At 37.7% G+C, this 72089-nt stretch overlaps 1 non-coding gene and 1 pseudogene across 1 annotated transcript; both read left to right on the top strand.

Annotated features, from left to right (window-relative positions):
- Nucleotides 1–46813: 46813 nt before the first annotated feature.
- Nucleotides 46814–46920, top strand: LOC141658236 (small nucleolar RNA R71). The gene has a single exon (XR_012549133.1). It is a non-coding gene; the product is annotated as a small nucleolar RNA R71 (small nucleolar RNA).
- A 24135-nt stretch (nt 46921–71055) lies between these two features.
- The window catches only part of LOC141655020 (GTP-binding nuclear protein Ran1A-like), a 2523-nt pseudogene continuing 1489 nt past the window's right edge, over nt 71056–72089 (top strand).

The following is a 72089-nucleotide window of genomic DNA, read 5'->3' as shown; positions in this document are numbered from 1 at the left end:
GCGCATGGTAACAGGCGTCGCTTCCATAACGGGCTCTTCAGATTCAGTTACGCGAGCACGTTTTGTGGACTCCGGCCCTATGTCACCCTCTGTTTTCCTCTTAACAGCATTCAACTTTCTTGTCAACGGATGTCCAGCAACCGCTTTGAAATAACCAACCCGCATCAAGATGTCTTCTCTGATACTGTTAATGTCACAGAGGACGAGTGTTTCAGGAATCTCAGCACGGTACAAACTCATAGCATCCTCTTTCCCGAGGTCACATTGAAAAGGGCTTCCTCGGTAGAACATCATATGTAACATCATAAAAACACCACAGTCGTTTCTTGAATACCCTTGACCTTGCCAGCTGAACTCAATGTTGACGATCTTAAACTCGTGACCTTTGCCCCTTAGATGCCCTTTAGACACCAAATACTTCCCCATCATATTTGCTCGAACATGGAAAAAACGCGGTGTGTTAACGTAGTACGACCTATATAAATTGGTTGACTTTTGGATATCGGACACTTACCGAAATACGCGCTATCCCTCCGTAAGGGAGCATTTCTAATGGGTCATCGTATTTGCGGTTGTCGAGGTAGTCAATCTGCTCGGTGAGAAAGTTGATGCACACGCAGCTGTAGTGATCACCGTCGCCGGATAAGACGGGTAGAAAGAACTGCAACGTGTGTCGCTAAGATCAGAAAAAGGAAAACTTAAAAACCATGAGCCAAGATTACATGTTTTGTTACCTACCATGTCCGTATCGAGCTGGAATGGTGCACGACAGGTTTCAGCCCAGGCATCCCAGCCACCATAAATGTCTTCGTCTTTGTTCAACACTTTCCCAAGCTTTTGAGCGTTCCAAATAGACCTTGCGGGGTCTTGTAATTTGATAAGTGTTAAATGCGTGAACAGATAATTAAAAGAGCTATTTTAATCAAAAAAAGTGAAACTTTAACCAAGAAAAAGTGTACTGTTAACTCAGAAGGGAAATGTTAAAAGTATAATTTAAACAATAAAAAGTGTAATTCTAACGGCAAAAAGTATCATTTTAACGGACAAATGTGCAGTTTTAACATACAAAAGCAACATTTTAACTTAAAAAAGAATAATTCTAAAGGACAAATGTGTAATTTTAACACACAAAGGTAACATTTTAACTTACAGTGTGACTTAGTCCAAAGAAAGAACGGGATATGTCCGAAGGTTTCATGATGTGGTTGAGTAGCAAGCACCAACCATCAATAACACTTGTCATGATTTGCTCCTGAGGGTTCAAAGTTGCAATATCTTCCCGGGTAATGAAATAAAACTCACTGAATTGGACCAATCGTTCCCTACAACCAAAAAATTTACTTAGCCAACAAATATATATATACTTAGGAATGTTAAGGGCCTCTTGTAAAAAATAATACACTTACAACTCGGAAAACGCGTCTGACTGATTGAACGCATAGTCAATCAAGTATTTCCTGTCACTGAACATTGGCACTAGGAGCTCATGACTGAATGCTAGGTTTCTCGTCGCAAAGCACAATTCAGGATTAGGTGCCCCACAATCAATAGAACACCCAAGGTTCTCCATGACGTGATCCATGCACGGTAAGGGCTCACTCGAGTGAAGTAAAAAAGGATGGTAGCTCAGATCACTGTGAGGGACGTACGGGGCCGGGATAGGAATGACGATGTTCTCTGCCTCTGGTACTTTGTCAGCTGTTACCTCTCTGTGCTCGATAGTCCCTTCGGAAGACTTCACGGCAACATCCTCCACTGCCGCATCTGTAATAAAAATAGTGTAATTTCATCATCAAAAAGTAAGTGTAACTGTGGCAGAGAATAAAATAAAATTTAGTAGACAAAATTATAATTCAAACAAAATAAAGTGTTATTTTAAGCTAAATAAGTGTAATTTTAACTAAAAATAGTGTAATTCTGGAAGACAAAAGTGTAATTGTAAGCTACAAAAGTATAATTACAACTTATGAAAGTGTAATTTTAGCCGAGAAAAATGTAATTCTAACTAAATAAAGTGTTATTTTAACTAAAAATTGTCTAATTGCAGCAGAGAAAAGTGTAATTCTAAGAAAAAAAAAGTGTTATTGTAACTTAAAAAAGTGTAACTTTAAAAGAGAAAAATGTAATTCTAACAAATTAACTTCATCCACGGCACTTCTAAACTCTGAATGTCAATGCATTACCTCCGTGATCCTTCAGTGCAGCCCCATCCACCACCTTCACTACCACTGTCTGAGGACTTGTTTCCAAATTTGGCTCATCATTATTCCACCCCTCCTGATTTTCAGCATGCACAGATATTGGGTGCTCCTGGAACAAGTAGCGTTTACGTCCGGGCAGAGAATATACGATGTGACTTGTCCATTCTACGTCCATAAATTCCTTTGCCTGCAACGCATATACATGTTCCGGCTGCTCGTTACCCTTTAACAACCGCTCATCAGTCGTTGCGCATCCGCCGTTTCCTGCACCCTCCTCATAATGTTGTTCGGCGGCGCGCTCTGCATCACATATCTCAGCAGTCGAGAATAGGAACTGAGTGGCAGGGGGGTCAACTTCTATGTTCTGAACTTCCACCAAAGCAGTATCCACCTTCTCAGACTCCCCAGCATCAGGCCCACAAAATTCCAAAGATTTAGAATCCACTTGTACAGCATCGTCTAGTGGCGCAGTAACGACTGTTGTACTTGAACATTGGAGACCAGGCTCAGCATTACCCTTCCCAATCTTGTCATCATCCTTGTCCGTCTCGGCATTCAGAACTTCACTCACATGCACAACCGCTCCCGTAACGTCGGAGGCCACTTTCACCAATTCTCTTACCTCTCCAATTTCATGGTCTTCTCTGGCCGGCATTTCTGCTCGGCGCTCTGCTTCAAAAATCTCCGCAGACGAAATCAGCAATTGAGTGAGGGTGGATCGGCGTCGTGGGCCCATCCTCCTCATTTTTATTGTCACTATCCGAGGTTCCCGCCACGAGTGCACGCCCATATCCATCGTCGCTTCTTCTTCCTTCACTGCATTGCAAAGATTCGCATAGAACTTCTTCTCGGCCTCATCAAGATCTTCTTTTGAATAAATGTCTTCAAGAATTTCCCGGTCAAATTTTGGTGGTTCATTAACAGCCACCTGCTTTCCATCTACCTTCCTCCTTCTGTAAATAACGGAAATCTCACGAGTACTACCAACATCCACGTTGGTGTCCTTACTGTAATCATCTCTGTTAGCAGAGTCCTTAAATTCAGCCGAGTCGTAAAATTGCACGGCCTCCATTATCTGTTGTGTAGACACCTCCCGTGCTTTCTCACTGGCTGCTTCATCCGAAACAATTGAGGCGGCCACCGTGCCTTCGCGGTCTGTACCAACATCTACAGTCAACTCTTTCTCATTATCGTATCTATCATCCTCCATGTCATCACCATCCTCCTCATCCTCAACATTATCACCATCCTCGTCATCTCCCTCGTCCTCATCACCATTGTCCTCCTCTTCATCATCATCACCAACATGCTGCTCGTACCCCTCGTCATCTACCTCATCATTCTGATACTGATCACCTGGACTTTGTTGCAGCACAGGCGCTGATTTCACGGACTGATTTATTCGTTCACTATCTCTGCATTTCCACAAAGATAATCCTTCATCCTTTGGCTTTGAAAGAATGATTGTGTGCATTGTGTAGCGACAGGGTCACTAGAATAGTTCATCCCTCCTGTTAATCTTTTGAGCGTCATGGTCGCATCTCGCATACCATGAATAGAAGAAGAGTAGCATTCCTTTGCATCTTCAAGTAAAGCTCATGCACATCCTACATTAAAATACAGATAATTGACAATTGTTCAGTCAAAAGTGTTCATTCAAAAGTATTATTTTAGCTTTGATAAGTGTAATTCTAAGGGCAACAAGTATTATTCTAACGGACTAAAGTGTAATTGTAAGCTACAAAAGTACAATTTTAACTTTAAAAAGTATAATTTTAAAGGACAAAAGTGTAATTGTAACATACAAAAGTATAATTTTCATTTTAAAAAGTATAATTTTAACTGACAACCTTTTAATTTAAGCAATTACTGATTAATATCGCAATTACAATTGTAGTGTAATTGTAGTGAAAGAAAGAGTAACTTTAAATTCATTAAATTAGCCTTGCCAAATCAACAAATAACACTTACATCTACAGCCCGAGCTTTCAACTCCTCGTCATCATCAACACCAGATGGCAGTTCAATCTCGATGAACTTCTTCCTGTCGGAAGTTGAAGTCACTTGTAATGCCGAATCACTGACCACATTGCCAATGGCCAACACTTGGCTGTCATTAGGAACCCCGCCAATGCTTAACAGTTCCCTTTGAAGACACCGAGGATACTTAACCAAGGACCAAGTTTGCCGACCTAAACGGTTCTTGTCAAGCTCACCATGTAGTCTGTCCGAAAGCGTCTGCCGGTCCCAATGCTTAATGAGAGGCAGGCTGTGGCGACAACTCTTACCACGGAAATTGAATCGTTAAAAGTACGTAATCATTAAGAAGGGGATACACCCCAACAAGGTCTGTTTATTTTCACCAGTGGCTGCCGCAGCCTTCACCAAATGTTCCAGCACATAAGTACACCAATCGTACTGCGCAATCGACGCCACGTCTTCAAGAGCTCTCAAAAGCTTGAAGTCAACCCCGCTGTATGACGTTGGGGTTAGGAATGATGACATGGCGAGCAGAACAAATAGCCTGCAGAATTGAGGACCTCCTTTTTTGTATTTTTTTTAAAATATCTTGGAAGACAATTCCTAAATTAATGCCTTCGTTCACCCCTTTTATGTTGTACGCTTTTCGCCATTTATCTTTCAATTGCTTGTTCTACGGCGCTTGAGAATCCTTTTGGCGGCCCGTAGGTACTAGATCAACTGTTTTAGGACCAAGTGGTAACATAAAACAGTCATACACATCATGCTTGGTGACCATGAACTCCTTATCTTTAGTCTGCCGAAAAATATAGGATTCGTCGCTGAATGCTTTGAGAAAATCTTTAACATAACCCATTGGATATGTTTTGAGCTTAAGCTCCAAAATACCACCGAAACCGATCCTCCGTACTGCATCTCGCTGCGCATCATTAAGCTTTTCAATGAGCTCAACAAGCTGCTTCGGCCGACACTTGACAGCCACCTTTGCTATTTTGATCTTGGCTGGCTTGGCCTCAACGTGATCTGGGGTCTGCTGAAGAAAAAAGTAACAGTAGTTAAAAACGTGACATATAGACCTTACACCACACAAAATACAAATAACAGTAATTTTAAGTTTTTCAACCTGCTCAACAAGCTGCTTCTTCAACTTGACAGGCACCTTTGCTTTTTTGGACTTGCCTGATTTAACCTCATTTCCATCTGACATCTGTTAACATTAAAAAAAAAATTAATTCTAGCAGACAAAAGAAAAATTTTAACAAAAAAAAGTGTAATTGTAGCAGCATAAAGTGTAATTTTTAGCAGGCACAAGTGTAATTCTAACAATATGAAGTGTAATTTTAGCAGACAAAAGTATAATTCTAACAAAATAAAATGTTATTTTAACAGACAAAAGTGTAATTTTAACAAAAAAATGTAATTTTAGCAGACAAAAGTGTAATTCTAACAATATGAAGTGTAATTTTAACAGGCAACAGTGAAATTTTATAAAAAAAATATGTGTAATTGTAGCAGCATAAAGTGTTATTTTAGCAATAAAAGTGTAATTCTAACAAAATCAAATGTTATTTTAAAAGACAAAAGTGTAATTTCAACAAAAAAAAGTGTAATTGTAGCAGACAAAAGTGTAATTCTAACAAAATAAAGTGTTATTTTAACAGGCAACAGTGTAATTTTAGCAAAAGAGGGTGTAATTGTAACAGCATAAAGTGTTATTTTAGCAACAAAAGTGTAATTCTAACAAAATCAAATGTTATTTTAAAAGACAAAAGTGTAATTTCAACAAAAAAAAGTGTAATTCTAGCAGACAAAAGTGTAATTCTAACAAAATAAAGTGTTATTTTAACAGGCAACAGTGTAATTTTAGCAAAAGAAGGTGAAATTGTAACAGCATAAAGTGTTATTTTAGCAACAAAACGTGTAATTCTAACAAAATCAAATGTTATTTTAAAAGACAAAAGTGTAATTTCAACAAACAAAAGTGTAATTCTATCGGACAAAAGTGTAATTCTAACAAAAAAATAGTGTAATTTTAACAGGCAACAGTGTAATTTTAGCAAAAGAAGGTGAAATTGGCAGCATAAAGTGTTATTTTAGCAACAAAAGTGTAATCTGAATGAAAATGGATTTTAACAGAGAATGAGTAATTGTAATCAACAAAAGTGGGATTTTTCAAAAAAAACTCTGTGTAATCTTAATGAATATGAACATATGTGCTAAAAACGTTTGTTGACAATATACAGTGATGAAAAATAAATGTCCTAAATGTGCTATAAATAACTGCGTAATCAAAATGAAGAAAGCAAAAACAGTGATCAAATAGAACAGTACAGCAACAATGGTGACAAAATACAGTGATTAAATACACTGCAATTACATAACAATGACCAATAAATTATAAAAAAACGTCTAAATAAAAGAAGAGAACAAATAATAAAACTCTACAAACCCAGAAAAAAATCATCTAACTCTAAAAACCCAGAAAAAATTACCGTCTGAAGTGATCTGAAAGGACGACAATGGCAGTTTGCAAGTGAGCAAAGAAAATGGAGAAAAAAACGATAATAAGGTAACAAAAAAGCGATAAAATTGGGGGATTTTTAGAGCAGTTTCGTCTTAAGCAGTTGAAATGAATAGGGTTTAATTTGGGGGAAATGTTTTGTGGGAAAATTAATTTTGAATAATAGAGAGATGGTAAGTGGGGGGAAGTTAGTAGGACGTGTGTGAGTGATGTTTTGATTGACAAGCTGCATGCATGCTAATACCCTATGAGTGGTAGGAGGAGAGAGGTAATTATTTTAGCCATTAGAATAATATTATTAGTTGCCTTTTACTTTTAATCTAAGCCATTCAATAACAAGATCTAAGGGATGACAATAGAACTCATGGACTCAAATGTAAGACATGGTCCTTAATATCTTTTGAGTCCCTAAGTCTTTATTAAGGCCCTTGGATTAGGAGAATGGAGAGTGGAGATTTGCATACTTAATACCCACTATAGGCGTGAAAAAAAAAGGAAATAGGTTGAGGAGGAGAGAGGACATCTCTATCAGTACTAATGTACTAGTATTGCCTATTACCCACTGTGCACACACAAACACATGCATAAGCACTCAACAACCTTCCTCAACACATTTCGAAACAAACTCCACCAAAACACAATTTTGAAAAAAAAATCTCATCTTCCTGGGGATAATTTACAGCAAACCCTACTTTCTTCAATTATCATCTACCTTTATCAGCTTCCTTTATTATCTTCCTTTATCATCTTCCATTATTATCCTCCAATCTCAGAAACAAACAACAAGAGGAACGCCCAACGTTAAAAATGACGGATATGCAAATGATTACATTTAGCCAAGGTAATTTTTGGATTATTTATTTATTTTCTTCATTCAAAGTTAGGTAATATATCATGTCTTTTATGAAAACATTAGGTTAAATATGAACAATTGTTTAAATTTGAGGAGGAGGTATATTTTAAGTTATTTTTGAAGCTTGTTTGTTATTATGTGAAAACTGCGAATCCACTCTTTTACATGAACTCCAACATTATAGAGTTCAACATCAAGTCTGTGAATATTAAGTTAAACTTCGAAAATGTTGGAGTTATTTATCTGGTAGAGTTAAACATCATATTTCAGGTTGTTGTTTGTAACAGTGAAACTGTAAGAAGACGAAGAAAGTGTAACTGTAACATTATAAAGTGTAATTACAATGGTTATAAATGTAATTTTAACTACAAATGGTGTGATTTTAAGCAACAAAAGTATTATTGTAATTATTATGGTAGAATTTTATTTCAAAAGTGTAATATTTGTACCTTTACTTGAAATTGTAAAAATTGTAATTATAACTCATAAAAGTGTAATTATAACAGATAAAAGTGATGACAATAGAACTCATGGACTCAAATGTAAGACATGGACTTAGATGATCTTATTACTATATATATATATATATATATATATATATATATATATATATATATATATATATATATATATATATATATATATATATATAGTGTAAAGATCAAGAGAGTCCACCTCTTACATTTGAGTCCATAAGTTCCCTTTAGAGCCATTGGATGAGGAAGATGGAGGGTTGAGATTGGAAGCAAAAAAAGGAGGATTAATGCCTAATAAAACACTCCCCCTCTCTACTTTACTAATCCACACTAATCAAATATTAATCCACTATATAACCTTTATTTTTCCACCAACTTCTCTCTCATTCACACAATTCACTTCTCTACTCCCTCTCTAAAACCCAAATTAATTCAAAACCCAAATAATACTCTCATCCTAACAAACCCAAATAATTCAAAATCTAAAAAATAAAAAAAATTCCCTCCATATTACTCTCCCACCCACCACCCACCACCCACCGCCACCCCCACCCACCGCGCCACCACTACCCTAACACACCCGACACCACACCACACGACCCCACAACGCCGCAGCGCGGCCTCCACCCATCCCGCATGACCACCACCACCGATCGCTCCTCCCTTGCCTAACCACCGTCCACCATGCGCCTCCTACCCCGAATGCCGCCTCCCTCCACTGTCGCCACCCTCACCGACACCAAGACTACCACACGCCCACCCACCACCACACCGAAACCACCCCAGATCTGCGGCTGCCGCCTGCTTCCTCCCTCCCTGAACCTCTCCTCTGACCGACACCTCCACTGACTGCTTCCACCCTCACCGACACCTCTTCTCTTTTTCTTTTCCGTCTTTCAATTCCAGATCTCTTTTTTATTTTTTATTTTTTTTTCTTCAATTTTGTTCGTTTGTGTGTGTTTTTGGTTTGTGTGTGTTTTTGGTTTGTCTGTCGTTTTTTTTTTGTTTTTTCTGATTTTTTTCTTTTGTTTTTACATGTTTTGTTTTTTTTTTTTTTATTATGAACTAGATATTTTAAATTTTTAGATCTCACATAATATCTAGTTTTAAAAATTTCAGATCTCAAAGTTTTGTTGTTGTTGTTGTTGTGAATTGTTATTATAAATTATATTTTGATTTTAATATTAAATCTACTAAATATGAAATATTTTCTTTATATTTTTTTTCTTAGTTCTTATTTTTATTTTGTGAGATATTTTTATTTTAGTTTTAGATGTACAAAATAGATCTAAGATTATTTGTTGATTTTAATCTTAGATATATTTAAAATATAGTCTTATTTTTAAGGTATTACACTTTTTCCATTAAAATTACACTTTTTTTTATTAAAATTACACTTTCTTTTGCTAGAATAACACTTTTTTCGGCTAGAATTACACTTTTTTCTGCTAGAATAACACTTTTTTCGACTAAAATTACACTTTTTCTGCTAAAATTACATTTTTTTTTGTTGTTAGAATTACACCTTTTTCTGTTAAAATCACACTTTTCTCCATTAAAATTACACTTTTTTCTGTTAAAATTATACATTTTTTTGCTAGAATAACACTTTTTTCGACTAAAATTACACTTTTTCTGCTAAAATTACATTTTTTTTTGTTGTTAGAATTACACCTTTTTCTGTTAAAATCACACTTTTCTCCATTAAAATTACACTTTTTTCTGTTAAAATTATACATTTTTTTGCTAGAATAACACTTTTTTCGGCTAAAATTACACTTTTTGTTGTTAGAATTACACTTTTTTCTGTTAAAATTATACTTTTTTTTTGCTAGAATAACACTTTGTTCGGCTAAAATTACACTTTTTTGTTGTTAGAATTACACTTTTTGTTGTTAGAATAACACTTTTTTCGGCTAAAATTACACTTTTTGTTGTTAGAATTACACTTTTTTCTGTTAAAATTATACTTTTTTTTGCTAGAATAACACTTTGTTCGGCTAAAATTACACTTTTTTGTTGTTAGAATTACACTTTTTTCTGTTAAAATTACACTTTTTTTTGCTAGAATAACACTTTTTTCAGCTAAAATTACACTTTTTGTTGTTAAAATTACACTTTTTGTTGTTAGAATTACACTTTTTTCGGTTAGAATTACACTTGCCTCTATTGGACTAAAGTTACACTCTCCATGGACTTGGTCATATTCTCATATTCTCATTGGATTAATGTTACACTCTCAATGGACTAAAATTATATTCTCGTTAATTTGAAATTATATTTTTCCGGACTAAAATTACACTTTTCTCGGACTAAAATTACATTCTCCTTGACTAAAAATAACAATCTCATTGGACTGAAATTACACTTACCTGGACTAATATAACACTTTTTGTCATTAAAATAACACTCGTAAAATGCTAAATTACAATAACTTGTGATAAAATGACAAAAATTCAAAATATTATTCGTTAAAATCACTCGGAAAAGATTGAAGTTAAACTTGTAAAACGCTAAATTCTCGAAAATATTCCTTAAAATTACACTTTTTGCTGTTAGAATTACACTCGTAAAATCCTAAAATGTCGAAAACTAGTCTCGAAAAAAAAAAAAAAAAAACGAAACAAATCGAAAACTTGTCTCGAAAAAAAACGAAAAAAAAACCGAAACAAAAAAATGTTAACAAAATTTTCATAAACTTTGAAGTATAAGACAAAATATGGTGTTAATTGTGTATGATAATGAATTAGTGAATGTATTATTAAAACTAGAGAGAGAAGTGAATTAATTAGTGTTAAGTGTGTTTTTTGCTTTCAATCTCAACCTTCCACCATGCATGATCCAAGGGTTGTGGGAGGGACTTATGGACTCAATATATATATATATATATATGTATATATATATATATATGTATATATATATATATATATATGTATATATATATACCCCTTATAATGGAATAAGAATACAGTTTGGTCTCCCTTACTTTCTCTCGACCTTTTCTCCATAATTCTCTCTACTCTATATTTCACAACACGTTATCATCACGAGTCTCTATACAACATCAACAATTGACTATAGGGAATATCATTCATCGTTTTGGATTAATAACGGTAATTATCTATTATTCAGATCTTATATTCTTTCAATCCGATAATTAAGGTACGTTCATTATTCCCTGATAATCACGAATTCTAACAAAAGCAAATAAATTCAATGAACATTATAAGGAACTTACGAGACTCTTATCTTATTTCAATCACAGCTATACGAACACATGATAGCAATTGTTTATTATAATATTACATGAAGTTTACTGATTTAATTTGTTGGTTACATGGTCATCGATTATTATTGTAACACCCCCTCATACCAAGGTACCTTACCAAGGACTACCCCAGCATGAAAGGCTGTTACCATCTCGGTTTCCCGAGGTTAGTATATCAAAGTTACCAATTCCAAACAATCTTTATTAAAGTATAAAGAGTTAGTGATTACATGTTTCCAACACCAAACCAAAGTATAACCGTGAAAGTTCTAACAACTACAAAGAAAGTAAGCTAAGTCTCTTGACGGCGGAAGCTAGACTCGAGTGATGACTCCCCATAACTGTCTCATAGCTAAACATTTGTATTACCTGTCACAATCTGCTCACCATCCCCGAATGGATCACCGCATGTTTTATAAAACAACAACGAAGTCAGTACCGTTCAATCAAGATAAGACAAACAAATAATGTAACCGGCTGATCATCCTCCATAGTAACTGACTACACACCGAAGTGCGTAGCCCTGCCGGATTACCCATCGCAACAGGTAATCCACTCCGCCGGTGGGGGACCGCAGCCCATCCTGTAACACCCCCATATTCAAAGGAGCCTTAACTAGGCCTTCCTTAGCATATAAGGGCGTTACCATCTCGGTTACCCGAGGGAAGTAATAATCAAACGTCAATAAAAGAACTATAATATTGTATTACAAGTGATTTAAACCAACAAGCTATATAAAAGATACAACTCTGAGACTACTTGCTACGACTATCGAATCTCGTGAAGACTCATCCCCGCCCGGACTTCAGCTATCACCAACATCAACACCTGCTAAAACCGACTGCTCACCATAAGGGATCACGGCAGACACATAACAAACAAACCAAACAAGGTCAGTACTGAGATATGACGCAACAAAGGCGACTACTACTATCAACACAATATGACGCTAGCAGCCTTATACACACAAACACAATAGTCCAGCCAATCTCTGTCACTGACTGTCCACCGGACCAGTCCTTCCAGTGGGGGACCGCAGCCGTAACCACCAAATCCCCGCTCATCAACTCGAGCGATAACCCTGTCCATTAATGTGCACATCCCCTTCCGTGGCGGGTTCCACGAAGGGCGAAACTAGGGCGTGAAGTCACTCCCGCAAGTGACCCCACTCAGCCGAGGTCACGCCTCGCGAACCATCAACAGCAATCACAACCACAAACACAGTACAATTATTATATCAAACAACCAAACACAACACAGCCACAACATCCGACACACTAGACCATCTACAGAAACTGAGTAGGCGAACCTACCTTTAAGCAACCGCAACCAATCCACGCCGACAGATAACATATCCAGCGACCAAGCAAAGCCTATAACCACCATACAAATATCTATTACTAACAAGCAAACCCTAACTATAGAGACAAAGGCACGGATGATGATTATGACATACCTATTAGGGAGAAACTCAGCCAGAGACCGCTACCCGACACAAGTGACGCCCTCCCAAGGTTCAAAGATCTTCAAAAAGGCTTCCATGGAGGTTTTGAGGTGAAGGGAAGGGAAAGAGGCGACTGAAGGATAGGAGGAAAGTGGCGGAAGTGATATGCGGATTTAACAAAACGCGATATAAAACCCTCAAAATCGGGTACTCGATCGAGTACCCAACATACTCGATCGAGAAGCCCCCTACTCGATCGAGTAACCTCGTTACTCGATCGAGTAGCCTCTACTCTATCGAGTACCACTCTTATCACGCAACCCACGATGACTTCAGCACTTACTTCTAAGACTATTCCCGCTCCCAAGGTCAGTCAACGCTGGTCAAAGGGTCCCTAAAAGGACGGGTATTACAGTCTTCCCCCCTTAAAAAGAACTTCGTCCTCGAAGTTCTACCCATCTCTCCCGCTCATGAAACGGAACCAACACCATCTCACCAACCTTCCCGGTCAAACCATTATCTCTTGGAAATACCATCCCCCACCCCCCATGTCATCATCATCACCGTCCACCATCTCGCAATGTGAGTCGCCACTCACGATCACCCAACACACAGTAACAACTATCAAACTATCAATCTGGAACATGTCTCGTATTAACTTTCATGTGGTATGACTAATGCCACCATGTTATTTGGCAACGTGATTCAAATACGATTCATCGCACTATAACTATTTTTTTTTTTTTTTGACCGTTTCTTGGAACATACAACCACATTCACTTTAAAGAACTGAAGTAATTCGTTATACTAAAGCAGAACATAATATCAACAACATTATAAACAACTACCAACAACGTTATAAACAAGCAAAACATTATTCAAAAGCAACCTTTTTATTTCGCGACATTACTCTTCCCCTCTAAAAAGGAACTTCGTCCCCGAAGTTCACCACCCAAATTACCAAGCATTTTACTTATTATTTGATTCATGACATGGGTTAACATGTTATCTATCGCGGACATTACTCGTTAAGCACGAACTCGTTAAATTATCAATTATACACTAACCACCGGACTAGTTAGCTGCCGTCTAGGAGGCACGATACTATGGTATGCACGAGTGTGTGAGAAGATATAATTCCGATAAATAAGTCGTAATAAGGCGTATGCAATATTAAAGTAACCAGAAATTATTACCGCTTCACTAATTGTGACAAATACGCTTATAACACTTCAATCACGACTTGTAACATATGAAATTAACGGTTCAAAGGTGTTACTACGCACTCACAACTACTTTAAACAATAAACTCGCAATTATAAAACAATTGAACATTTTTAATTTTCGAAAACCCCCTGTAACAGTGCTACTCGATCGAGTATGTAGCGGTACTCGATCGAGTGCCAAGCTACTCGATCGAGTGTCTTGGCTACTCGATCGAGTAGCCCGAGTTCAGAATGCTTCCTTTCTTCCTTTCCTGCAGCTACTCGATAGAGTGTGGGGTACTCTGTCGAGTACCTGCAGGCCAAGTACCTTACACAACCCGTTATAGACCAACATATATAAACATGACTGTCACATAAATTGAGTCGGGATGACGCCCCGACTCTCAATCATCTGCAAACGGTTAAAGTAGCTAATCCGGCCTTATGGCCTAACGATACAAGTTCATGAATAAAGTTTCAACTAAAACAACCGAAAATCTAACCACGCTACCAACAACAACTACTACTAACAATCATGAACGAAGATAGAAACAAGGAGTATCACTCTTGCTGCTGCTGCTGCTGCTCAAACATCACCTCATCATCACCACCACCCGAAGTACCGCTCCCGCCGACCCGATCCCCGCATCCACTCCCCGCTCCCGCTCCTGGGCCCACGTACCATGGGGTCAAGCCACCGTAAGGGAAGGACTGAGGTGCCCCCCACGCCGACTGATCCACCCCGTAGGAATGGAAAACCCCTGAGTAGTCCCCAACTCCACTCCACCAAACTGGATGCGGCCCCTCGGTCCCTATCCCCTGAGCGTACGCCATCTCGTGCATGTTCCGGAGTGTCAAGGTAGATGACACTCTCTCCGCTGTAATCGGATCGCGTCTCCGTGGTGTCGAGGTAAGGGTAGCATGGAAAGGATCTGCTGCATCTGCGGTGCTCGGGCCGTGGCCTAGTCTCCGAGGCCCTCTCCTCACTCGACGGGGTCCCCTCACCACTCTGGGTCTCTCTACCACCCGAACTCCCGCATTCTCGCCCTTCGTCGGCTCCGGCATCTCCTCGAGGATGGTGCCGTCGATGAGATAGGTCTGTGGCGGCGGGGTCTGTCATCATCCTCCTCCTCCTCGTCATCGGAGTCCACCGTCACCACGTCGGCTCCAAGGGCTCCGTGGGTGGGAGGTGCTCAGGAGCTGGAATCTTCATCCAACTCATCCCCCACACCCTCCACGCTAGGCTACCGTCAGCCAAGGTCCTCAACCATTTCAGGTCGAGATAGTATTCTCGATCTATGGTAGGCACTGGGGTAGCTAGAGGCACGTACGCCGAAGAAGCCTCAAAGGAGGTTAGCTTTTCAGCTAACCGAGTGGCAATAGCACCACAACTCAGGTACCGGGAAGGGGAAGAAGCCATCAAGGCAAGGGCAAAGACAAACTATAGAAGGAGCATTAAAGACCACTTTCCTGGCCCGCTCCGGGTTGAGGTAAGACATCAGAAGTAAGACCTCATGATTATTCAATTTACTGATATCCTTTCGGTCATAGAGGAGGTTCGAGATAGAACGGAGAAAGACCCTCAAGGTAATATGCTGAACATCATTAATCAGCATGTTGCTCGAGGTGGGAGCTTGCTTCCCAGTCAAGCAAGGCATTAGGCGGCAGACGCCGCACTCAACTGGTATATCGGTTATGGAATCCTTGGGAGGCTTGGCCTACCCAAGGTGAGAGGCAAACAAATCCATGGTCACGTAAAACCGGTATTCATCAATCTAAACTCACGATCGACCATTTGGGTCATAGTTAAAAGAGCTCATGAACTCCAAGGTAAGAAAAGGGTAAGTATGCTTCCTCAGCCTATACAAACCCGTAAAACCCAAGGTCTCGAATATGTGACGGACATCCGTCTCTATTTCCAACTCCTCTAACACAGTGGTGTCTATACACTTTGTAGGTCTCATTTTGCGTTTTTGTAAGGCTACAAAACGCTCCCTTTGCTTGAAGTCAACAAAAACAATTGTAGGGTATTCGGGGGATCTGGGTACCACAGGTCCACTCCCCTCTCCCGTCTCAGGTGGGTTACCCCTTCCCCGCTTACTTTGGCGTGTTCCAAGGTTCAGTCTCGGCATCTGCTTTAGGCATAAGTTTAACAACTTGCATAAACACTCATGCATTTATTTCATGTAATTCGAATTCGATATACTCAGCTAGGCATACCAATTTATCAACAACTTTTAACATGTGAAGCACATAATTTACGCCTGTTAGCTTTGAATATGAAACTAAGTACACACATTCACCAGCAGTTTTCAAAAATTGACATGTAAGCGCAGGTTATTACTACTCATAATCCATAGTTGTGAAAGAAATTATCATGATGATTACATATGTTCAACAAATTCGAATATCCTAGCATGCTTCTATATGTTGTTCCAAACACACTTCTAAACACATGTGAGTCATCCTTACTAGTTCAAGGACAAGAATAGTTTAGAACATATCACTATCATCCTTCACTATCATGAACAACAACTCAACTAAAATTTTTCAGACGGTCTTTACAGCTGAGACAATTTTGGCATATATTCATCAATCATCGTTTCTATTATCATATTGAAGTTCAACTCATGCTTATACTGTCAATTACAACATCAATTTTTCAATTATAAATCACGAATTTCCAATTGAGGCACTTTTAAGACGGAGTTTTAAGGCAACTTTCTAAGGGTAAAACCATCAAAATCTATCTTACAACATGATATAAACGATACTTAAGGTTCAATTCTACCATCTAACCATTGTAAAACAACCAAAAATCAATCTCAATTTTGGAAACCCTAGAAATTTCGATTTCAAATTTAGCAATTTCTAATCTAATTTACAGCAATTAATCACTAACAAGCATGAAAAGAAGGCATGTGAATCATATTTCAACAATTAAAAGCACCAAGTTGGTCATAATAATCGAAAATTTTCAGATTGTTTCATTTTACTAGCACATTCCAACCAATAAACCATGTACATTAGGAAGAATAGCATACCTTGATTGAGTAGCAAAGTGAAGAAACGAAATTAAGCAAAGAAGTTAACCCAAGAATCACCACTTAACTCAAGAATATGAGAGGATTTGAGAGGAAATAAGGGTTGAAGGAGTTTGGGTGTTTCGAAATATAGGGATAGAAGAAGAAGAAATAGAAAGATTAGGGGTTTTAGAAAACCCGTAGGATTCGCTGTACAGTAACCTACTCGATCGAGTGACTGGGGTACTCGATCGAGTACCACCCTACTCGATCGAGTAGGAGCTAAATCATCGAGTATCTGCGGAAATTTTCCCACATCCCGATATCATGGCTTCCTAATGGATCGAGTGAGGTCTACTCGGTCTAGTAACACCCGCACTCGGTCAAGCATAGTTAAGTACTCGGTCAAAGTACGGAGTAAGTCGAGAACACCTGCAAAACAACACCACGTGTCGAGTCCAAACTAAGTTCGGAATTCGACACTAATTATCGTACTTGCTCACGCATTACCATTACTACGCACCGTCTCAACTAGTAAAGCATGCATTACATCACGCCACACCAATTGCCCAACTCGAATCATTCCTAAACATAATCCCGCTATCACAATACACTCAAACTTACTTTACATGTTATTACTAAACTCGTATTTACTTCAAATTGAAACGTATAATTAACATTAATTCTTCCTTTCACTTACCACATAATTATATACTTTGCAAACCACTTATTCAATCGTGTCTTACATTCTATCCTAAGCAATCTATTTTGCATAAATCAAATATTACGCAATGAAAAATTTCAACTAATTAGCAAAGCATATACACATTACCATATGCCGTGATTCGGATTATTACTCATCTATACTATAATTATCATTGTAGTCATCGCGGTAGGATCTATAAACTCACTTACAACTTCCGTCATCATTAATTTATGGCAAACACCTACGTGTTCACTATTCATGTTACAACATTCGATTTCACATTTTCACGCATCTCCATGACGTATAATTTCGTCACATATCTCATAGCTATCATATAAGCTCACTAATCATTCAAAGAACTCAATAATCTCATCAACAATTACCATACATGGCCTGATATATCACTAACACACCCCTATTAATTCTAACAAAGACTTAACCGGAGGTAGCTCCGGCACAACTAACATACATAGCACACATAGACACACGGACTCCACATTCCCATCCCACGTGACTGGCTTAAGTGTCATGGGGCCAAGATTTTGAAATGAGGGCGCCTACTCACCCAAAACCTTGCATCAGCTGGGCTCCCATTACACATACACCAGGTTCATTTTATTAGACTCCCTACATTCATTACTTTCATTTGTTACAGGTTCCAAAATCGTCGCTCTGATACCACTTTGTAACACCCCCATATTCAAAGGAGCCTTAACTAGGCCTTCCTTAGCATATAAGGGCGTTACCATCTCGGTTACCCGAGGGAAGTAATAATCAAACGTCAATAAAAGAACTATAATATTGTATTACAAGTGATTTAAACCAACAAGCTATATAAAAGATACAACTCTGAGACTACTTGCTACGACTATCGAATCTCGTGAAGACTCATCCCTGCCCGGACTTCAGCTATCACCAACATCAACACCTGCTAAAACCGACTGCTCACCATAAGGGATCACGGCAGACACATAACAAACAAACCAAACAAGGTCAGTACTGAGATATGACGCAACAAAGGCGACTACTACTATCAACACAATATGACGCTAGCAGCCTTATACACACAAACACAATAGTCCAGCCAATCTCTGTCACTGACTGTCCACCGGACCAGTCCTGCCAGTGGGGGACCGCAGCTGAACCACCAAATCCCCGCTCATCAACTCGAGCGATAACCCTGTCCATTAATGTGCACATCCCCTTCCGTGGCGGGTTCCACGAAGGGCGAAACTAGGGCGTGAAGTCACTCCCGCAAGTGACCCCACTCAGCCGAGGTCACGCCTCGCGAACCATCAACAGCAATCACAACCACAAACACAGTACAATTATTATATCAAACAACCAAACACAACACAGCCACAACATCCGACACACTAGACCATCTACAGAAACTGAGTAGGCGAACCTACCTTTAAGCAACCGCAACCAATCCACGCCGACAGATAACATATCCAGCGACCAAGCAAAGCCTATAACCACCATACAAATATCTATTACTAACAAGCAAACCCTAACTATAGAGACAAAGGCACGGATGATGATTATGACATACCTATTAGGGAGAAACTCAGCCATAGACCGCTACCCGACACAAGTGACGCCCTCCCAAGGTTCAAAGATCTTCAAAAAGGCTTCCATGGAGGTTTTGAGGTGAAGGGAAGGGAAAGAGGCGACTGAAGGATAGGAGGAAAGTGGCGGAAGTGATATGCGGATTTAACAAAACGCGATATAAAACCCTCGCTGAAAACTGGGTACTCGATCGAGTACCCAACATACTCGATCGAGTAGCCCCCCACTCGATCGAGTAACCTCGTTACTCGATCGAGTAGCCTCTACTCTATCGAGTACCACTCTTATCACGCAACCCACGATGACTTCAGCACTTACTTCTAAGACTATTCCCGCTCCCAAGGTCAGTCAACGCTGGTCAAAGGGTCCCTAAAAGGACGGGTATTACACATCCCCACCAAGTCCAGCTCATCAACGAGCGACTATCAATCCCTATCCCTTAATGTGCACATCCCCTCCCATGACGGGTTCCACGGAGGGCGAACTAGGGTGTGAAGCCACTCCCGCAAGTGACTCCACCACAATCACACACCCCACAGCATCATAGCTGTCACAACACCACAACCGTCACAACACAACCACATCACCACCATCACCACAACACCCATACTCCGATGATCAGCAGATAACAACAATTACAAAACAAACACAATCTTAATCAATCAACAGTAACTGAGTAGGGGAAACCCTACCTTTTCGCAATCCACTTACGCTGCAATCAACCATACAAATGCATAACAAATACCACATCGTCACCTACAACAACAATTACATAATTCCAATTATCACATGCCAAAACCCTTTTCCCCCAAATCACAAATTAGGCAAACCCTAAAAGACAAATTAATGGAACTTACGAAACTAGAAGCTTACCGACACAATCGACGCAAGGAAAGATGAACTAGACTCACGAACGATCCACGCAAATGAGAGAGAGATTTGGAGAGGATTAGAGTTACGTTGTGTAGTTTAGGTTTTGTAAAATGAATAGAAACTGTAAAACGCGTCTTAATATAACTCTAATCCTTTCTAAATCAACCGCAGAAAATATTACCCGTCAGACCGGATACTCGGTCGAGTATAGAGTATACTTGGCCGAGTACCCTCTACTCGGTCGAGTATTCAGCATACTCGGCCGAGTGTTCCTGGGCAGTAGCCAAACAGGCTACACGACACATTCTACTCGACCGAGTAGGCCATACTCGGTCGAGTACCAGCCTATAAAATTCGTAGTATTATAGTCTTCCCTCCTTAAAAAGAACTTCGTCCCCGAAGTTCCAACCCAACCTAGGAAACCTGGACATCTAACACTAGGTCTACCAACCACACTTACTTCCACAACATGACTCACGATATCGTCCCAACTACAGCATATACTCTCAATACTAACTCCATAATATCATCAAATAACCACAATATAATGTTGCCAACTCTGTCTCACTTCTATAACACTCACTAGCAACTCAATACCAAGACAATCCACCGGACAAGATCGACCATCAAGGCGGAATGTTGTATTCTACCACCTCTAAAACGAACTTCGTCGTCCTCGAAGTTTACTCACACACATAAACATCCTCACACAATCCGTTACTCACACTCCTAAACATCACAATACTACAAGCACTGCCATTAACTGTAATAAAATCAACCACAACACGAATCCATTCCTTACTCCACACCAACACTCAAACTTCCAATTGTACCATAACATGTACAACCATCAAACCCTCTTTGTAGCATCTTACACCTGTTAAGATAAATGTTACGTCCTCGTAACTCACTAATACTAGGTCCATTGCCATACCTCTCATAAACCTCATTATCAACGCATGTCAACGATAAACCACTAAAACCTCAAGACCTACAACCATTCCTATATCCAGGACTCTCTTTCTCTAGCAGTTCTCGTGCCTTCAATTAATCTGTACTCCCATAACATATATCAAAGAATCCTCAGTATAACCACTACTCCATCTCTTCTACATTACCACACAACGACATACTTCTATATACATATACACTCATCTCCACAATCTTATCTCACAATCCTCAAGTGTTACACATACTCACATTAACTTCTCAAGTTCATCTCTTCTATTACAACAAAACTCACCATTGACTTGATATGATACTAAGTCCTAAAACTCCGTACTCGCTGTCCCAAGAAAAGGTGCTAAACCACCTGTAAATTCCAGTTCAACACCACACATGTTCCACAATTTCTTTCCACAACTATGTCCACCAATGCCTCATCTAACACAAGATCAAAAGTACTCCAACAACCTCTCACAATTGTGTCCCATTAACAAAATATTACTTTACCATGACAACAACAGAACCATACCCAGCTCTTTTTCATATCATACTATATACAACCAATAGGACCATACCCATACCGACACTGGTAAGGAGCATCGGGAAACAACACAACGGTCAATATGCCCCGACCGACACTGACAAGAAATAGCAGTAAACAAACAACGAACTATGACGACACGAAAATACTCGTATCGCAACACGAATTACCGTGCACAGTGCACAAAACCACATCGATAACCATCACAACTTTTAGAATCTCATAACACTGACTCAGCACAACTTCCTTGACCACAAGACTTCCTTAAAATTGCTCTACCAGATCACGACGCAGCACATTAGACGGGATCACAAATACCAACCTTATGAATATTATCCATACCATGACTCTTGAGGCCGGAACCTTACACCATTACTTACAGATATCATACATACACATATAAGTATAACATATGACGCGAAACACACATATAACGACTCGTAACTATCACGCCACACCATTACTCGTGAGGCCAGGACCTCACACAAAGTTTTACACACCTCATAGACCCATAATCGAATTTAACTAGCCAATCCCGATCACGTAAGTTACCACTTGACAATGAATACCTCTCATCCGGACTTAACTCAGGTGCCTTTCATAACATATCCTCTCATACACACAATTATCACCACGCGGCAGACGTAGCCAAATCATCAGTACCCAACTTCTAGCGGACACCTCATGTATCCACCTCTTATACTCCCTCACAACCATACATACTGATCAGTCTCCACAAAATCAACCCCATTTGAACGACTAACTTTCTAGTGACAACAATACGGCACCAACACCCTTTCATGTGACCGCTCTCTCACTATCACTTCTTTATACAACAGTTTATTTCCTCTTTTGGTTGTCATCCCACATAACGAGCATCATATCCATCAACAAAATTTTCCTCAACATTATTCCCAATTCTATCCTTTATCGTATCGTCACCTAACTCTCCACCAAAACCTCAGATCGTGCAAACACTCTACAAACTTCTTATTCCCTTAATACCTCGAAACTCACGGCTAACACGTCGTTCTGTACTCCTATATAACCATTAACTCACACCCTCTAATGAGGCTATCGTACATTTCCGTAATTTCCTACTTCCATCCCTCTTTCCCCTTTTTCACGAAGTAATACCGAGTAATAATTCATCTCCTTTCTCTTTCTACCTAACTCTTTAGTAATTTGTTTATTTTTCCATAGCTCCACAACTCTAATTCCATTAATTCATATCAATATCTTATCATTCTTCTTATCATTTATCCTCTCTCATCTTGCTTCTCACTCACCCTTGTTGCCATCAAGTCCACACACTAACAATTACTCTTCAATTAGTCGTATCTCCCTTTCGTATCTCTAAAAACCCAAAAATTTACCTCATACCGTTAATTTCCCAAAGAATTACACACTAGGCTCACCCCTTGATATTCCAAATTCTCAAACTCAGTCACTATCTACAAATCCACGTCGCGACATAACTCCATCTACGTCCACTACATACCCCTCTACTTCATCCCTCTAAAGCAACCCTTCATTACATATATCCTTATGCAACACAATCCTAACCGTCTCCCTCCATAAATCCTTACACATCCCAATTTACCACTATTCGCATCCCTCATCTCGACCTTTCATCCTCACATTTCTTTACACTTATATCACTCTTGCCCATAAACATTGGCTTTTATATTACTCAACACACGACTATATCTCTCACCATATCTCACCACATATTCCTCACCTTGATTAGCTCATCATTCCTCCCTTTCCTTTTTCCACTATCCCTCACAACCATATTAACACATGTCTTCCTTACCCAACACATGTCCTTCACAAGCCGGAATTCTCCTCGTCATAGCCTTTGGTAACTTACGTATCCAGACCGTCACATATATAAAAGAACGCTTTAAGACCCAAAACATACATGTGTACATACGCTACGACTCAAAACAATGTGAGAACATAGCTGCCGACTCATAACAAAAGTAAGAACATAACCACCGATTAAAAATTAAGGTAAAAACATAGCCACCGACTCAGAATGGCCCCCACTGAGGTACTCGGTCGAGTATGTGGCATACTAGGCCGAATACAGGGTACTCGGTCGAGTAATGAGACTACTCGGCCGAGTTAACGACTCCAGAAGCTAAACAGAATTATCACAGAGAGATTACTCGGCCGAATATGGAATACTCGGTCGAGTATAAAAGATACTCGGCCGAGTAGGGACTACTCGGTCGAGTATCGACGCAGATTCTCAAAGACCATCCAGCCAGTAAAAAGTCATATCTTACTCGTTACTTGGTCAATCTGGGCGTGTGACCTATCGTTAGAATCGTAAGAAGACAAGATATCACCTCCAATTGGAATTACAACAATATCATTTATAGAACTCAACTTATGACAGTTTTAAGACAACCCTTCGGTAATCGATCTTCATACAAATCAAATTTTCTAAACCAAAATAATTTGTACATGCATAATGCAACAATAACAACCCAACACTTCTAAAAACCAGTACATAGCTGAACTTTTATCATACCCACATGAAAATTAAACATGACATTCATATATATATATATATATATATATATATATATATATATATATATATATATATATATATATATATATATATATATATATATAGATGCATGACCTTAATCACATGCTACTACCAACAACCAAACATTAACATCATCATGTTCCAATGTACAAATACTACTACCATACTTCATGCTCAAGATTCTATCAAACAGGTAAAATGATCACATTCTTCATGCTCAAGATCCATCATCTACGAATTCATAATCCACCTCTCATATATTACCATATTCCATCATTTCACCATTTCATCCAATCATTTCATCCATCCATATCACAAAATTCAAGTTACAAGTACTACACATACATGACTCGACATACAACAGTTTCCAAGACTCCCCCATGTGACCGGTTAGAGATCGTAAGGGCCTTAGTGCGACTTCGGGACGTCTCCCAAGTCTTTGCGGTAGCTCCAAACAACTCTCCCCGGGTTCATTTTATTTAGACTCCCTAAGTTCATTGGATTGATTAGTTTTAGGTGCCAGAATCCTTCGGCTCTGGTACCACTTTATAACACCCCCTCATACCATGGTACCTTACCAAGGACTACCCCAGCATGAAAGGCTGTTACCATCTCGATTTCCCGAGGTTAGTATATCAAAGTTACCAATTCCAAACAACCTTTATTAAAGTATAAAGAGTTAGTGATTACATGTTTCCAACACCAAACCAAAGTATAACTGTGAAAGGTCTAATAACTACAAAGAAAGCAAGCTAAGTCTCTTGACGGCGGAAGCTAGACTCGAGTGATGACTCCCCATGACTGTCTCATAGCTAAACATCTGCATTACCTGTCACAATCTGCTCACCATCCCCGAATGGATCACCGCAGGTTTTATAAAACAACAACGAGGTCAGTACCGTTCAATCAAGATAAGACAAACAAATAATGTAACCGGCTGATCATCCTCCATAGTAACTGAATACACACCGAAGTGCGTAGCCCTGCCGGATTACCCATCGCAACAGGTAATCCACTCCGCCGGTGGGGGACCGCAGCCCATCCCCACCAAGTCCAGCTCATCAACGAGCGACTATCAATCCATGTCCCTTAATGTGCACATCCCTGTTGGAAATCTATATCTCATTACTTAACATATTCTTATATGTTTCAAATTTATTTAGTCATAAAATAAATTCTAGATCTTATGCATGCAAACTAAATAAGAGGAGATAAGAAAATCAATTTCTCACCATTAAAATTTCGGTCAAATGGGCACCAACAAGATCTCCTTCTTGTTAGTTCTTGAGCTTTCCAATATTGGATGAACATTCATGACTTCAAAATAGAAGCCCTCCAATTAGTAGGACCCAAAACTATCCCTTAATCCCACAAACTAACATGTACTAGATGTTTGTAATGTAGTTTACCTTAAAATCGATTACTAATACTCATATATATTACATTAATAATTTTAGTAATCTTTCATGAACAATTTGAATTAAAATCTCATCTTTTTTATGAAGATTAAAGAGAGAGAAGGGAGAAAAATACATGAACCTTTTGCATGTGATATTAGAAAATGAATGATAATAAAATTAAGAGAATAAAATTCTCTATGCATGCTCACAAAACCGGTTGGAGGAGTGTGTAAGACCAATGCATGTTCTTTCCTTTTTACTTTTGTTCTTATTAAGTAAAGTAGGTGTAAGACTACCCTACATTGTAGGTAATCATAGTGTTTTATTTATCCATTAAACAAAACACCCACTCACCCATACTACCTCCAATATTTCGGTTTCTATAGTGTAATATGGAGTCCATTTTATTTTTGTCAATTGTACAATTGTATGTCATGTGACATGTGACACGTCTTATGTCATGTTTTAATTTAAAATGCATATTTAACAAATTAAATATCATTTACAAATTAAATAAATCATATTTAATAAATTGACTAGTAATATAAAATTACTTTCTCATAAAATGGTCATTTAATTACTAGTTAGTATAATTCACAACATCTTGTAATTATAACTAACTTATCATTCTCATCTCGCGTGTTTCGCAAACACCATTACTTTTAGTAATATAACTTCTTAAATTACTAAATAAAATCTCATTTAATCACATTATAATAAGATGTCATTTTCTCTCTTATGATAATAATTTGTTCAATTTTAAGGAATTAATTAATCTGTATCGGCATACAATTAATTAACCTTTTCAATTAAGGGAATCGTCCATTAGGTGTGACCTCAAGGATCAATCGATCACCACCGTCGACGACAAAGAATGTCAAACTCTAGCCAGCCAATCATTACCGATATGTGTGGACCAGTTGACTATATATGTAATGTATCATCCCTTTCGTATTCTTGGTATAATATTTGAATATGTGATCAATATGATCAACAATTGTAATCGCATTATTGTCGGAGGACACTTACTCCAACAATCTTCCAATTGTCATCGACAAGTGTGCGTCACCAATTCTCTTGTCCTATTACTATCTCCCACTCAATGCAAGGTGTCTTTAGGGTCGTACTTGCAAGTGATCATATCGAGAGTGGTTTCCTCGATCTGGAGAATAACTGATTGACCGGATTTATCTATCATAGATACCTTCCGAGCGTGGCCACGCATTTCCAGTTCATTACTCCTCGAGTGGCCCTGAGATATTGTTTTAACCCTGACAAAGGGGTGGACAATTCCTATCGCACTTACTCCCTTCGACTAGCCACAGCCATCATAACCCAAAATATGCCCATTTGACCCCATTTACGAAGGTCGTAGTAACACAAATCAAAGTTAATCAAATCGTGCCACCTTAGGCGAACAGGCTTTAGTCAAAAGAATCGACTCATTAGAATACTATAGTAGCTCTCGCCACGACCAGGCTATATAAATTTGCCGAACTCTATAAGCGGTCACTGCCCGACAAAGTGTTCCTAATAATGTCCTATGTGATCGACTAGTCATCTCACATGACTCTATGGCACTTGAACTTGCCATCAATCGCATCACACTCTAGTCACTTCGAGACGTCACCTCATACAAGTGACTATGGGCGAATACAATGCTAATCCGTGTTCACTTTAACGGGGTTCAATGTTGTCTCTACAACCCGTTTGGATGTAACAAAGTATAAGAAAAGAGTTTTTTAAAGTAAAAACTCGAACGACAAATGCGATTATCACATATAAATAGTCAATGCCTGATTACTACTTCATATTCTATAATCCAGTTTGATCTTGAATGTAGTTGTTCATCTCAATTTAATTGAAATGACATGACTCATCATGTTAAGCCTATGAGAAGGCTTTGGTTAGTAGGTTTTTGTGGACAAGGCCCTCGGGAACTGCGTCCGTGGGATCCACACCAGGCATAATCGACTCGAGGTTCCTTCGAATCGAATTAAGACAAATTAGAGTCGCCACCAAGTTTTATGGGAACTTGGAACCGTTCAAGTCAACTTTACACCTTTCATCGAAAAGCATAAAGCCAATCGACTACGAGTGATTAAAGATAAAGACTTGTACCCTATATCACTCGATTTGAATGACTCTCGTAATCCAATGGTATTTAGACGGATCCACAAACCATAGATCTTGAGTAAGGGGTGAGGGTACGTGTTAGGAAGCCCATAAGGACACCTAACCCCGCCCGTCAATAACGGCCTCTACTAAGTCAAGTGTCGGAGTTCAAACAAGGTCATAGCTACTACGATATATGATATGCAAACATCGTTTTAAACCCTAACATGTGACAACAATTTCTATGTCGTTTTAGATGCAACTAAACTAACTTTGTCAAAGTTGTAATTTAGCATGTGGGTTGGTTAATCTAACAACATACAAAGCAAAGCAAACAAGGCTTAAGGGGGAATGGGGGAGCCGTTGGGATCTACCTATTACAAACCAGGCATTTCATGCCGACGCAACGATAAATTAAAGATACAACTCGATCTAAATACAAAGCTATACACATGACGCAATACACGGTCGTTTGGCCTAGAAAACCGTGCACAAGAGGGGTGACTCACGGCCTACATGACACACGGCCTTGGGTCACTCCTCGTGATGTGTTCTTTCGCTCAATCTCATCGAATTAGACATAGGGTCACGCGCCAAAGCATGCATTAGCATAAACCGGGCCATATTGCTTTAAACAACATGCGGTTTACTACGCTCCTACAAGCATTGGGGAACAACCGTCTAACCAAACAAGACTAAGGTTTTTTGAAGAGGTTTTGGACTCGATAAAGGGAAACTAACTTGAAAATTACAACCAAACTAACAAACACGACTCGATAAACAAAGTAATAAATTACAAGCTACAAAACAACAAAGAACAAATGATAAGCAAGGAAAGAAAAACGAAATAAGAAAGACAAGAGACACGGCCAACTCACGGCCCAAACCAACGGCCACCCTCACGGCCAAGACGAGGCCACCCTAGTTCCTAGGTTAGGTTCATTGGTTAGATCGAATGATTGCGAAACGGATTAGAAAAAGAGTTAGAAAACAAGTTATAAACGACGTTGATCGATTGAAAAGAGGTCTTGCAATTGTGTATTCTACACGGCTCAAAAGGGGTCAAATTAGGTCAAGTTCGCTAATTAATTTAACTCATCGAGTGTTAATAAGAAGGTGCTAATCACGCACTCTTATACTAGCGATAAATTAGGTGAAAAGAAAGATGTATTCAATTAGGTTATAGAATTGTTAATCGATTTTTAAAGCTATGTCGATGCCACCTAACATGTCTAATTAGGTTATTAAAACGATCGAATGTTGTCTAAATACGTCATATATTAACAATCAGAGGTTAAACTAACATACAACGGATCTTAAGGGGGGTCGAATTGGCCGAAATAACAAAGGGGTCAAAAGCGAAGAGCGAAGTTAGAAATTCGTTTTATTTATGCCCTACCTTGAACACGAGGATATGTAAATGAGACGGGGGTGTACGACCGACTGAAGTAGCGGTTTATTTTCCCATCTCAAGTCAACGCGGGTGTTCATGGTGGTACTTTAACTTATACTCGGACTAAACTAGTTTCATAGTTAATTAAACAATCGATAAACAAAAAACGATAAACGAATAAAACAAACTATAAAAGAACAAGCATAAAACGAAATAAAAAAAGGAGAAAGAAGAGGATTTGATGCACCCTCAACCTACATGTATCGTTGATACCGTCATGGGTCGTAATCGATGGTAGATTTTATCTCGAGAGGCCGTCGTCGACGAAGAAATAAAGCAACACGCGTTTTTTGACAAATCTGGACAGCAACTTTCAAACGATGATATCTCCCTCGTTTCACAACGAAAATTCGATTTAAAAGATGTTTTGAAAACTAGAAAGAGAGGAGAACAGGGATCTTAAAGCAACCCCTGCTCGTTTTGGGTTATTGGGCACGAAAAACGAGCACAAACAGAACTGGACAGACAAGAATAAACCGCGAAAACAGAGTGTATAACACTCTGTTTTTCGAGGGATTTCGTGTACTCTCAAGGGCAATTTGGCTCGTAAATCTTTGTCTAATGTGTAGATGGATGTTATGTGATTAATTAGGAACAAGAAAATCGAGTTTTGATGGAGGTTTGATAGAGGAACGAGTTGCTTTTCGAGGAGGACACACAAACAGTTCAGTTTGTGTGTCGGTTTTGTTTAGGGTTTTTGGGAGGTAATTAGGGTTTGTTTCTGAGGTTTAAAGCTTGTGGGTGATGGTAGGATGTATGGAGAACTTAGAGGAATGAATGTATGGTGAAGGGGTGGTATTTATAAGGGGTTAAAGTAGGGTAAAAGAGAGGGAGAGGCAGTCGGGCCTGCTCACGCATAGCTGCTGTCCAGCAGCTTTTGTGAGGGTTTGAGAGGGGTTTTCTTGGTGATTAAGCTAGGATAATATGGGTAGGATACTAGGGTATGGGTTAGGGTTAATGGGTACGGGTCTTGGTAGTGTTTGGAGCGGATTTTGGGCTCGGGATTCATCACGCAAAACAGGGGGGCTGCTTGTATGCGCGGGCTGGTTGAGGGGTGTTTGGGATGGAATTTGGGCCGTGGATAGGGGGTTCGAACAAGGGTGGATGGGTAGAGGCTTAGGTTGGTTAGTGTACTCGAGATTCGTGCCAATTCGTAAAGAAAACGGGCTCAAAAACCGAGCTAAAATCGAGCTCAAAAACATGCTTTTAAAACGAGTTTTCTTCGCTTTTAAAATCGATTTTTCAAATCAATCAATACATTAAAATAAATGATTTTTCAAATCAAATATATTCATAAAATGATTTTTCAAATCAATTATTTATTTTATTTTCAATAAAATAAACTTGGGAAAATAAATTCAAAATAAAATAAATTAAATTGAAATCACCTTAAAAAAGACTTTAATTTAAATATCATTTAAATTAATAAAATGAACTCACTTAAAAAAACATTAATTTAAATATCATTTAAATTAATAAAATACTTCATCGACGACGCCCATTCTACATCGTAAAACGAGCTCCAAATAATGACAATGACAACTAAAGAATACATGTGTCCTATCATCATCGGGTGTTTGTCGGGTTCTCTATAAATTCCAATATCGACGGATACGGGTATCTACAGAGCCCCCACTTTGACTGAGGCTTGGACAAGGCGAAAGTCAAAGTATACCCCAGGTCCCTCTCGACCTGAGGATTCTTCGGGTCGTTTATAGTCCATTAGACTTGCGTATATAAGCTCGCCAGCCATAAGAAGAGATCATACCTGAAACTTCGTTGGGGATTGACTCTTGCTTCTGTTGCGTCAAATTGTCATCGTTGGTCATCGACCCCTAAATTGCATATATGGTGGGTTGAGCCTTATCCTCGGGCGCCTACGTATCCGTTTCTGACGGAATCAAACCCGCGTCGTAGTTCGGCAACTGCTGACACATGCCCAAAGTTTATCATCTGCTGGCATTTGTCCAAAATTCATCATCTCGCCGACATTTGCCCAAAATTTATCATTGCCTGGCGCTTGTCCGAAATTCATCCGTTGACACTTGCCCAAAGCTTATCATCTCACGGCAGTGTCCAAATGGGACGGGACTTTCCGAGGAGGTTGCCGCCGCTTTCATCGTTTGCTTTCACCACGGAATTCTTCCATTTCATACTCTTGTATCGAATTGAATTCTCGAGTGGATGTCATCCATTTCATCTTGATAATGGTCTCAAGCCAACGGCCGAGTCCCCGATTTGTAATGGCTCTAAAGTCGAAGACTTTAGAGCCCCCAGTTGAAGCATATCCTGCTACATTTAAAACATAGAAAATGTACGAGCAATAATCATCACTTAAGCACATTTGGATCATCGATCTTGAAATTGGATCATTTGAAATACTAAGTCATCGACCCGAAAGTTGAATTTGAAAATTTTGAAAAACTGGGCCATCGACCCAAAGTTTGAATCTGAAACGAATCATTTGGGTGTTGGGTCGTCGACCCAAAATTTGATTTTGAACTCTGAGGTTTGAACCTTGACTTGGATCATCTATCCATAACAAAAGGTTTTTGAAATTTTGAAATTTTGAAATATTTGAGATCGAACCTTGATGGGTGAGCATGAAATACGACACAGACACTCTGTATGACTCGTAAACCACGTGGCCGTAGCCCGCTACCGTAAAACAAAAAAGGAAAATAAAACCCTAAGTGTGCACGGGCTTTAATTCAATTATTGACTTATTGGGGGTAGAAATGTAAATTGGCCATTCTGACGCCAAAAGATGGCAAACGGGAATCACAAAGTCGTCGAACTTGGGACGGAGATATCGTATGTCATGGGCATGCTCCCGAGGGCACATGGGAATCAAGATCACTTGGCATTGACAAGGAGGATTAAACTCACAGAGCAACAACGTTGGCTTCGCCCAGACACTAAACACCGACTGATTTTATGAGAGCACTTAGACATCACAAATCACTCTTGTTGGGAACTTTCTGTCACTCTTCTCCTCGCCTTCTTTCTTTTCAGCGAGTTTTCATTATTTCTTGCCACCGCCTTCTTTCTTTTCAGCGGGCTTTTACTATTTTTCTTCCACGCCTTCATTCTTTTCAGCGGGTTTTTCATATTTTCTGTTCCCAACACAAACCCACATCTATCTGACTGAGCATCTTTGCCTACACCGTTAGATAAAGCTCATTCTGAGACTTGATACTATTCATCTGAACCTATATCCTTATCCTAGCCCACATCGAGTGCTAAGACCGACTCAACAAAGGTGGCTTCATTTGGACTTGGTTAAGACCCGTAAAAAACCGACAAGGTGACAACTTGGTTGATGAGTGGATTGAATCCCTTATTCTGAAGGACTGCCTACGTATTCGCGTGGAGCGAAATCAAATCCGACGTAGTTCGATCAAGGTGCATAAACTTGGCATTTTAATTGTGTGTACACACTCGAAGGTTTCACCTAAGGTATCATGTCATATCCCATTCTAGCCTGTAAGGTACCGTTAAATCCCGTGTTTGGGGTTAGGTGTAAAAGGCTTGGATCTTTTGGGATGTGGAGCTTGGTAATAACAGGTTCGTAAGGTAAACCATCATTCTGAAGGTTCGTTTTGTAGTGCTAAGGCTAAGGGTTATGGCTTACATCGTGGTTGGAAAGGTGTCTCGGTTTCGACGAAATCCGAGTGCAAATGGGTTGGAAAACAATATGGGTTCAAATCTCCATATCTGGACCCTAAAGGCTGGGTGTAACAGCACAAGCGGAATGATTCTCAAAATTCCTGACTATCCCCTCAGAATCGTCTCGGAAGGACTCAGAGGGTAAAGAGGTCACTACTTACGCTTTTGGGCTTCGCCCATTGAACCTCAACTATGGGTACTTGACTTGACTTCTGGCTTCCGTAACTTCGACATCCAACCAAAAGCACTCTGCAATAACTTCAACATTTTTTTTCTTTTTTCTTTTTCTTTCATCTTTTTTCATTTTTCTTTTTTTCATTTTTTCATTTTTTTTCATTTTTCCAATTTTTCTCTTTTTCTCATTTTTCATTCTTTTTCATCTTTTTTTTTTCTCTTTGAAAATGATCTTCTATTCATTCTCTTAGTCCTAAATGTATACACCTTGAAAACTGGGCTTCGCCAACTAATTTGGGTAAGAACTAACAATTCCTTGTTAGAACGGGTTGATATCTTCTCTCTTCGAGATGTGATGATTTTGTTGGGGAAAAGGCTTGCCTTCCATCATCGATAGGGGAAACAAGGAGCTAGTCCGGGTTTGTCATAGAATCATCTAAAAGCTTGTCATAAGACTGGTTTTGATGGAGGTTTTCTACCGCCAGACATGGAATAGGTAAAGGAATCAAACACGGGATCCTAGTGTACCTTACATTTTGAAACGGGACATATTTCTATCCCAGGGATGCCTTTGAGTGTGTTGTGCGTTTTATCATGTTTCGGAATGATTGAGGATTGAAAACAAGACATATTTAGAAACGAAACTGCAACTTTTATTGGAACGACAAATGCTTAACAGACTCGAAGGAACGATTCCTAGGACACACCCTAGGTCATCGGGGAACAAACGAATCAACTTCAAGAAAAGAAAGTCCTAGACTCGACTCGACTAAGAAAAGAAAACAGATCCCGACTCATAATTTTCAAATCTGGTCTTGAGCTTTCCCTTGTTCATCTGTCAGCTTAGATGCTCGGCTCTAGTCCTTGATCCCTTTGATGGTCTGCCTCCATCCTGAAGTAGTCCTCTGAGAATCTACGCTAGTGATGAAGGTTGGTGAATCGAATTGTCCTTTATTAACTTCGTTAACGAGAGGAGTACATTCTAGAGCGAGACTCCCGATTTGAATTTCATTCTTCGGGTTTGGCAAGAATTCAAAGCAATCCACAAATATTTTCCCGATAAACACCCCTTTCAAGTGACATGGGCGGATAAGATGGGAATAATCGACATTGTCTTCGACAGAAACAAAGTTGGCGTGATCGCCGAATGGATTGGTGATGTTATTGGGTTTAACAGTTGGGATCGGGAGTGTTCCATTCTCGATCATGTCTTGAATTTCGTGCGTCAGTCGATAGCACCTTTCAGTATCATGGCCTTTCCCTTGATGAAAGGCACAGTAAGCATTTGGTTTATACCATTTACCTTGTTGCTCAGCGGGTAGGTCCGGAGTTGGACCAATAGGCTTCAGCTTTCCTTGGGCTATGAGCCTTTGGAGAGCATATGTATAAGTGCATCCGATATCGGTGAATGCCCTAGATGTTTGGCGCTGCGACTTCTTCGATTGCCCTTCTAAGAGATTGATGGCTTCATCAATATGGGCCGTTGCTTGGGCCTTGCCCTTAGACGATGACGCCCCTTGGTACCCTTTCGGCTTTTCAACCTCAGCCCTTATGACATCATCTTCTACCTTTATCCCGATTCTTATCAATTCTTTGAAAGAGCCAAAATTCTGGTATTTTAGAGCATTGCGGTAAATAGGTCGTAGATTCTTTACGAACTTATCTACCATTTCAACTTCGTCAGGCTTCTTGGCTAATTTCACGCTTTCAGCGCGCCATCTTGCAAGGAATTCAGTAAAGCCTTCTTTGTCTTTCTGTGTCATCACCTCCAATGTTCTTATGTTGGTTTGAATCTCGACATTGTCGGATAGTGCTTGAGTAACTCCACCGTAATATCTTCGAAAGTGGGGAAGTTCTTAAGGTCCAGATTGTAGAACCACGCCTTCGGTGTTCATCCGAGATTGGGCGAAAATTTCGTAGAGAGCATGTCAAACAGTACTCCCTTGGTGCTAAGTACCCCTTATAGGCCTTAACATGGTGGATCGGATCTTCAAAGTGCCCTTAAACTTTGGGATATCGTGAGTACCATGTTTGTGGGCAACTTATCTCCGAACCGGCATAGGCCCTAGCATTTTCGTAGTGGATGTTCTTCCCCTGGGAGAGTTTCAGACGGTCTTCAATGAATTTGAACCGTTTCTCCAGATCAGTCAGAGGTGGGGTAGATGAAGAGGAATCTTCACCCAGCTTAGATTCGATTGCATCCATTCTGGTCATCATGAGGTTCACGGCCTCAGTGAGTTTGTTAACATCATCTTCCATTGCTTGAAGTCGGGTTTTTGGCGGCCTTTCTACAAGAAAACCCCGTACTGAGTCAATATTTAAAGTAAGAGCCCCTGCACACTTAAGGACACGACACCAACTTGACTCAAGCAAAGACTCGACTTGAGACTGACTAACCAAAAGGTTCGAATTACGGTTGGATTTAGACCTTGGTTCATTTTAGACTCGGCAAAACGACATGACTCAAACTGTCATAGCACGATTCTAAACCGGACTCGGTGTGACTAAACCCGTGATTGGACCAACATAGTCCTTAGGTTCGGGTGAAACGCCCTAAAGGGCCTAGCTTGGACGTTTTTGTGGACTATCCTAGACCAAATGGTCGACCAACATGACTCAAAGCCCAAGAGGTGAGCTTGGGTGACCCAACAGGGTCGTGTTCTAGACTCTTTGAACGAAAAAACGCCTGGCCTAACACGGCCATGACCCGGACACGACTTGACGCATTTCATGCTTGGTTGAGGTTCGAGAGGCACTTTGGATTGATTTTGAAAAACGAAAGATTGATTCGAAAATGAGATTTAAAATGGGCAGCATGCCGGCTATAAAAGCTCATTTTGGGCCGAAAATTCTAGTCCTATTTGGGCAGCATTCCGCGTTTTTAAAACCATGTTATTTTGAAAGTAAGTTGTTCAAAAGTTCGGTTTCGAAAAGGACATGGAAAGTTTCGAAAAGACTCGGGAAAACAATTTGCACATTGTCATTCTCATGTTACAAGGATGTATGCTCCTAGACATCTCTAAGTCTCGGCAAGTCTTCTACAAGAAGGTCTATGCCCTCCATCCTTTTGCGGTCTTATAGAGCAAGGTGTCTTAAGGTAGAGTACCTAGAAGATCGTCCCCACCATCAAGAACCACGCGAGGTGAAGTGGAAGCGAGCAATGTGCAGCTTCCTAGCATAGTGGGACGTCGCCCCCCACGCATCACGAAGAAACGCTGGGACGGCCCGGGCAAGTCCTTAAGGGTTTATGCATGAATCGTAGCACTATGAGTAATGTTTTACTTTCCAACACTTTCTTTTCAAGTTTCACCTCGGAGGAAAAGACCCTAGAAACAAAGTGTAACTAGTCCTCTTTTCCTCAGCAGAGTCGCCAAACTGTGGACAAGGCCCTCGGGAACTGCGTCCGCGGGATCCACACCAGGCATAATCGACTCGAGGTTCCTTCGAATCGAATTAAGACAAATTAGAGTCACCACCAAGTTTTATGGGAACTTGGAACCGTTCAAGTCAACTTTACACCTTTCATCGAAAAGCATAAAGCCAATCGACTACGAGTGATTAAAGATAAAGACTTGTACCCTATATCACTCGATTTGAATGACTCTCGTAATCCAATGGTATTTAGACGGATCCACAAACCATAGATCTTGAGTAAGGGGTGAGGGTACGTGTTAGGAAGCCCATAAGGACACCTAACCCCGCCCGTCAATAACGGCCTCTACTAAGTCAAGTGTCGGAGTTCAAACAAGGTCATAGCTACTACGATATATGATATGCAAACATCGTTTTAAACCCTAACATGTGACAACAATTTCTATGTCGTTTTAGATGCAACTAAACTAACTTTGTCAAAGTTGTAATTTAGCATGTGGGTTGGTTAATCTAACAACATACAAAGCAAAGCAAACAAGGCTTAAGGGGGAATGGGGGAGCCGTTGGGATCTACCTATTACAAACCAGGCATTTCATGCCGACGCAACGATAAATTAAAGATACAACTCGATCTAAATACAAAGCTATACACATGATGCAATACACGGCCGTTTGGCCTAGAAAATCGTGCACAAGAGGGGTGACTCACGGCCTACATGACACACGGCCTTGGGTCACTCCTCGTGATGTGTGCTTTCGCTCAATCTCATCGAATTAGACATAGGGCCACGCGCCAAAGCATGCATTAGCATAAACCGGGCCATATTGCTTTAAACAACATGCGGTTTACTACGCTCCTACAAGCATTGGGGAACAACCGTCTAACCAAACAAGACTAAGGTTTTTTGAAGAGGTTTTGGACTCGATAAAGGGAAACTAACTTGAAAATTACAACCAAACTAACAAACACGACTCGATAAACAAAGTAATAAATTACAAGCTACAAAACAACAAAGAACAAATGATAAGCAAGGAAAGAAAAACGAAATAAGAAAGACAAGAGACACGGCCAACTCACGGCCCAAACCAACGGCCACCCTCACGGCCAAGACGAGGCCACCCTAGTTCCTAGGTTAGGTTCATTGGTTAGATCGAATGATTGCGAAACGGATTAGAAAAAGAGTTAGAAAGCAAGTTATAAACGACGTTGATCGATTGAAAAGAGGTCTTGCAATTGTGTATTCTACACGGCTCAAAAGGGGTCAAATTAGGTCAAGTTCGCTAATTAATTTAACTCATCGAGTGTTAATAAGAAGGTGCTAATCACGCACTCTTATACTAGCGAGAAATTAGGTGAAAAGAAAGATGTATTCAATTAGGTTATAGAATTGTTAATCGATTTTTAAAGCTATGTCGATGCCACCTAACATGTCTAATTAGGTTATTAAAACGATCGAATGTTGTCTAAATACGTCATATATTAACAATCAGAGGTTAAACTAACATACAACGGATCCTAAGGGGGGTCGAATTGGCCGAAATAACAAAGGGGTCAAAAGCGAAGAGCGAAGTTAGAAATTCGTTTTATTTATGCCCTACCTTGAACACGAGGATATGTAAATGAGACGGGGGTGTACGACCGACTGAAGTAGCGGTTTATTTTCCCATCTCAAGTCAACGCGGGTGTTCATGGCGGTACTTTAACTCATACTCGGACTAAACTAGTTTCATAGTTAATTAAACAATCGATAAACAAAAAACGATAAACGAATAAAACAAACTATAAAAGAACAAGCATAAAACGAAATAAAAAAAGGAGAAAGAAGAGGATTTGATGCACCCTCAACCTACATGTATCGTTGACACCGTCTTGGGTCGTAATCGATGGTAGATTTTATCTCGAGAGGCCGTCGTCGACGAAGAAATAAAGCAACACGCGTTTTTTGACAAATCTGGACAGCAACTTTCAAACGATGATATCTCCCTCGTTTCACGACGAAAATTCGATTTAAAAGATGTTTTGAAAACTAGAAAGAGAGGAGAACAGGGATCTTAAATCAACCCCTGCTCGTTTTGGGTTATTGGGCACGAAAAACGAGCACAAACAGAACTGGACAGACAAGAATAAATCACAAAAACAGAGTGTATAACACTGCTTTTTCGAGGATTTCGTGTACTCTCAAGGGCAATTTGGCTCGTAAATCTTTGTCTAATGTGTAGATGGATGTTATGTGATTAATTAGGAACAAGAAAATCGAGTTTTGATGGAGGTTTGATAGAGGAACGAGTTGCTTTTCGAGGAGGACACACAAACAGTTCAGTTTGTGTGTCGGTTTTGTTTAGGGTTTTTGGGAGGCAATTAGGGTTTGTTTCTGAGGTTTAAAGCTTGTGGGTGATGGTAGGATGTATGGAGAACTTAGAGGAATGAATGTATGGTGAAGGGGTGGTATTTATAAGGGGTTAAAGTAGGGTAAAAGAGAGGGAGAGGCAGTCGGGCCTGCTCACGCATAGCTGCTGTCCAGCAGCTTTTGTGAGGGTTTGAGAGGGGTTTTCTTGGTGATTAAGCTAGGATAATATGGGTAGGATACTAGGGTATGTGTTAGGGTTAATGGGTACGGGTCTTGGTAGTGTTTGGAGCGGGTTTTGGGCTCGGGATTCATCACGCAAAACAGGGGGGGCTGCTTGTATGCGCGGGCTGGTTGGGGGGTGTTTGGGATGGAATTTGGGCCGTGGATAGGGGGTTCGAACAAGGGTGGATGGGTAGAGGCTTAGGTTGGTTAGTGTACTCGAGATTCGTGCCAATTCGTAAAGAAAACGGGCTCAAAAACCGAGCTAAAATCGAGCTCAAAACATGCTTTTAAAACGAGTTTTCTTCGCTTTTAAAATCGATTTTTCAAATCAATCAATACATTAAAATAAATGATTTTTCAAATCAAATATATTCATAAAATGATTTTTCAAATCAATTATTTATTTTATTTTCAATAAAATAAACTTGGGAAAATAAATTCAAAATAAAATAAATTAAATTGAAATCACCTTAAAAAAAACTTTAATTTAAATATCATTTAAATTAATAAAATGAACTCACTTAAAAAACATTAATTTAAATATCATTTAAATTAATAAAATACTTCATCGACGACGCCCATTCTACATCGTAAAACGAGCTCCAAATAATGACAATGACAACTAAAGAATACATGTGTCCTATCATCATCGGGTGTTTGTCGGGTTCTCTATAAATTCCAATATCGACGGATACGGGTATCTACAGTTTTATCAACTTCTTGTACCTTACTCAACCTTACTACATACTCGTTTTCCTTTGTAATGTATACATTTGCATTACAAAACTTTCTGAGTACGTGTCGAGATCCAATCAAGACATAGGTCCTCTAGCCTAAGAATAGCTCCCACTGTTTTCACAGTGTGCGGGACTCATCCTCTTGCACATCTCATGATTGCAAGTGTACTCAATTTCCGTTATAAATATCTCTCATTGTTCTTTATTGCCTAGAACGATTCTAGAAAATCTACTTCTTAATTAACATAGCCACAATGGTATCTTAACCATCCTAATGTATTTTGATTATGGTTTTGTCATAAACCATGCGCAATCTCAATTGTCAATTGTCACTTGTGTAACACCCTTACACAAAATTGCATCAAGAACACTTTGCTTTACTTCCTTAATGCTTCTGCAAGCACTTAAGGGTAATCTTTATGGCTTACTTGGTAAAGATTACTTAAATTCGATTTTAAAACAATTCATCATACTCGAAGCATATGAAGTGTTATACATCATTACTTATTTAATTGATCCGGCAGCGGAAGCAAATGGAATCAATCAAATATGTTCAATTTAATTGAACTAGCCATGAATCTTATCAACATAAGACTTCTTATTGACGCAAATATCATGTGGATTTATCTTCATAAATCCGGATATTCAAGATGTATTATAATACTCCAAAAGTCTTAAACCATTCTTAATGATCAATATGTCATCCACATATAAGACTAATTAAAATTTCCGTAACTCCCACTAAACTCCATGTATAAACACAACTTCTCGACTTATTGAGAAAAGTTTTATCACATGATCAAAATGTTGATTCCAACTCATTGATGTCCTACTTAAGATTCTCTCTTAAGTTTCACATTATCTTAGGATTGCAAGAATCTATAAAACTCAAGACATGTATTGAATACATTCCTTCTAATTGAAGAAGTGGGTTTTAGATTCACTCGCTATGTATTTCATAATAATGAAACACAATCCCTAAGAAGATCGAAATAGACTTAAGCATTTCAACCAGTGCAAAACTCTTTGCCACCAATCTTGCTTTGAAATCTCTCTTTATTAGTGCAAAAACTCTGATACCCGTCGTTGTGAGTACCAAAAATAAGATTTATAATTTCCTATTAAGACTAACCTAGGCTAGTGGTAAAAGGGTCGAACCACAAGGAGGCAGACGTAATTTCTAGCTGTCTAATTCTAGTCTAAGGTAACGAGTGTAGGGGTTGAGTTGAATTGGTCTATAGCTAAGAGTAAATAAAAACAATAAACTAAAAAGACGGATTAAACAGATAAAGAGGGGGTACTAGGATGGTCGGTTCATTATAGCTTCGGCGGCAGCATACTAAGTCGGTCTGAATCAAACACATGTGAGGCGGGAAAACAAGAGGTCCTCTCGGTCCACCCTTAACAGATAGCATCTTTCGATCTCGCTAAAAGTCCCTAATATCACTAATACTGACTCTCGTCCTGAAAAGTGACTAACGGTCTAAACTATACCTATTTTTCGATCTCAGCACAGTCTAGTCATTTTAATTGGTGGTCTAACAACTGTCCCTATCTTTCGATCTAATGGGTCAGTTATAAATTAAGCATCTAACTGGTCGCATGCATTCGATTCGTTAAATACAACATTAAAATCAATTAAAACGAAAGGTAACCTCACGTGGCCAGTCGATCGACCAGGTATGGCAGTCGATCGACTGACCTGCGAATTCAGTCCAAAACAATACTACGCCGCCTACGCTATAAATCGCCTACATCCTAGCACAATTAATCTAGCTACTCATGGTACTGATAAAAACAACAATAATAATATGAACTAATGAATTCATGCTTGAAGTATTCAAATAACAAATAGCGATAAACGATAATTGGCTTTGGATACTAACTAGCAATTCTATACTAACAATGAAATAAGGATAAATCGAAATAAGGCAGAAGAATACCGAGATTGCAGAGGAACGATTGAGAATAAGGACGAAAATTCCAATGCTAATCAATATTCCAAACCCTAATTATAAAACTAAATATTATTGTGTAAAAACTTAGGTAAAATCCGGATCAAAACTGAATGCCTATTCTGATGTTCTAGGTTACGTTATATAGCCAACATACGTAACAACTTATTATCAAAACCTAAACATAATGGGCTTGCGCTTCCTCGGTCTTTTAATTCTCGTCTGGGATAGCAGATTGGTCGATCGACTGATGGTAGTGGTCGATCGTCTGATCCTCAGTGTACAGTAGCTTCTGGAACCCGCATATTGGTCGATCGACTGAAGGTAGTGGTTGATCGACTGCTTGAGCTGCTACTTAACTTCTACAATCTCGTGGATTTGTCCTTTGGTCCTCAAAAAGCGCACCAAGCTTGTTCCTTAAGTGGATTCTTCACGTCAAATGCAACGCAGGATACTCGGGGACGGATTTAGCTTGATTTCCGCTGGATTCTTCACATTTCTGCAATAATGTACAAAAATACGGAAGTAGACGGAAATAGGGAGAAATGTAGGATAAACTACATGAATGAGCTCTGAAATGCGTGTAAAATGAGGTGCAAAACATCATATAAAAGACACGCATCAAACTTCCCCAAACCAAACCCTTGCTTGTCCCCAAGCAAGAACTAGACTCGATCTAATGGAACGAGTTCAAACTCAGAGCGAAATGCAACATGTAAAGCCTAAACCATTTTAATGCAATAACCAACAATCAATTAGCAAATGAATCATGCAAACGAGTTATGGAGTCGTTAGAAAACTATGCTGAACCGTCAATAGTAGAGACTTATCAAATTGGACTCTCACGGGTCGCTCAAATCACTCAAAAGCACAGGTGAATATATGTAAGATAGAAAGAAGTAATTTTGTAAAGACTCTCACCTAACTACGACCTATAAGAACATGCCTGCAATCTAATATGAAAGTAATCTCTATGACCGTACATATGCATTCCAACCAACAAATGACCATGACACATGCCGAGGTATATATGGGATATGTGAGGTATGGGTAAGAAGAGGCAAAACATTTTATGGAAAAGTGGAGGTACAGATGATCAAGCTAGTACCAAAACGGAACCATATGGCAACATCCTTCTTCTTGCTCAAAAACAAATGAAACGGTGCTATAGCAAGCACAAATCTCACAATCTCCAGGTATAAAGGTAATCAACTAACTCCCCATAAAATAAGAATAAAACATGGGAGCAAAAATCGCCAAAAGATAAGGATTTGAATTATGCGAATTGATTTCTTTTTCTCGAACCTCAGTCGATCGACCTATGATGCCAGTCGATCGACCGCTTCAACAGTACAGAACCTCGTTTTCATATTTTCGAATCATTCTTTTTCACTTCTTTTTTTTCTTTTCTATTCTTTTCTTTCCTTCTTTCATTTCATTTTCCCAACAAAATCTCGATAAGAGCATTTACTACCAAAAACTAAGTAACAATCCCAAGGACACGGACTACTAGCTTGACAAAGGACAGGCTAAATGTAGGATGTGGTAATGGGACAAAAAGGCTATTTTTGGCAGTGTGGAGTTCATGGGCAAAACGAATAAAGGGAAACCTCTACCACATATGTCAACAAACCACAAACCGAATGCAATACAGGTATTAAGCAGATTAAGTTCATATTTATGCAAATTGATATGACATGTCTTATAAGGAGTACTACTCACATTCCTAAATAAACTGGTCATAAATGTCACCAGTTATAGGCTCTAAATCTCAGAAATATGATGTAGCTTGCCAATTTTCTAAGTCAAGTCTCAAGTTCAGCAAAAAAATTAACGAAAACTCGTAGACTATGCACTTATGATTCTACTAATAACATGTTAATCAAGCAAGGCTTAGGCAAAACAAATGCAAATGCAATATCATCCTTGAAATACTACCGTTCCGACTCGACCTATATGCTAAAATAAACGTGCATTTTATTTGAATGTTTTTTGAAATTTTTCAATTTTTTTGAATTTTTGTATATATAAGAATGAAATAAACAATGCAAAACAAAATGTAAACGTGAATGCAAGCAAATGATATGCGACGCAAAACCCTTCCCCAAACCAAATCGCACAATGTCCCCATTGTGCAAAATCATGTAATGAAGAAAAGAGAAATGGGAATTTGCGAGAAAGTAAACAAATAAAAATGACGTGAAGTGGAAATCGGGAACTCACAAGACTTTAAGCGCAGCAAAGGAAACCTCCCCAAACCAGCGTGAGCTAGGAAGTTTCAGTAGCCAGCAATGCTACTAATGAGTACCTGAAAAGACAAACAAAATACCACGCATAAAAACGAGAAAGGCAATTTTAAAGCGGTAAAATTGTGCATAATTGAGAAAATAGAAGAAATAAATAAATGACGGAAGATAAAGTGGAGTAGAAAACTCCCTTAGGTCCGCAAATCGACCAAACATAGCAGGAGAGAGGTCGTAAACAGGTACAGCAGTGCAGGTCGGTCGATCGACTACATCACTCAGTCGATCGACCAAGTGAACAGGAACAGAAGCTCCTGGAAACCGCAGACCAGTCGATCGACTAGAAATACTGCTGTAACTTCTTATTTCTTCGTATTTGCTCAATTACTTGAGCTAAAGAGGTCTAAAAACCTGCAAATGCACAATAATACGCGCCCAAAATTGCGCAAAACCCAAAATAAAGTCTAAAACGCATAAAATCCTAAGCAAGCAAAATAAAATGCGAAGTTTCACGCACACAAAAGCAATAAAAGTGTCTAACAAAAGCAAATAAAATGTTTGGAAAACATGTGATCAACTAGTAGTTGATCAAGAACGGCTACGGTATGGCCCACTTCGTCGGCTTCTGGCTACTAGAGGTAGCCTCAGTGGTGCTTATCTTATCAGCTGCACCCTTCTTAGCTTCCACGTCCGTATGGCTCAACGGATCAACGCCTTCATCATCTCCCCAGTCAATGATCTCTTCAGACTCGTCAGAATCCAAATCGGACTTTCTTGCCTTGACCGACTCGTCATCAACTTCCTCATCAGTGGCATAGCTAAGGCAACCAAGACCTCCTCGTGAAACGATTGGCTTCTTTGCGGCTGGAGTGACTTGCAGCTCTTCCTTCCCCAAACCAGCTTCTGCAATATCAGAAATAGACAAATCTTCCTCCACTTTGCTCCCAATCTGGGGCAGAGGGGTTACAACAGGAATAGAGATAGGTAAATCAGGAAGCACAAAGTACGATTTCTTGTCAGAAACTGTATTACAAGTCACAGGCCACATGGGGTCTTTTTTCTTAGATGGCTGGGCAAAGACAATAGAATGCTTGCCCACTTTGAAAGTCAAGGTTCCTAGACCGACATCTATGACTGCACCAGCAGTGTGCAGAAATGGCCTACCCAAAATAATGGGAATATGGGCATCCTCAGGCATGTCAAGTACAACAAAGTCGACGGGGAAGAAAAACTTCCCTATTTGGACAGGAATGTCCTCTAAGACTCCTATTGGCTGGACCGCAGATTGGTCACCATCCAGATCTTGTCATATCATCACTTTGCGAACCTAGTCAATTTGAGCTTCCTAGCTAGACTCAAAGGCATGACGCTTATACTAGCTCCTAAGTCACATAATGCCTTCTCAATAGAGAATGTACCTATATTGCAAGGAACATAAAAGCTACCCGGGTCCTCTAGCTTATGGGGTGCAGTGTGAGACAAATAAGAGCATGACTCTTTGGTTAATGCGACGGTATGCACATTTTCAAGTGACTTTTTCTTAGACAAGATTTGTTTCATGAATTTAGTATAGGCAGGCACTTGATTGACCAACTCAAGGAAAGGTACTTGTACATTCAAGCTACGAATAACTTTTTCAAATTTATTGAAAGATACCTGTTCCTTTGTCGGCACTAGTCTCTCTGGATACGGGGCTGAGAGAAGTACCTTAGCCCTCTCTTCTAAGTCTCGCATGCCGGCATCCGTGGACTTAGGCTGAAAGTCCACCACCTTCTCCATATTGAAGCTTGAACCCTCCTCAGACCGTCTCAAATGTGAGCCATTAACCGTCATCGGATCGAACTTCGGAGCCGGGACTGACCCATCAGCACTCGGATCTTGCCCCAATACTTTCGGAGTTGTCGAACCCCAGAACAAATGGTCTCTCAAATTGTCGGGCATCGGAGGACGAAAAATCTCGTTATCAGCAGCGATCTCAGTCGATCGACCAGTGATGTCAGTCGATCGACTGGGATGAACAGGACCAGAAGCTTCTGTAACCCGCACATCGATCGATCGCCGGGTATGTCGATCGATCGGCGATATACCTGGTAGACGCCTTTTTCTTTCCTTTGCTTGTTCCAGCTTTGTTTTGACTCGGTTTTGCCTCATCTTTCGCAGTGGCATCCTCGACCATAGCAGGCCCCTCCAGGGTAGACCCACTCCTCAAAGTTATGGCGTTTAGGGTCTCTTTCTGGTCAGTTTGAGTCGGTAAGTGTCCCGGAGCTCGAGTGGTGCTCTTGCTAGCCAATTGAGCAATTTGGCTCTCTAACATCTTCATCCCGGCCTCTCTAGCTTGGGACTCCTTCAGCAATAAGTTTTTCAACTCGGTGAACTCAGAATTTTGGGATTGTTGCTGCTGCTAAGGAATATACGGAGGTTTTTGATATGGTTGTTTGTGAGGGGGTACATAGGCTTGCTGCTGCTGCTGTTGTGGAGGTTGAGTCGGATTCAGGACGTTCTGACTGCTCCACCTCAAGTTGGGGTGGACATTCGGCTCATAGTACGTGTTTGTCTGCCTATAGTGTTGAAAGGCAGCACAGGACTCAAAGGGGACAGAACAATTCTCTGAGACATGCCCCTCAGCTCCACATCTTCTACGAGACGAAAGGGCCCAAACAAAAGCGTTAACATGGTACATCCCACCTTTAGAAGATCCTCCCAATTTATATTTGTCAAACCTTGCAGTGAGAGCTTCTAGTGCAGCAACAGAAGAAGATTCAGCAGCTCTCCTCTGGTTTCCTCTCGAATTCCCATATTCAGCCTTATGAGTGGCCAAATCATCGATGATCTTCCACCCCTTTGTCTCTCCCATGTTTTCAGCAAATCGGCCATTGGCTGCAGTATCCAAAATAGCCCCCTGATCGTCATACAACCCATTATAGAACTGGTTGCAAAGACTCCATTTTTCGAACCCATGGTGCGGTATGGTTCGCACCAGTTTCTTGAAACGGACCCATGCTTCATAGAAGTTCTCATCAGGCCCTTGTTTAAAGCTCGTGATCTGAGCTCTAATGGCATTTGTCTTCGAGGCAGAGAAGTACTTTTTGTAGAACGCCAGGGCTAAGGAATTCCAGTCGGTGATCCCATGTGCGGCTCGGTCCAGATCTCTATACCACTCTCTTGCAGCGTCGCGAAGAGAGAAAATGAACATGGTCTCCTTGATCTGATCTTGGGTCACACCGGCCGGCGGGGGTATAGAGCAACAATAATCAACGAAGGTCTCCATATGCTTGGCTGCATCTTCATTTGCAGCTCCCCCGAACTGGTTTCTCTCAACCAGGTTAATATAGGAAGGCTTTGGCTCGAATTTTCTCGCCTCCCCAGGTAGTTCGAATCCTTTGTAAAGATTCTCAGCCGTCGGCTCTGAATGACTGGCAATGGTTGCTTCTTCAGCCATGACTGGAATTTCTGGAGAAGTGACTATCTCAGCTGAAGAAATAGAAGCAGGAGATGTAGGTGGATCTTCCTCAAACAGAGCGTTCTCGTAGTAACTTGACAGAGTACTCAGCTCTTCCTCTGTCGGCAATATCCTTTGTGATCGTCTCAACTCGCGCAATGATTTCTCGATCTCTAGGTTGAGTGGTACTAGTTCACCACCCTGTGACCTGCGCATAAGAGGAAACTACAAAAAGAATATAAGAAAAGTTTAAGGAACGGATGTCCCTTAAACTAAGAAAGACTAAAAATAAAACAACTAAAAATTAGAACTATTGCCTCCCCGGCAACGGCGCCAAAATTTGATACCCGTCGTTGTGAGTACCAAAAATAAGATTTATAATTTCCTATTAAGACTAACCTAGGCTAGTGGTAACAGGGTCGAACCACAAGGAGGCAGACGTAATTTCTAGCTGTCTAATTCTAGTCTAAGGTAACGAGTGTAGGGGTTGAGTTGAATTGGTCTATAGCTAAGAGTAAATAAAAACAATAAACTAAAAAGACAGATTAAACAGATAAAGAGGGGGTAATAGGATGGTCGGTTCATTATAGCTTCGGCGGCAGCATACTAAGTCGGTCTGAATCAAACACATGTGAGGCGGGAAAACAAGAGGTCCTCTCGGTCCACCCTTAACAGATAGCATCTTTCGATCTCGCTAAAAGTCCCTAATATCACTAATACTGACTCTCGTCCTGAAAAGTGACTAACGGTCTAAACTATACCTATCTTTCGATCTCAGCACAGTCTTGTCATTTTAATTGGTGGTCTAACAACTGTCCCTATCTTTCGATCTAATGGGTCAGTTATAAATTAAGCATTTAACTGGTCGCATGCATTCGATTCGTTAAATACAACATTAAAATCAATTAAAACGAAAGGTAACCTCACGTGGCGATCGATCGACGACCAGGTATGGCGATCGATCGACCGACCTAATTCATCCAAAACAATACTACGCCGCCACGCTATAAATCGCCTACATCCTAGCACAATTAATCTAGCTACTCATGGTACTGATAAAAACAACAATAATAATATGAACTAATGAATTCATGCTTGAAGTATTCAAATAACAAATAGCGATAAACGATAATTGGCTTTGGATACTAACTAGCAATTCTATACTAACAATGAAATAAGGATAAATCGAAATAAGGCAGAAGAATACCGAGATTGCAAAGGAACGATTGAGAATAAGGACAAAAATTCCAATGCTAATCAATATTCCAAACCCTAATTATAAAACTAAATATTATTGTGTAAAAACTTAGGTAAAATCCGGATCAAAACTGAATGCCTATTCTGATGTTCTAGGTTACGTTATATAGCCAACCTACGTAACAACTTATTATCAAAACCTAAACATAATGGGCTTGCGCTTCCTCGGTCTTTTAATTAAATCGCCTGGGATAGCAGATTGGTCGATCAACTGATGGTAGTGGTCGATCGACTGATCCTCAGTGTACAGTAGCTTCTGGAACCCGCATATTGGTCGATCGACTGAAGGTAGTGGTCGATCGACTGCTTGAGCTGCTACTTAACTTCTACAATCTCGTGGATTTGTCCTTTGGTCCTCAAAAAGCGCACCAAGCTTGTTCCTTAAGTGGATTCTTCACGTCAAATGCAACGCAGGATACTCGGGGACGAATTTAGCTTGATTTCCGCTGGATTCTTCACATTTCTACAATAATGTACAAAAATACGGAAGTAGACGAAAATAGGGAGAAATGTAGGATAAACTACATGAATGAGCTCTGAAATGCGTGTAAAATGAGGTGCAAAACATCATATAAAAGACACGCATCAAACCCTTTGACACTAATCAAGCCTTTTAATTTCGGATTTTCATGGTTCTAAGCCTTGTAGTTAGTTGTGACTTAAACACTCTCATGTAAGTCATATGTTCATTACTTTCTAGAAGTAATCAACTTGAATCAAACGATTTCTTTTGTAAGTTATAAGCTCTTTACTTTCATAAAAGTAGCATGAATTCATCATTTTCAACAAGTGACGAATTTAACCTCCTAGGTTTTAAAGAAACAACATCTTACACAAAACGTCTCATGTAGTCAAGAAAGACCAGTTTCTTGCGACATAACATTCTCTGTGGCATTCTTTGTGGCTCTTGAATAATTTCTCCCACTCTGTCTTCTAGAAATAAACTTGTATTTTAGAAAGATGACTTCACGAGCCGCAAACCCGTCGTACTCGTGATAATTGAAAGGGAAAAATGAGCATTTGTTTCTTTGTGAAAACTTACAAGCATGGTACCCTACCATATCATATCTCATATGATCCGTTTTAGATTTAGTGGAAAAATAATTTAGACAAAATGATAAAATCCCCAAAAGTGATCAAGTAACTCAAAGTAACTTGATTGAAGTCCAAACCATATCGAATAGCGTTTGAATTATTATCCAATCACACATTATCCCATAATGCGTGCTAAGAGAGATTAATTTGTGATACTATATCACATTTTCTTTGGTTTATATCAAAGTCTTCACTTTGATAATCCCATTACGATTAAATCGTGATTCTTTGAATTTTTGAACTTCTTCAAGGATTTCTCTATTTACCTTATTAAGTGAACACATTAGCATCAACTTAAATCGTTGGTAAAAGAAAATGATCAACTTCTTATGGATCAATGATTTACAACCTCGATCTCCTTTTCAACCAAAAGGCACGAGATATCTTGCTTTGAATACAAGATACGCATAAACCATTAACAATCTAATGGCTTCAAGAGTACTCGATAACTCTTTGCGTTCATCATTCCAGAATTTAAGGTTTAATTTTGGGTTACCAATTTGAGTCTTACATCATCTACATGATATATCATTCTAGTTTGGTTTAGAATATATTCACCTTGATAATGGGCTAGCCATACATCAAATCGTGGTGTATAGGGTCACAAAAGTGAAACCTCTTTTGTATCTTAACAAGTTTATATTCTTATTTAGAGTTTGTGCACTTAATAGTCACAATTAAGTACAACTTTAAATCCAAAAACTAGATTGAGTACACAATTACTCTATCTCTCGACATTATCGTTGCTAGTCGTCATATTCTAATCATCTTATGTGTCGAATACAATGATGAAAACCTCCACTGGTTTCTAATATTGATTTAATTAGTACTAGCAAAGTTTATGTTTAATCAAATAAACATTTAAAGAAGAAGGTCCCATTAGATGTCCCACAACTAACTTGTTGATTCTTCAATAATTTGGGGTAGTTTCCTTTCTAGTGTCCAATATTTAAGACAGTGGAAACTTTATCGGTCGGGATTGATAGGTTTAGTATCGCTATTCTCAACAACTTTACTTTTAACATTACCTTGTATCAATTCCATTATAATCTTTACTTCTTGAACCTCATTCTTTTCTTAACGGTTTAAGAGAATGCTCCCACTCATTTCAAAGAGTCTTTACTTAGAGAAGCAAAGTTGAATCTTATGAAGATTACTCTTCAATTCAATCGTTTTAGTCTTAAAACTTTCATTGAAGTGGTTGCGTTATTTTGGTCAATTACGAATTTTGACAAATCTAATTACCAAAACAATTTAACGTTTCAAGGTACTTAATTTAATTAAGTATATGAAAAACAATCCATTGTAAGTAGATGTGTTAGTCAAGAATCAAAAACCTGTTTGATAATGAATAACTTTAATCTATACTCTTTACAAGAGATCCTTAGCAATGGTTCATATGAGGTTTTAGAAGCAAATTCATATTTGTCTTTAGTTACGATGTTTTAATGGAGATTTGAATCAAAAACCGAAATGATATCGTATATGAATTGTGGTAAAGAAATAGAACAATATAATAACGGAATAGTGGAAAACTTAACATTTATCATTTTATTAATACTTGTAAATAACAAGTAAAACATTTATATAGTGACCTCTACCCAACTATGATAAATGATTCCAAGATCCAAATTCATATTAACTTGGGCACGGTAGGGCCGATGAAACCCTTATCAATATAACTCGGTGGATTAACGCTTTAATCGATTCTACTTCTAGAACTCTTGGTCGATAAAATTACATTAACATTTATCTTTAGCCCGGAACACATGCGACTACGGTCACGAATACTTCCGTTGAGCTCAATCCAAATTTCGAATAAATGTGTCCATGATCCAAATCCACATCAACTTGGGCACGGTATGGCCGATAAAACCCTCATCAACATGAATTAGGTGGATAGACATTTATCACCCACTTCACCAACGTAACAAGGTTTGTCTTACGGTAAAGCCGGCTCAACTCCCTTGCGAAACTGGTACTTCATGGTTTCTAATTTTTGGTAAGGCTAAGTCTCAATTGATTATTTTAGCGAGAGGTCATGTCAATTTATTATCTATCACGTTTTAAGTGAACTAAAGCGGTGAACTACGATAATTATAATTGACACGGTCGATAAACTCGATTAAAAGATGATGCATGTTTTAGTTATGGCGATTTAGCGATGCATGCGACATATAAATAAAATGCAAAGTATAAAAAATAAATCCTAGTATGGCCTTCCTAAAATATAAAAACAATTTAACTATTACATATTCGGAAACCAACTCCATTGGTCCCTTGAACTTCGGTTGAGGCACGCATCTCGAGGTAACACCGTCTTTATGTATCGTCTTCCTTGAGTGACACCGTCTTCAAGGAACTCCGAAATAATAAAATTACATAACAAATTACATAATTTCCTATTATTCATTTGTAATTAAAATAAAATAAATCTATTAAATTACAAAACAGTGATACGAGATCACAATAAATTACAACCGAATCGATATTCCCATACATTTCGGGTAATACCAATTAAAAACTAATGCCATACTAAGTAAAATTACATAATTCAAAATTACATAAAATAAAATTATGACAATCATAAATAAAATGCAGCATTATAATATGTATGAACATGCCCAATTTTATGCTAAATCGCCTTTAAGGAGCCAATATCGTATATTAATCGGTTTTTACGGATTTGCGTGATTCAACCTTTTAAAATCACAATAAATTACATAAATTCATATTTATGCACAAGTTAATTACCCTAACCTCTTAGGACTCAAAATTAGTCTCCACTAACTATTTGACTATAATTAACTTATATTTCTTAAAATTGTTCATTAATGGACTCAAAATTACAATAAAATGCCATAAACTTCAAATAAATCACAAAAATCTCAAATAAATTCAAAATTTGAAATTTAAACTTATGAACATTCTAAAAAAATACCATGACACTCATAATGTTCAAAAACTTAGGTTAAAAATTTCGAAAATTATCGGGAAAAACAATGTTGCGGTTTATCGGATTTAAAATTTATAATCATAAAAACATGAGAAAAATTATATTCATCAACTTTTCAATTTTAGATATTAAAAAGATAATAAAATGCAATATGTGACGTTTTTCCTTAGTCATGAAGTATGTTTTAGCAATTTTTCACTAATTAAGTCACTATTTATGCTATTTTTCATCAAAAATCTATAAATCATGCATGAAGACTTCATTATAGCCTATTATTTTACACACATCTTGTAAAATTGCATGTAAAAACATACTAAATTTCTATGACCAGATTCGAAATATTTCTCATATTAACCTATTTTTCATTTAAATGCGATTTTTATCATGAAAAATCCATATTTCGAGCATAAGAACTCCAAAAATTATGAAAATTTATAGGTCATCTAAAAATAATATATGTGAAAACATATCCAAAAACCACTGAAAAATTCGAAGTTTAGCTAATTTTCGTCCAAAATTGACATTTTTATCATAAAAATCACATTTTAATGCCAATATTAAATAAAATGAACAATAAAAATCCATAAATTAACCAAAATATCCTAAATACATTTTAGGATCAGAAACTTTAACATACAAAAATTATTTTCGTCATAAAATAAATTCTAGATCTTATGCATGCAAACTAAATAAGAGGAGATAGGAAAATCAATTTCTCACCATTAAAATTTCGTCAAATGGGCACCAACAAGATCTCCTTCTTGTTAGTTCTTGAACTTTCCAATATTGGATGAACATTCATGACTTCAAAATAGAAGCCCTCCAATTAGTAGCACCCAAAACTATCCCTTAATCCCACAAACTAACATGTACTAGATGTTTGTAATGTAGTTTACCTTAAAATCGATTACTAATACTCATATATTACATTAATAATTTTAGTAATCTTTCATGAACAATTTGAATTAAAATCTCATCTTTTTGATTAAGATTAAAGAGAGAGAAGAGAGAAAAATACATGAACCTTTTGCATGTGATATTAGAAAATGAATGATAATGAAATTAAGAGAATAAAATTCTCTATGCATGCTCACAAAACCGGTTGGAGGAGTGTGTAAGACCAATGCATGGTCTTTCCTTTTTACTTTTGTTCTTATTAAGTAAAGTAGGTGTAAGACTACCCTACATTGTTGGTAATCATAGTGTTTTATTTATCCATTAAACAAAACACCCACTCACCCATACTACCTCTAATATTTCGGTTTCTATAGTGTAATATGGAGTCCATTTTATTTTTGTCAATTGTACAATTGTATGTCATGTGACATGTGACACGTCTTATGTCATGTTTTAATTTAAAATGCATATTTAACAAATTAAATATCATTTACAAATTAAATAAATCATATTTAACAAATTGACTAGTAATATAAAATTACTTTCTCATAAAATGGTCATTTAATTACTAGTTAGTATAAATCACAACATCTTGTAATTATAACTAACTTATCATTCTCATCTCGCGTGTTTCGCAAACACCGATTACTTTTAGTAATATAACTTCTTAAATTACTAAATAAAATCTCATTTAATCACATTATAATAAGATGTCATTTTCTCTCTTATGATAATAATTTGTTCAATTTTAAGGAATTAATTAATCTGTATCGGCATACAATTAATTAACCTTTTCAATTAAGGGAATCGTCCTTTAGGTGTGACCTCGGGATCAATCGATCACCACCGCCGCACGACAAAGTAATGTCAAACTCTAGCCAGCCAATCATTACCGATATGTGTGGACCAATTGACTATATATGTGATGTATCATCCCTTTCGTATTCTTGGTATGAGATTTAAATATGTGATCAATATGATCAACAATTGTGATCGCATTATTGTCGGAGAACACTTACTCCAACAATCCCCTCCCATGAAGGGTTCCACGGAGGGCGAACTAGGGTGTGAAGCCACTCCCGCAAGTGACTCCACCACAATCACACACACCGCAGCATCATAGCTGTCACAACACCACAACTGTCACAACACAACCACATCACCACCGTCACCACAACACCCATACTCCGATGATCAACAGATAACAATAATTACAAAACAAACACAATCTTAATCAATCATTAGTAACTGAGTAGGGGAAACCCTACCTTTTCGCAATCCGCTTACGCTGCAATCAACCATACAAATGCATAACAAATACCACATCGTCACCTACAACAACAATTACATAATTCCAATTACCACATGCCAAAACCCTTTTCCCCCAAATCACAAATTAGGCAAACCCTAAAAGACAAATTAATGGAACTTATAAAATTAGAAGCTTACCGACACAATCGACGTAAGGAAAGATGAACTAGACTCACGAACGATCCACGCAAATGAGAGAGAGATTTGGAGAGGATTAGAGTTACGTTGTGTAGTTTATGTTTGTAAAATGAATAGAAACTGTAAAACGCGTCTTAATATAACTCCAATCCTTTCTAAATCAACCGCGGAAAATATTACCCGACAGACCGGATACTCGGTAGAGTATAGAGTATACTCGGCCGAGTACCCTCTACTCGGTCGAGTATTCAGCATACTCGGCCGAGTGTTCCTGGGCAGTAGCCAAACAGGTTACACGACACACTCTACTCGACCGAGTAGGCCATACTCGGCCGAGTAACAGCCTATAAAATCCATAGTATTACAGTCTTCCCTCCTTAAAAAGAACTTCGTCCCCGAAGTTCCAACCGAACCTATGAAACCTGGACATCTAACACTAGGTCTACCAACCACACTTACTTCCACAACGTGACTCACGATATCGTCCCAACTACAGCATATACTCTCAATACTAACTCCATAATATCATCAAATAACCACAATATAATGTTGCCAACTCTGTCTCACTTCTATAACACTCACTAGCAACTCAATACCAAGACAATTCACCGGACAAGATCAACCATCAAGGCGGAATGTTACAATTATGACCTGTTATGCTCGTTTGTTTCATGGAATTTGGGTGTTCAATTTCAACTTCTTCTCTTTGTCTAATATTAATTGAAGTTTTTTTTAAAATAAATCGATTACACTTGTAATTAAGCAATATACCAAGACAACGTACGTAGGATGCTGACACTTCATGCTGTCAATTTTGCTTTGCTTTTGATATTCTTCTATCACATAGAAATGAAGGGTGATTGTTAATATGATAATTAACTGGTCTTGTATAATGTATATATCATTATCATTATTGAACATGAAATTCCATATATATGGTCAAGAAATTTTTGAAAAAGGACATATCTATAAGTTTGGATTAGAAGTTCCAAATGATTTATATTTTAAAGATGAGCACACATGTCCATATTATAACTTTGGCCTGAAGTTCAAAGTTTGAAAGATGTATAATAATTTAACACCGTCTCATCAGTACAATATATTCATATTGTATAAGTGTAAGTGGTCAGAAGTCCACGTCTATGAGTATATGAACCGCTGTTCAATTTAAAGCGATCTTTATAAAAAAAGGCAAATTTATTTGCTAATTGATTCTTGTTCACCTGAAGTTGAACAGTATAATGAGATATGAAATTTGATCCATTCCTTAAAGTGAATGTGACATCTCATAAAGACTCTATTTGTAACAGAGATCGAAAATATGGAGTTATGATAAGGCTAATGTTGCGGTCTTAATTGAGTCTAATAATAATGTGGCATTTAATGAGCCAAGTAAAAAAGCCTTAATTGAGCTTATTGATATGACCTTATTGAGTCAAATTCGTTCATTGAAAGAAATGAAAATATCTCATGAAAAGTCATGTGAGAATATGAGACTCGTATATACAAGAGTTTGATATGACATTGCTTTACTCATTAAAAGTATGGAAGTATACCACAAGCAGTGATTAAGTATGAGGATGTGAATATTTTCATGAGGTATGTGTTTATTTTAAAACACTGGTATTCCCACAATAAGTGGACGTTACTTCACATTTTGAATAAGAGTAATAATGTGACCAACATATAATACATTGTGAAGTAAATTTCGAAAAATACAACTAATTTGAAAGTTGTCGAATCATCTTTAATCCTTAAAGGGAATAATTTGATTCGTAAGTTGAATTGTGATCAACTTACATGTATTATCATGCTATATAGCACATTAAAACATGCTTTGTGATAAGCATGCGTATGTCGTCATTGTATATGTTGACGATTATCATTCTTGGTTATATGAAAATACTCAAAGAATAATACATTCCCTATTGGAATATTGACGAGTCTTGCCTACATATATGAGACACATATTGTGTCATATGTCACATCATTTATCCGGTTGGATAAAGTATTACTAACCATAAGATTAACGTGATGAATATAGTCAACAAAAACATGGCATGTGGTAAGTGAAATTATTCAGATACATCCAATTTTGATTAAAGCTTGCCGTGTATTTTCGGCAAACTAAGAAAGTTGAGATGAAATTATTCAGATGTGACAAAATAAAGCCATCCGGCTTCTGTTTATACTCGTTTTGATAAACCTTTTTATCTTCAAGAAAAGATAAGTGCTGAAATTCTCTCCGTGTAGAAATTTTATTAAAGGCAAGACACTACACTACGATTGAGTATATATGATGTTGGAGATCTAAACTACTCGATATTGAATAAAGAACTTAAATGTTCGTGTATGGATTGACACTATATTGTGTAATTTGTAGTCACATAAAGATTTTTCTAAGTAGTTCAAATCGTCGATCTCTTAAACTGGGCATTGTGAATCAGCACATTAAAAATCCAACTGCATCACACATTTCTTCCCGAAATATTTTGTTATTGTACAAAGATGCCCATATAAATTCTCATCGATGATATGAGAAATTGAGATCTAAGGTGGTTATGATAAATATTTAGATTATACATTGGTTATAGTTTTGACCACCTTAGGGGGAGAAATGTGAGTTAAAAGCTGGTAAAAACAAATATGATCCACTACTGAACCAGAAGTTCAGAGAAATGTTATACATTAAATTCATTGAGTAAAGATTTTTGAATTTGATATAACCATATGTTTTACCAGATTAATACAAGTATATACACTTGAAGTGTATTATAATAAAAGTCAAGATGAATTGACGGTTCCAATGAATGTGAAATAGCAAGTTCAAGCAGTTTGGTTTGACATATAATTGTTATATTTGAAGTGTCCCTGAAGTGACACGATATCTGAAGAATAATAGATGGCTTAAATGAATATAATGGTACCAAATACATATTCAGATTCGGATATCATTAAACAGTACTGATATCATCAAGAGATGATCAAATTATATCGATATATTTATGGAACCTACATACATTTGCGCGCGATATTTTATGGACTTTATAAATGGCATATCGTAAATTTAAGTCCATTTTGATTGTCGATATATAATCTATGATTATAAATGAACTCATGGACTAGATGTCCAGTTATTGACTTGAAGTGTGACACCCTTAAAATTAACGATAAATAAAGGCGTAAATTCTACAGAAAAACTGGTAGGATATGTTTGTAATTGGTTCAACTAGCCAAAAACCTGTAATTTCAAAAATTTTTCTAAACCAATCACAACATTTCCAACATTCCCAAGAGGCGGGTGCCAAAACCTGCAATGTTAATGAACTACTTTACATGCCATAGCTAAATAAGAAAATAGAATGATACAAACCAAAAATGGAAAAGGGAGACATATGTCCCTTCAAATTATATACAAAACCAAAAGTTAAAAGGTTTACTATAAGAAAAGCCAAACTAGGTCCAAGGTTCCTTATGCTCACTAGCTCGTCTGTGACCCCAACAAAGCATCAACAACCTGTCAATCGCATTTTATACAAACACGAAAGCCACAATTCAGTGGGGAGTAACTTCGAGTCCTCCCAGCCACGAATCGTCAAAATTAATGTAACATGTAGTAAAACATGTAAACAATATGATAAACAATGTAATTATCATGTAATCTAACCTATGACCCTTAAACTAACCAAACTAAACTATCATGTGAATCATATAATTCAAATAGTAATCCAAACTTTATCAATCAGAACCGCGGCTTACATCTCACCTATTACAGTTCATAAAATCACCATACAAGAAAGGGCAATATATCAAAGACAGACATAAGTTCTTAGCACCGTCAATAGTCACTTTGTAACTCGAGTCTATACCACGAGGTAGGGAAGGTAATCGAACCGGTATCTTGGCTCAGCGGTTAATATTAATAAAACATGGCCAAGAGACAACACAACCCTAGCCTAAAATCTGCGCAGACCTAGACATGCGGATACACACCACCGCACCCAAGACCCACAATTTTTCTAAAACAAAGTGAGTACCCTAAGGAGTCCACCAAAGGGTTGGCTAGTACTTAAGCTGACCACTTACTATCAAAATAAGTAACTGAGGTCATGCCCCAACTTGGATATAAATCCACTAGTCAGGAACACAAAGGCTATCAAGCAGTGAACATATACTCGTCAAAGACTATAAAGACCTATCTATGATGAAGGCCGAAATACTCACCTAGGACCTAGTCCCAGCTAGTCCCAGCTTGAATACTTTAGCCCACACCACACAAGACTCACCACACAAGTCAAGTAAGACACCCACTTAACCATAAGAGGGCAAAGAGTCCTACTTACCAACATAAATTCTAACATTCTATCATGTGAAAGGATATATAAACGTCTATTCAGCATACAATCCAACAGAATCCTCAATAAGTATTCAATACTAATTTCCAATTCTAACAATATTAACCATATTAAAGGCTTCAGGGAATCTAGGGCCGTTTCTACAATATAAGAAGCTACTTAAATTCAACTAACTACACATGTGAAATAGAGATATAATAAATGGCCTAAAACAAGGAAAAGGCCGATTATCTAATTCATTCAACCGAATTTTTACCCGCAACCCTGACCTGCGACAAGTACGGGTTAAATTGCGGTGACCAATCACACATTTAATCGACATCGCATCGTCAAAGGGACTAAGGCTCGATTTTTGGCACCATCATCAAAACATTACACTTATCACTATAAAATTTATTTTGAATTTATAAACTATCCTAACATTATTTATCACTGTGACAAAAGCTAAATTAGGTGCATATTCCACTTATTATCCTTTAACATATTAGTTGACACTCTCATTTACAAAAGATTCCACCATTTTTAACTTTTGTTTCATTCTTCATTTTGTGATTAACACCATAATCCAATACAACAAAGTTAAACCCCTAAACACTACTCGGAATATTTTAATCAACTGAACTAACTAATTATGAAGTAAATCATAATTAGAACGGGACAATACTCATGACTTTATCGACTAAACTAGCTAATAGAAGGCGAGAATAAAACGAACAATGCATGGAAAACCGCGAAACAAACAACGGGCCGACCCGGGCCAACCGTGGCCCGCGGTCATTGCCGCTGCTCGCCGCCGCCCCATTACTCCTCTTTTTTTTTCCATTTTTATTCATTATAAGACCGTCTAAACATAATTAATCGTTCCCAATACTAACTTGTTAACTAAAACTAACAAAAAATACATGGATTAAACATGCATGCATCAAATTTAGTCATGTGAAAATTATTACTCAAACAAAAATCACAAAACATACAAAAACAACAAAGCATGTGACGATCTTTCGTCGAGTAACTCGAAATATGTTACCTTAAGCTAGAAAATGAGCAATTAGCACCTCAAAACCCAAACCCTAACAACAACTAGCCGCTATCCTCGACAATATACGAGTCCCCGAACTCGTCCTCCAATTCTTCACCTAAATAAACAATAAAAACACACAAATAAGCATAAATACCGAATTTTACCCAAAATTCGTCTTAAAACAACTTCAAGAAAACTGAAATTAAAACATACAAGGTTGTAGATCTCGACGAGGGGATTGCGGAAATGTAAATTTCGTGAAAATCCGAGTAGAAATGAGGGAGATGTGACGATTTTAAGCTTGAATGTATAAAAATGGTGTTTGGTAAGTTGTAGAAGATGAAGGATAGAAAAAAAATCAGAAAAATGAAGGGAGGGGGAGAGGTGCCCGCGGGAAAGGAGAGAAAGAAAGGAAAGAGCGGGATCGAGTCGGGATTTTACGAGTCGGTTTTGACTCGTTTCAATAATAATTAAAACCGTAAGTCAAATGCAAATTCCGACAAGACCAAAGTTTTTAAACACGAGATTACAAGAAAATTGAGTATTCATACGACCCATTTCCAAATTCGTTTACCCAACGTTCAAAAGAATTGTCATTTTCCCCCCGATACGCCCTTATTTCGAAATAAAAAGTTTTACACGGTTTAAACTATTTTTAAACATCTCGAAACTATCAAAATAAATACTTTTCTTCAAAATATAATAAAATTATATTTCTTTGAATTATTTTTACTTTAAATACTTAAATATCAAATTTAATTTGATTAATAAATTATTTCCGAAATATATTAACGGTCCGAAATTACGGGGCGTTACAATCACCCCTTCTTTTAAAAAGTTTCGCCCTCGAAACTTAGAAGGAGAAATTATAGTTATAAGAAAATATAGGTATCTTTTCAATGAAACGGTGATACTCTTGTTGATCAGACAAGAACATCCATATTCATATCAAGATATAAAAATATTTCTACACCAATAAATGAGAAAACCCATTATTGGGACGTCACCAACAACGAGATTAAACACTCATTAATGTTAAAACCATTAAAAATCATATAAGTATTTCCAAAATCTTAGTTTAGAGTTCTATAGTAAGAATACTATCTTTACTAATTATGATTAAATAAGGCTTAGTAGCTCGGAAAAAGAGTAAGAAAAGGAATCATTACACAAAACGAGAAATAGCTTAGATATCCAATCGAACACTAGGGTTGAAAGAGAGTGAGAAATCATTTTTAAATGTTATAGAAAAAGGTCAATTTGTAAATTTACTCCAAGTAAATGAACCAAAAGTTTACTCAAACTATATAGAATCTATGCAAGATGGAAAACAACTCGGGAATGAGAAGTGCAAGTCGCGATAGGGAACTCACACCCAACAGACAAGAAGGAATTGAACTTTTACAGGTGGAATTTTTTTTTTGGATGAAGTCAATAAAGATGTCAACGAACAAGACGCTTTACTCAAGAAGTCAAATGAGTTCCATAGAGGCGAGCACAACGGAACAAGCCAGAATAGCAAGAATGACAATTGTCGGAGATCGGAATTAGGAAGATCGGTACATCGAGAAAGGTTCACTCAATTATCCAACCACAGAGTCATCCTACTAGGTCCTCCGAACATCAACAGGGCAACAACCAGAGGCCACACTAATCCAAAGACCCATCTGAACCACTCCTCGACAAGTCTACTCATAAGCTAATCCTTGAGACAATCCTATCCTCTACAATTATAACTTAACAGTTTCCCAATTAAAATGTTTCCACCAGTATTCTCCATCAAACAAACGCAAAATCCAAAATCGAAACTAGTAACAATATTATACCCTTACAAGATTCAATATTCTCAAACGCATTCATGCTTGAAACCAACCCACAAGCAACAAGTTGCACTATCCAATCCATAATTAGCACTAACTATAAGATAAATGGGTTCATCACACAAATCATCTGATCGGTTTACTCAAGGTTCACTATCCTACTTCCCAACAATATTCCAATTCCAATAGAAAGATTCCTCAAAGGATTAAATATAAGGTCCAAATTTACAATAACAATCCACAGACTTAACTATCAATCCCCAATTCCGTAAAGTAAGGATCAAATGACAAACGACAATCCCCGAACGACGATGCCCAAAACAAATCCAAAATAACCATAGAAATACTCCACCCAGGTAAACTAATCCCATTAGTCTCATCATCAAATTGAAACCAAAGTGGGTCTTATACCACCAAAACACGCGAACCTTAACTCGCAAGGAGACTACATCATTGCCATCATAAGAATTCCATCAAAATCTAGCTCTCATATCGCAGGGTCAAATACAGACACAAACTCCTACACTAATTCCCGACAAAAAATCAAAATACAAAAATCCTCAAATCATATCCCACTAACCCTGTAAACATGGTCAACAAGGTACCAACTATACTAAGTTTGGTCAACTCAAAAGGTTTAACAAACTAACTAATTCCAAAGTACGATACCAAACCATTAAGCAACGTCAATGTCCTATTGTATTCCTTTCAAGGCCTACAAGGATTAGGGCTAACTATCATTCCTTTAATTCTCCATAAGAAACATCGAGACTCTCAAATGAAGTAGCTCAGGTTCATTCCATCTTATGTGCTAAGGTAGTACCCATGCTCAATCATCTATAACAAATAAGCTCTCAATAGACATAAATCCAAAGGTGTTCCTCAACTCACTAGGCTCTCATATCATGCACAACTAACAAGTCTAACCAAAGGATCCCAAGTTATATTCTCCTATACCACTCAAACCTTAACCAATCAATTTCTCAACTCGTTCACGCCCTCCAATGATACATTCTCTCAAAACCGGGTTCTCTTGAACAAGGGAACTATCCTGCGGAATAAAAGGAAGATGTCCACATGGGCTTTATTATAAGAAGAAAACGAACCTAAGATGAATCGGGAGAAAGAATTGAAAGGTAGTTACCAAGGCGAGAGAAGAGGAATTTGAAAGACGAATAAACAACGAGATTGGAAGACTAAGGTAAGATTGCATTATCTACATCTATTGGAGAGCCATCTTACAAAAGAGAAAATCAATTAGTACCTAACAATTAGCAATCACAAACAGACTACCACATAAAATCCTAAATCTACCCATCCTACCCATCTCTCAAGTTTATTATTTAAAGGTCAAGTGATTTTAAGTGGGGTGCACAAACGTGCGTCGGGAGCAAATAAGCTCTGATACCAACTGTGACACCCTTAAAATTAACGATAAATAAAGGCGTAAATTCTACAGAAAAACTGGTAGGATATGTTTGTAATTGGTTCAACTAGCCAAAAACCTGTAATTTCAAAAATTTTTCTAAACCAATCACAACATTTCCAACATTCCCAAGAGGCGGGTGCCAAAACCTGCAATGCTAATGAACTACTTTACATGTCATAGCTAAATAAGAAAATAGAATGATACAAACCAAAAATGGAAAAGGGAGACATATGTCCCTTCAAATTATATACAAAACCAAAAGTTAAAAGGTTTACTATAAGAAAAGCCAAACTAGGTCCAAGGTTCCTTATGCTCACTAGCTCGTCTGTGACCCCAACAAAGCATCAACAACCTGTCAATCGCATTTTATACAAACACGAAAGCCACAATTCAGTGGGGAGTAACTTCGAGTCCTCCCAGCCACGAATCGTCAAAATTAATGTAACATGTAGTAAAACATGTAAACAATATGATAAACAATGTAATTATCATGTAATCTAACCTATGACCCCTAAACTAACCAAACTAAACTATCATGTGAATCATATAATTCAAATAGTAATCCAAACTTTATCAATCAGAACCGGCTTACATCTCACCTATTTAGTTCATAAAATCACCATACAAGAAAGGGCAATATATCAAAGACAGGCATAAGTTCTTAGCACCGTCAATAGTCACTTTGTAACTCGAGTCTATACCACGAGGTAGGGAAGGTAATCGAACCGGTATCTTGGCTCAGCGGTTAATATTAATAAAACATGGCCAAGAGACAACACAACCCTAGCCTAAAATCTACACAGACCTAGACATGCGGATACACACCACCGCACCCAAGACCCACAATTTTTCTAAAACAAAGTGAGTACCCTAAGGAGTCCACCAAAGGGTTGGCTAGTACTTAAGCTGACCACTTACTATCAAAATAAGTAACTGAGGTCATGCCCCAACTTGGATATAAATCCACTAGTCAGAACACAAAGTCTATCAAGCGTTGAACATATACTCGTCAAAGACTATAAAGACCTATCTATGATGAAGGCCGAAATACTCACCTAGGACCTAGTCCCACTAGTCCCGACTTGAATACTTTAGCCCACACCACACAAGACTCACCACACAAGTCAAGTAAGACACCCACTTAACCATAAGAGGGCAAAGAGTCCTACTTACCAACATAAATTCTAACATTCTATCATGTGAAAGACTATATAAACGTCTATTCAGCATACAATCCAACAGAATCCTCAATAAGTATTCAATACTAATTTCCAATTCTAACAATATTAACCATATTAAAGGCTTCAGGGAATCTAGGGCCGTTTCTACAATATAAGAAGCTACTTAAATTCAACTAACTACACATGTGAAATAGAGATATAATAAATGGCCTAAAACAAGGAAAAGGCCGATTATCTAATTCATTCAACCGAATTTTTACCCGCAACCCCAGCCCTGCGACAAGTACGGGTTAAATTGCGGCTGACCAATCACACATTTAACTGACATCGCATCAGTCAAAGGGACTAAGGCTCAGTTTTCGGCACCATCATCAAAACATTACACTTATCACTATAAAATTTATTTTGAATTTATAAACTATCCTAACATTATTTATCACTGTGACAAAAGCTAAATTAGGTGCATATTCCACTTATTATCCTTTAACATATTAGTTGACACTCTCATTTACAAAAGATTCTACCATTTTTAACTTTTGTTTCATTCTTCATTTTGTGATTAACACCATAATCCAATACAACAAAGTTAAACCCCTAAACACTACTCGGAATATTTTAATCAATCGAACTAACTAATTATGAAAGTAAATCATAATTAGAACGGACAATACTCATGACTTTATCGACTAAACTAGCTAATAGAAGCGAGAATAAACGAACAATGCATGGAAAACCGTGAAACAAACAACGGGCCGACCCGGCCAACCGTGGCCTGCCGGCATTTCGGCCCGCCGCCCCATTACTCCTCTTTTTTTTCCATTTTTATTCATTATAAGACCGTCTGAAACATAATTAATCGTTCCCAATACTAACTTGTTAACTAAAACTAACAAAAAATACATGGATTAAACATGCATGCATCAAATTTAGTCATGTGAAAATTATTACTCAAACAAAAATCACAAAACATACAAAAACAACAAAGCATGTGACGATCTTTCGTCGAGTAACTCGAAATATGTTACCTTAAGCTAGAAAATGAGCAATTAGCACCTCAAAACCCAAACCCTAACAACAACTAGCCGCTATCCTCGACAATATACGAGTCCCCGAACTCGTCCTCCAATTCTTCACCTAAATAAACAATAAAAACACACAAATAAGCATAAATACCGAATTTTACCCAAAATTCGTCTTAAAACAACTTCAAGAAAACTGAAATTAAAACATACAAGGTTGTAGATCTCGACGAGGGGATTCCGGAAATGTAAATTTCGTGAAAATCCGAGTAGAAATGAGGGAGATGTGACGATTTTAAGCTTGAATGTATAAAAATGGTGTTTGGTAAGTTGTAGAAGATGAAGGATAGAAAAAAAATCAGAAAAATGAAGGGAGGGGGAGAGGTGCCCGCGGGAAAGGAGAGAAAGAAAGGAAAGAGCGGGATCGAGTCGGGATTTTACGAGTCGGTTTTGACTCGTTTCGATAATAATTAAAACCGTAAGTCAAATGCAAATTCCGACAAGACCAAAGTTTTTAAACACGAGATTACAAGAAAATTGAGTATTCATACGACCCATTTCCAAATTCGTTTACCCAACGTTCAAAAGAATTGTCATTTTCCCCCCGATACGCCCTTATTTCGAAATAAAAAGTTTTACACGGTTTAAACTATTTTTAAACATCTCGAAACTATCAAAATAAATACTTTTCTTCAAAATATAATAAAATTATATTTCTTTGAATTATTTTTACTTTAAATACTTAAATATCAAATTTAATTTGAATAATAAATTATTTCCGAAATATATTAACGGTCCGAAATTACGGGGCGTTACATGAAGTGAATTTAAATTATAAATACTGAAAAAGAAAACTGTACAGTTTGCATTATCGAGTCATCATCATGTGCATATAGATAGTAAGTTTATCATTGCATTTAGTTTTACTATATACATTATTATTGGATTATTTTAGGATATGTTATTTAGAACTTAGTTTCACATCATATGCATGCACATGTTTCATAATATAATTTTGAATGGATAATGTTGGAAAGGAGAACTATATTATGATCTACTCCTTTGAGGATAACTCCCTGTAGGAGCCTCTTATAAATGATCATCAATTGTTAATAGTTGATCAATTGAGTTATTGAAAACTCTTGATGAAATATATAAACCTCTACAATACGATTGAAAGATATTGTGATTAGTTCCAAAACGAAACATCAAAACTCACTCTTATAGAGTTTATTTGAAAAGTTATTGTCTCAACCTTAAGTTTGAGCATATGAGAATTCAGATTTAAATGAGCTTCTTGCTAAACATGTGAAATTAGCTTATGGTCCAGAAGTACCATAACGATTGAAAAATAATGTAGTTAAGTCTACAATGAGAATGTCAATCCATACATACATATATGGTTTAGGAAAGAAAACCGCTCAAAGGTATTTGATGATTTATTCAATAATTTTCGGATTGTTCTCCTTAAGACAAGGATTAAGGAATGATGGCTACACTCTTTTTCTCTTAGACTAGGTTTTTTGTCCCAAGGGGTTTTTCCTAACAAGGTTTTTAACGAGGTAGCACTATAAGCGCATTATTACGCTATAGTCATGAACGTCATTATTATTGAGATGACAATTATTTTCGACATATAATGTTATATTATTTATTGAGGAGAAACTTCATCATAATTATGGAGGTATTATTTGAAATGAAGATCCAAGAGTTATTCTGAAATTGTCATATCGAGATTGTGAGTTCAGATGAATTATGATGATTGAAGTTATCAAGAATTTCTACTAATTGAAGATATCAATTTATCAAAGAAAATGGATTATATTTCAACAACCGAGAAGTTATGTCAAAGCATGGATCATTTTAAGATAAGATCAAGTTATGTAATCATCAGGGGGAGTAGCACGTGTTGTACTCTTTTTCCTTAGCCATGGTTTTGTCCCACTGGGTTTTCCATAGAAAGGTTTTAACGAGGCAGCTTGTTATGCGTGTTTGAAGATTAGTGTACTCTTTTTCTTCACCAGTGTTTTTCCCACGTGGTTTTCTATGAAGGCTTTTAACGAGACATGTTTTTCAATGATGTACATCCAAGGGGGAGTGTTATGAATATTGTTATAATATGGATGTCCATATCTTATAGGATTATAAAATATATCATCTTATGGAAACTCTACCCATTGTATGTATATATATACCCCTTATAATGGAATAAGAATACAGTTTGGTCTCCCTTACTTTCTCTCGACCTTCTCTCCATAATTCTCTCTACTCTATATTTCACAACATTTTAACAATTTATCCAAAGTTGAATTTTTTTTACTAATTTGTCCACAAACATGTAGGTTTTATTTTTATTTTTATTTTTTTATTTTTTTTTTACCAATTTAGCCTCGCTTGGATTTAAAAATCTTCTCTTCATTTCAAATACAATTCAAGGTTAATAAGAAATTCAAAAACTATGATATATTTGATAAAATAGAATTGGATTTGAATTCCGTAATTGGAACATTTTTACAGTTTGAAAACTCCTAAAATTTGGAATTGTAATTTGATCATTTCCTTCTCAATTCCAACATTGTTAAAACTTGGGCTTCTCAAATACGTATCATATAGTAGTCATTTCAATCCCCCTTACTATTAAAAGAACAAAAACTTTGTTTTCCTTCCAAGGCATCTAGCTAAATAAGGTAATAAGTAAAACTTTCTTTCATTACATTATTATCTTATATGGGTTGTACTTTTTCACATACGCATTTTATTATTTCACATAAGCTTTTTACGAATTTGTCCTCGTCATTTTTTCACTTCTTTCACTCAAAACCAACTACGCATTCCTTCCTTCTCCGCCCACCTATGCACCAGTACTAACCCTAATTTAATTAATTAAATCAAATTCAACAAACCCTAATTTCATCCTTCAAACACACAAATAAATTTAATTACTCAAATAAAACTTAACGATGGTAGACAAGCCTTCGCATATGAGTTTTTCTCGTCACATTCGTTTGATACTCCGTTGCTTAGTAGCCTCAAGTTGTTCGCCAGCAAACCCCAACAAAATTACTGATTAATTCAATTAATGTGAAGTAGGATAACATCTTTGACTAAAGAATTTCTCTAGATAATGACGTGATATCAATGGAATAATCATTTGCAATATCACTCGTCAATTGTAGTCTGGGTAATTAGCATCATATTGGGAGTTAATTAATCAAGAATATAATACATGCATAAATTTGATTAATAATTAGATCAAGGCTCCGTTTGGCATGACACTTCAGTAGCTTATTTGACCAAAATTTCAGTTACCCGATTTATTTGCAAGCGTTTGGCAAATAGCCAATGGGTCGGGTTGGATCGGGTTTTGCAAGATCCAAACCCGGTCCACTTACTTATTGGATCACAGATCCATATCCATACCCGATCCATATCCAAAATTTTAAAATTCATACCCAATCCATTATACTTTTTTCAAACCCATACCCGCTCCAAATCCATACCCGATCCACTACATAATCCAAAATCCAATACGAAACTTGATTTGACTACATAAAAATTTAATCTTATATAAGAAAATTTAAATTTCAAGATTAATAAAGCCTAAATTTTCAATAATATCCACTTGGATCGGGTTCGGGTATGAATGGATCGGGTTTGGATTTGGTTCGGGTTTTTTAATAGTGGATATGGATATGAGTTTTTAAATAGTGGATCGGGAATGGGTTTTTAATGAGTGGATTTGGATCGAATTTTTTCCTTCGGTTCGGTTTGGGTCATAATTGCCATCCCTACATTTGAGAAATCAGCTACCTGAAATGACTTATTTTCCATTTTGTATCCCTTTATTCTATAATATTAAATAATTTTCATATCCTTTTACGTCATTTCACCAAAATCAGCTACCTTTTCAGCTAGTTTGCCAAACACATTTTTATATAATAATCAGTTACCTTATCAGCTCCTAATTTTCAGCTACCTTATCAGTTATTTTTTCAGGTTTCAGTTAGCTTTTCAGTTTTCAGCTACCTTTTCAGGTTTCAACTACCTTTTCAGTTTTCACCTAACTTTTCAGGTAGTTTTGTCAAACAGAGCCTAAGTTTTAGAAGAAAGGTTAATATAATTAACTAGATTTTGTGCCCGTGCGTTGCACGGGTTTCAAATTTGTCTTCCCTCTAATTTTTCTGGACCTTTCAATATCATTTTAAATGATACGTAACAGTTGTGTTTCAATTACTCAAATAAGGTACTTTGTACCATTTTCCCAAATTTTCGAAATTAAATTTTAAACTAAATAACTATGTCAAACAATAACACATGGGATTTGCATGATTATCTCATATATCGTAAAACTAAGACTCATGCTTGTTTACTTACACATAGTCTTCAAATATATTTTGTAAAACTGAATAAATTATTGCGAAATATTGGAATACGGTATCTTATTAAATTATACATTGATTCATAACGGCCAAATACTAACTAACCTCTTTTTGTATACTAATAGCTGTATAAATGAAATTATTGAATAATAGGCAGATTTGAAAACACTTCAGTTCTGTTGCATCTGTTGCATGTATCTGGGACTCCCCGTGAATGATGGAGGCAGATATATCCTCTGGCCGATCGCTATCCCTATACCATCTCCTTGTGTAATGATGACTTTCTTAGTTGGATTATGTATTTTGCATAGTCTTGTCACACGAACCTTGATTTTCCCGTCGTTACTGCCGGAGTCTTCATTGTCACGCGGTATTGGTCTTAGTACATTGATCAGGGAATAAGATCTGTTGCAAAGAAAAATTCAAGTTAATATAAATTAACTTAATACTGATTGGATGCAAGAGCGAAAACTATACATGGAGAATCTATCTATTTCTCTAAGATTAGGAATTTATGAGTTAAAAGATAAGAGTCCACAATTAACGATTTTCAATATTTATTAATTTTATATTATATTTTTTTGCATGAAGTAGTGGCCTTGTCACAAATAATGGCCATATCACCTAGAACAACCGTTTATTGTGTATAACTTGGACTATGTTGGTCCGACACTTAGAATTTTTTTTTTTGTTTTTTTACTATCAAATCAATTTTTAATTTCTACTTTTCTATGCCAGATAATAAAAGAGAAAAAAAACATAACCTATTTATTAGTAATAAATTTACAATTTTTTTTGTAAAAGCGGACCGTCTCGCAGAGTAAAACCCTCTTATACTATAATTTGTGTAAAAATGCGGCCTCTCTTAAGAGATGCTTTCTAAAACCATTGGGACTATGGGAGCACACCTTAGGTATTGATGGACTCTTTATGATTAAAATGACTACAACATACTCCTACAATAACATATGTAGAAGAAGAAATAAACACAACAGAAACATCATGACCTTCGGCTTTTCCTTAATTAAGGAGTACCTTAGTAATCTTGAAATAGAATTGCTGTATGAACTTGTTTCTTATATTGACTGCAGTATCCATTGGCAATGTGCTATTATCATGTTTGACGTCACAGCACGGCTGACATACAAGAATGTTCCAACCTGGCACCGTGATATTTGCCGGTCAGTTTCTCATTCTTTGGACTCCTATTCTTTCTCTACCTTAACTTTGTTAAAACTATATCTGAAGGTGCTTGTTTTCTCGAACTTGTGTTTAACAGTGTGTGCGAAAATATCCCGATTGTTCTCTGTGGAAACAAGGTTGATGCGAAAATATCTGAACGTGCCGACTTTCTGCTCACAAAACCCGATAACAATGACTACTGTAGTCACCAGAATGCCAATTCATTTCAAATTTGTCATTTCCGATGAGGTCGGGTCGGGTCGGGCCGAATTGGGTTGGATTATATAATCGATTTCCCGTGTAAATCCGCAAGAAATTGAAATAGATTTAACGAAGCGTTTGCAGAACGGGGGTTTTTTTAAAGAACAGAATGATTAACAGAACTGTTAACTGCTAAACTGCATGCAACCAACTTGGTGCGTCAAATTGAAGCACACAATTGCGTCAAATCAAATCAAATTTTCATCCTTATAAATACGCAACCAATCTTCTCTTTCGTTAAATTCATCAATACTTGTACTCCCTAAAAATTCAATCAATGGTACACTACAATTATCTCTTGCTTTATTCTTAATCTTCGCAAATTTATCTTGATTACTTGCTTAATTATCATAATTTAAGGTTTCTAACACTAATTATTTTACAGGCGTTGCCGAATCAACAGACTGTGGTTACCCTAGCTTTAAGCTCGTTATTGTCGGCGATGGCGGCACCGGTACTCTATTTCACTCCTTCTCTTTGATTTCAT

This window comes from Silene latifolia, chromosome 5 (genome assembly GCF_048544455.1).
Source record: "Silene latifolia isolate original U9 population chromosome 5, ASM4854445v1, whole genome shotgun sequence".
NCBI classification, from domain to species: domain Eukaryota; kingdom Viridiplantae; phylum Streptophyta; class Magnoliopsida; order Caryophyllales; family Caryophyllaceae; genus Silene; species Silene latifolia.
This window is presented reverse-complemented; position numbering and strand designations above follow the sequence as displayed.